The sequence below is a fragment of the Mesoplodon densirostris genome, chromosome 2 (assembly GCF_025265405.1).
Source record: "Mesoplodon densirostris isolate mMesDen1 chromosome 2, mMesDen1 primary haplotype, whole genome shotgun sequence".
NCBI classification, from domain to species: Eukaryota; Metazoa; Chordata; class Mammalia; order Artiodactyla; family Ziphiidae; genus Mesoplodon; species Mesoplodon densirostris.
In genome coordinates this window covers 140565775-140637863 of record NC_082662.1, presented here as the reverse complement: position 1 = coordinate 140637863, position 72089 = coordinate 140565775, and the positions used below count along the sequence as shown (strand labels likewise).

At 44.4% G+C, this 72089-nt stretch overlaps 1 protein-coding gene across 2 annotated transcripts; it reads right to left on the bottom strand.

Moving 5' to 3' along the window:
* Positions 1-23159: 23159 nt before the first annotated feature.
* CD34 (CD34 molecule) lies at positions 23160-45620 on the bottom strand. Of its 2 annotated transcripts, none has more exons than XM_060088415.1 (8): positions 45488-45620; positions 35724-35906; positions 34836-35095; positions 33725-33805; positions 26076-26226; positions 25790-25842; positions 25305-25469; positions 23160-24601 (listed from the first exon to the last, which is right to left on the bottom strand). In XM_060088415.1, the coding sequence occupies exons 1-8, from the start codon at positions 45564-45566 to the stop codon at positions 24416-24418; spliced, it is 1158 nt and encodes a 385-aa protein (XP_059944398.1). In that variant the 5' UTR covers positions 45567-45620; the 3' UTR covers positions 23160-24415. The 2 variants fall into 2 exon arrangements, with proteins under 2 accessions (XP_059944398.1, XP_059944400.1); XM_060088417.1 differs by having other exon boundaries at positions 24509-24754.
* Between the last annotated feature and the right edge of the window lie 26469 nt (positions 45621-72089).

Here is a 72089-nt window from a genome sequence, read left to right as displayed (position 1 = left end):
CCAACACCGTACTGCTTGGCAAAAACACAGCAGGTCGAGAAAGCAGGCCGAATTAGGCAGGTAGCCTAATCACTATGGGCAAAAGCCCCAAGGCAACCGGAAGTCCACAAAGACACAGAAACATCCGACCCGCTCAAAGAACATACCAGCACCATGGCATGCGCTGAGCTCTTTAACAGTTCTGAGCACCTTCCAGATGTTTTTACTCAACCCCTCTACAATCTGCCAGTTAAGCAAGCTCTCCACGTGAACTCGCCTAGTTATAAAGGCTCAAGCCCAAGAGTGTCACATGGACGCACGCAAAGTCAGTTGGTGACACCGCTAGAATCCATGGGCATGGCTATGAAACAGGGACATGCCACAGAAACCACACCTGGCTTCTCCATCGGTACTGGGGACACCACTTATCAACCACATGAAAGGACAGCATGAGAACATGAATACCAAGCCCTAGGACGTGGCAAATGTGTCAGCACAGAAGTGATGGTCATGGTCACCCAACTTGGCTGGGATGAACATGGGGTGGGGGACAACAAGCAGACCCACAACAGCTTACCCACGTGTAAGCTCTCTGAGAGCAGGGCCCAGCCTGTCTTTTCACAGCAGTATGCCCAGTGCCTGGCACAGTGCCTGACACACAGGAGGCTCCCAAGAAATATTTATTGAAGGAAGGTAAAAACGACTAGTGACATTAAACCACAAAGACGAGGAATAGTGAAGAATGCTCAAAAATCACCAAATGGTTCAACAAAACTCAGGAAAGCTTTTGATGGCAGCTGACTGGAGACAGAGCGGGGGCAGCTAAGTAAATCTAAAAGGTAGAATTGCAAAGCATCATTCTTTTCAGAATGAGCATCATCTTTATTAACAGAGACATTGAGATCAATCATGAACTAAATGAAACATGTGGATCTTGTTTGGAGGCTGATTCAAACAAAACCAACTATTAAAAAAAAAACAGGCAACAAGCAAGGGAAACATAACTGAATGGATGATTGGTGACATTAAGAAAAACAGTGCTTTTGCAGGGGGTGATACCACTACTGGGGTTATGTTTTTTAAAATGTATTACGTTTTTAGCGATTCATCATGAAGTATTTAGGGATGAAATATGATGTCTTGGATCTGCTGTAAAATAATCCAAGAAGGGAGTAAGGAATAAGGTCGATGAATGTACAAATGAAACAAAAGGGGCCATGTGTTGATTACAAGATAAAACTGAGTGATGGGAACACTGAAGTTTCTTCTACTCTCACTACCGTCATAGATATGTGAAAATTTCCATAGTAAGAATTTTAGAAAGGAGAATAACCATAATCTCAAACTTCAGTTAATTTCCTTGTGTCTGCCCCAGTGCGGGGAAATGTGGTATTCTGGGTCATACCTGGACATGGTCATTTCGGAGGAGACCTGCAGGACAGAGCTGACAGTCACTGTCATCATCTTCACCTGGGACTCACCTGCTTCAGCTCTGCTTCCACCCTGGGCCTGAGACGCCTCCAGGCTTCCTCTCATGCTGGTTTCTACTCTCCCAACTCAATCTTACCTTCCCTGCCACTGGCTGGCTTCTTCTTTCTTCCCCAGCCCCTGGCTTTATCCAGTGATGTGGGGCTGGTTACCCACCTCTTTGTACCGGGTCATTCTCCTCCTTTCTCATTGTCCTAAGGCCAACGGTGTCTCTCATTCCTACACGGTCAACCCGTCTACATCCTTTCTCCTTAACAGCACTCGCATAACCAGTCCGTCCAGGTATGTCCATCCTTGCCCAGATTCGTCACACACGCTGCCGTGAGCTCCTCTCTTGCTCCACTTACCTCCTCAGATCCCTCCTGCACATTTCCAGGACACACACCAAACAGGGATGGGTCAGCCAGTTAAACATGTGTGTGCCTGCCACGTGCCGAGCACAGGACCCCACACGGGGCCACAGCAGTGAACACGACACACACAGATGTGCTCACCTGAAGCTTATGATCTAGCACAGGTTCTATTAAAATCGGTTCAACTGCCCATACACCTTCCAGACCACACTGTGAATCCTTTATTTACCTCTGTATCCTCCAAGCTTCACACAATGCCCAACCCTGAACAGATCCTTAATAAATCTGTAGTAAATGAATGTTTCTCCAAGTCAGTGCACTTGTCTAAACATTCGTGTAAACCCGTGCAGTCTGGGGTCACCCTAAACTGAAAGGTATTTAGAGAGGATTTCTGAGGAAGACCTTTTTACTTTGACGAGGACAGTCACAGGCCCAGCCTCTGGGGAAAATGTGTGTAGGGGAGGTGAGAAGTAAGGCCCCTAGAGCCAGGCTTACCATTACCAGCTAAAAGCAGCTCTGGGTGTGCTTAGCTTCTGTCTCCTTTGCTATTCGGGGTCGTCTGCTCCCTCCTCTCGCTGCCAGCCTCCTCCCTTCCAGCTGCAATGGGAATAAACCTCAGTTACCAACCCCCTGCCCCCCTCCTGCATAGCTCTGAGCACGCGGTTTCCTCTCGCTACTTCCTACCTCAGCCCTGAGCAGAAGTGACCCAACCGCTCTGCTGCTACTGTTTTATAAAAGCGAGAACTTGAAATTCATCCTGTTCCTAGCCAGGAGTTTCACCGAGACTCCAGCATGAGGCCCGAGTCAAAAAAGGTGGAGACCAGGACACAAGGGGACTCTGTAAGGTTGGCTGCAAGAATCCTGAGTACTGATTCCGGTCTCAAGCCAACACAGACACACACCCCACAAACCCCAGGCTGCGGGGCCTTATTCCGACAGTGGATGAGTGCCAAGTTCAGGCAGACAAACCAGGCTGGGTTGCAGGCTCTCTCTGCAGATGCATCTCCAGAGCCTTGGAACTAAAAGGCATAGTGAGGCCAGAGGTGACAAGGCAAAGGTATCAAGGGAAATATACTGCAGGACTTGGCAGAACCAATGAGCCTCGCCTTCTCCTCACCAGACACTGGGTTTGGGTTGGTCCATTCTCCTCTGCATAGGCCTGGGAAGTGAGAGGGAGGGTAGCTTGTCACACCAAGGCCACAAGCCTTCCCTGATGAGGAATGTAGGTCTGCAGGCTCAAAGAAGTATATGTGTGAGGGACTGGGGGGACAGGCACCCTCCAGGCTTCAGGAAAACATGAAAATGAAAGGGGCTTCCCAGATCCAGGACCACTATCTTTGGGCTGACTCTAAGAATCTACCATCTCAATTGCCACATCATCCGGTCATGGGATCACAAAGGAAGGCCCAAGGCAGAATCTTCAAGAACCCTAGGAATCCGGCCATAGTAAGCATCCCCAGTGGTGATCCAAGCACTTTTCTGGTGGTCTAGGACAGAGATTAGCAATTTTTTTCCTGAAGGGCAAGACAGTAAAGACTTTAGCCTTGTAGTCATACAGTCTCTGTTGCAACTACCCAACTATATCAATGTAGCATGAAAGCAGCCATAGACGTAAACAGTGGGCATGTCTGTGTTCCAATAAAACTTTATTTACAAAAGCAGGCATCAGCCCATGGGCTGTAGTTTTCCAACTCCTGGTCACTGGGAAAACCAGCTCTTCTAGCATTCCCAAGCTCCCAAGAGGAACAGGGGCCACCCTCTACTTGGAGGGCTCCCGCCCACTCTGGAGACAGGGGCCTGCTCTAGGGACCAGGCCTCCATTCCCCCTACTCCCTCCCACAAGACTCCAAAGAAATCTGGGCTGCTGGTTTCAACAGCCTCACCTGCATCAGAAACCTGGGCAAAAGTGGAAAAAACTTTGGAAATCGTATCTGAAGGCTTTAGATCTGGAAGAAACTAGACCCTTAGACTAGACGCTAAGGCCTGGAAAAGGAAGTGACTTGTCCAAGATCAGGTAGTTGGCAAAGGCCTCTTGACTCTGTCCAGTGCTCTTATTCCTCTAGAGTGATGACTGGAAAGGAACCAGAACAAACAGCCTTGCTGGCGGAGGCTAAGGACCTATGGCACATCTCTATGGCACATCCCAGGGCCTCTGAGTAATTTATAAGTGAATGGTTAACAAAGGTCAAGGAGAGAGCTTGGAGAGGTAAATGTATATATCTATCTTTCCAGGACATATCCTCCTGGACATAGTTACTAGCGAGAAGAAAACTTAAACAGAAACCTGAACTTCAAAATGGGGTGTGGTTTGGTAGAAGACGTGGGCGTTCATTAGCAGAAACTGGTCCAGCAGTCTGGGCGGGCCCTGGGATAATAAACAAGTACAAGGCATACAGCCTCACCCAATTCTAGGCCGATGCCCCAGGCCCTGCGATCTCTCTACACTACCTTCTCAACAACCTCATACCTTCAAGGCTTCATAATACAATTTCCTCCAAACCTCTTCCCAGAACTGACTTCCATCACAAATGTTATTTGCCTGAGCATAAACATTTCCATCCAGACACTCTACCACTGTCTTGGGCAATATGTCTAAAAGCAAATCAAACACGACTACCCCAAATAAGTATGAACCCTGATTTTTCTATTTCTGTCAATCATTAAGGCTCAAAACGTCAGCACCTTCTCTTCCCCATGTTCTGTCCCCAAGCCAAAGGGGCTCTCTGACCTCTTCCTCTGCATTCTCCATTCTCACATGCTCCACCCTAATCCATCACCTCCAGTCTGAAATATTGCCAATCTCCTGCCTGGAGTCCCAGATTCTAGGCTTGTAACAATACCAGCTGATCTTCCCCCATATACCCATCCTCCTCTCATCTACCATGATCTCTTCAAGGTCAAAGCCCAGTCCTACTTACTTGTGTCTTCCCAGCTCCCAGAACCTTACCTAACATGGTAGGCACCCAAAAAGTGCTGAATGAATGAATTCTAACTTTCCTCAGGACCCACGACCACACCAGAAACCTCAGGGCCTTCCTATTTCCTACCACCACTGCAAGCCCAGACTGCCAGGTTCTGCAGACCTTCCATCAACTCACCCACCCTTACCACCCCAGGTCTTACCATCCCAGGAACAAGCTCCATCCAGCTAACCAATGCCTGACCCTCCTCGTGTGCCAGTCATTCCTGTATCCACATCTCTGCCCACGCTCTGCTCACCCTGCCCTGCAATGACATCCATGCCCTTCCCCCTCCATCCAGTCCAACTCCTACGCAACTGCCAATTACTGAGCTCTGGGGGAGACAGGGGATGCAGGAAGGCGGAAGATGACAAAAAATGGGGAAGGGGGGTGCCTGATATGAACACACTGGGGTCTCTGATCCCTAGAGCCATCACCCTCCCAATAGGTTGCAGACAATTAGAGAAGGAAGAGGCGGGAGGAGGAGCCAGATTTTTCCACTGAACGAAAGGCATGATTTTCATCACTGCTTCTGTTGCCCTGGTAACCAGGGACAGCCCAGTGGAGAGTACAGTAAAAGAACACCATGTTTATCTTTGCTGTCTGATCCACTTCCCTGTACACCCTTCCCTGACCATCCTCTAGCCCTTAGGCCTGCTCCAAATTTCTTAGAATGCCACCGCCATCCCATCCTTCTAGCCACTCTTGCCCAAAACCTCAAAGGCAGAGTTAATTTCTCACTCTCTTTATCCAACCCCATGTATTCTTCCATTTCAACATTCTGGGGGTCATCTCACCACACCCATTTGCTGCACCAGGGGACCTCAAGAACAAAAAACTGGCCTCAGAGCACAAGAATGGCATCCACTCCACCAGAAGGTGCACTGGGCAAGAACATGAGGAAGGCTGCCCAGCCAACTCCTCTTTCTCAGCCCCAGACAGCTGGGGTGGAGTGGGCCCCTGCTCTCCCACTTCCCCCTCCTGCAGTCGGGATCAGGAGAAGGAGCCAGGTTGAAGCTGAAGGCGCAGAAGCGTCCACAGATCCTGACTTCCGCACGGACACAGTGTCTGTGTGACCTGAGAGTGGAGACACAGCACTCGCCCTGGGAGATTATATAAGCGTTATATAACATGGTGGCACCAATGAGCACATAGACGCAGTTGTTGAGTGCCAGGGACAGGCCAAGAGAACCAAACCCAAGGGGCCGGCGGTACAGCCCTCTCGCCACCGATGCCAAAGCAACGCCAGCCAGGCCCTGGCTGCCCCAGCCCTGTCTCTACCTGCTCTTTCCACCCCAGAGGACACAGAGGGAGACTTGCCTGGCTCTGCATTCTTCTTCCCACGCTGGGCAGCAGGGAGGGGCCGCAGCACCATCATCACCCGGGCCCAAGGCGGCCTCTGTCCAGCTGCCCTTCTCACAGGGGAGCAGCAAGGGGGCCAAGGGCAGGGGAGGGGTGTGGGCCAGCAGCCCCCTGCTCTCTGTCCTTGCACCAGAACGTGTTTGTTTGGGGAACCAGTGCTGCAGCGGCTCCAGGATTGGCTGGGCCAGCCTTGCCTCTGCTCTGTCATTTGCCGTTCCTCTAAAAAACAAAACAATCAGAAAGGGAAAGAATAAAAAAAAAATTAAGCACATTTGGCAAATGCCGGATCCCACATTTTGGTCTATGGCTACAAACAAAGCTGGAAGGAGGGGGTCCTAAGGACATCACCCTCTTTCCCTACCGCTCCCACCTCCCACCGTATCCTGGCCAACCCAGCACCTATGAACTTAGTCTGCAGGCCTGGAGACTCCCTTTCACCTCCGGACACCGCCCCTCCACCGCCCAGGCCTTCTCCCAGCCCCTATCTCTGCAACTGTCTCTGCTGCTGAAGCTTCTGCAATTCGACGGCAGCCCCCACCCCCAACCTCTGCAGAGCGCTCAATGCAAGCGGCCCCCAGATATGCACGAGAGAGCCAGGAGGCAGGCCTGGGGCAGTTCAACAAACTCCCCCACCCGCACCTCCACACCCACTTTATTAATTTGGTGGGGGGGTGGACTGAACAGAGACATTGCCCAGTGGCATCTCCGGCTGCGCCTGCCTCGCCCGAGCTAAGCCTCTGGCCTTCCCGCCTCCTCCTCCACGCGCACCTCCGCGCCCCCTGAAGAAGGGGGGAGAAAGAAATACGCATTAATATCACGAGCCTCCGCGCACCATCGCTCGCCCCCTCAACCACCTGTCTCTGCGCTCTCCTCCCCCACTGCCTTCCTCAACTCCGGGCACCCCCTCTGCAGCAGAGGGGCACCACGCCCACTGCGGAGCTGAGAAACGGAAGGTGAGGAGCGGGCAGGGGCTCCCGGGCCGGGCCCAGGGGGCTGCTCATCCACCTCCCCCGCCCTGCTGGCCCCGGCCCCAGAGCCCAGGGACCGGCCCGGGCTGCTCCCGGCCCGGATCCGCTCCCACCCACGCGGCGAGGGCAGCTGCGCGGGAAGGCCGCGCCGCAGAGGGGGTGGGGGACGACCCGAGCCCGGCGGGCCCGGGGCATCGTCCCCAGGGGGCCCACCCCTGCCCGGGGCTCTCGGAGACTTCCCGCAGGCCCGGCCGCGGCACCCCCCCACCCCACCACACACACACCCGCCCGGGGCCCCGCTCTTACCTCCGGCGTCCGCATCCCTCCCAGGGGACCGCACAACCTCCTCGGCGCCCCCTGAGCGCCACGCGGGAGGCGCGAGATGCGCAGCCGCTGCGGACTCCGGCTTTGCCGTGGCCGCTTCCCGGGTGTGTGAGCTCAGCCCGCCCGCGCGCCCGCGCTTCCCACGCTCGGCGCCCGGCGCCGCGCCACCCAGCGTCAGCGGCCGGCATCGCACGCTGACGTCCGGGAAGATCTGCCGCAGCACCGCCGACTGGTTTGGAAATTCCCAGAATTTGACCGTGGGTTTGCAGTGGGGCGGGGTACCCCGCAGGCCGTTCTGACCTCCGGCCTTAGGGCGGAAAGGCTCCCACCCACCCCATCTCTGAGGGAGATTCCAGAGTCTTTGCATAAGTCCCTGAGTTTCCCCTCTGCTTCTCTGACCTTGCCTCCCTTATTTCTCTCAGGGCAGTGGAGACTGGTGAGGGTGGTGACTACTCATAAAATGGAGGTGGTGGGATCAGGGGTGGGCAAAGGGAGGGAAGCCCTGTGAGCTAGCATTTCAGGGTCTCCTTGGGCCTGTCTAGAGATCCGAGGTGTGCACCGGACAGTTCTTGAAAGAGATAAAAAAATTTAAAAAATTTAAAAAAAAAACGACAGATGCCTCAACCCACCTGTAAATTCTAATTCGGGAGATTTGGAGTACTGTTTTTTAACATTTTCTCGGCCCTAGATCCTTCAGAGAATTGAAAGAGAGCTGGGCCCCTCTCCAGAAAAGTGCACATTCATGCATAAACATAATTTTGCACGGTCAGGGAATTCTCAGACTTCTCAAAGCTCCATGGACCCCAGCTTAAGGACTCCCTCTCTGCCGTACCCAAGATAGCAAGAGATGGAGCTGGTGATTCCCTGTGCCCGCTGCCATCTTTGCTTATGCTGTTTCTTCCTCCAGGAATACCTACTCCTACCGCAGTCCCACATTTATGCCTATAGAAGTTCCACCTCTCCTTTAAGACAAGCTTGAATACCACTTCCTCCCTGGTTTTCCCATTCAGAAGTGACCTTGGTCTTCTGGGAGCATGTTCTTTATGCCATTCATGGCTATTAACACTATTCATGTGGACCTGTAGTTATTTTTGTGGTTGGTTGTCCCATCGCTGCTTCTAGATTATAAACTCTTTTAAGAACTACGCAACTACGAAGGTGGCTTACGTGGTATGCCCTTGACAAATAGCTCTTAAATAATCAAAGGGAAGCTGGGATGAGGGAACAGGAGGCCCACTGGAGACCCAGGAAGATGAATGCCCTTGCTCCAGAGGAACCAGATGCCCCTCATACTAGATGCTTCACCATCAACATACATCCACATGTTGGCACCTGGCAAGCAGAATTCTCACGTTGGCAGGATCTTTTCATCCATTTCTTCTCCTCTGGGCAAGGCAAATCTAATTTAGAGGTTCCTAGGTGAAATTGGGTTACAAGCTCATACAGGATACCCCTGACAAATAGCAGACATTCTACCCCAAGTGTCCCCTTGTTGAATAAGGGACATCACCACCCACCAGTTGCACGTGCCAGAAACAAGCTAGTGTCATCCTTGACTCCTCCCCCCTCCCTTCCTTTCCTCCATACACATTCCCCATCCATCACCATGTCCTAAATTTATTTCAGAGATTGCCCTTCTCTCCATCCCCATGGCCCCATCCCAAGCTCAGACCACCATTATTTCTTGCTTGAATTTCTGCATCTGTCTCCATCCTAGCTTGCCTACCTGCCTCCAGTCTCACCAGGCTCTGATCCAGTCTCCACATCCCAGCCAGAAGGATCTTCCAAAAATATCAACCACTTCTCTGCTGAAAATGTGTAGGCAGCTCTGCATTTACTAAGAATGAGGTCCCAACGCCTTCACCCAGCTCTCTCAGCCTCCAAGCTCTGGCCCTCAGCTAACCCTCTGGCCTCCTCTCTTGCCCCTTCCCTCTCACCCTTTGTGCTTCACTTGTACCAAACAACAAGCTCTTTGCCACCGTGAGGTGAGAACCCCCTTTCCCTGATTTGTGAGGCTATGCCCTACTCATTCTTCTAGTTTCCCTTCTGTCTCTGTCTCCCCGTATGTCACCTTGCCCTTTCCCCAGCTGTAACATTCATCACAGAGATTGTTCCTCACTTAGGTGATGTCCACTTACCCCACCACAATGGGAGCGCTGCAGTAGTATCCTCAATGCCGGGCACGATACCTGATAGGAACACAAATGTTTACTGCTTACCAGAGGAATGAAAGCTTTGAACATGACACACACAGGGACTCTGGGACAGATGCTGTGGTGCTGCAGGATCTGAAAGTCAGATGTGCTGGGGCCAGGCCCACTGCTTTTGAATAATAGCACCACTCACTGTTCTCTAGTGAATTCCAATCTTTCTGGGTCTTCGATTTCCTCAACTGAAAAATGGGGATAATAATATTCAGGGTGCTCTGAGGTATATGTGGAAGCACTTTGTAATTTTGAAGTTCTCTCTATATAATAATAATATTGTATTAACTTCGCTTAATCCTCACAATAACATTTTGAGGAAGGTGGCTGACATTTCCCATTTTGCATATGAGGAAACTGAAGGTGGACAATGGAAGCAATTTGCCTAAGGTCACCTAGCTAGTTACCGGGGAACAGAAGCTTGTCACTGGGTTCTAAACCCAGGCTCTCTCCATCACATCACTACTGCCCCTCCATTCCATCCCCAAGTGGGAATGTTTGTACATGTTGACATCCAGAGGCTCATGCAGCTAACAAATGTCACCACTTACTATTTCTGAAGGGGTTTTTTTTGGGGGGGGGGAGCTAGCGGGGGGGTTGGAATGTGATGTGTTGTTGGTAGAAAGTAGATTATATAACAACAGGTGTCCAGCAGGGGAATTGGGTTCACGAGCAGTTGACCTTGGAGCTGACCCTGTACTCCCCATCTCTGCCCCTTCTCCCACCCTAGAACGGTGGCCTCAACTGACATTTCCCTTTTACCACATAGTCGGACCCCTGCAGGCCCCATAGTACCCAGAAGCTGGAGATCTTCTCTTGCCTCCATATTTCCAATTCTGTCTGTCAGCATATATTTACTGAGCTCATTTAAATGTTTTGTCACTACCTGTGGAGTCCTAGCCAAATGATTTACCTTCTCTGAGCCACAGTTTCCCTATTTTGTAAAATGGAATTGCTAGTGGTCTGTCACACGGCTGTTGCGAGGGTTGTAATAACAAGGTAACCTAGCCGCTGCTGATAGGCTGATGCTGGTGAAGACTCTGTGTCTGCTCATCTTCATTCGAGTGCACCAGAGTGTGTGTTTGGTAACCAGGGTGGGGAGGCCAGAGGCCAGCGGAGGGGCTGGAAAAGAGAGGAAAGGAGTATGAAGGCCACAGTCCTCCCAGGAACACGGAGACCGCTGTGGGGCTCGGAGTCTATTTGAACTGCTCAAGAATGACTTGTGAGTTTCTGGGCCCTATGAGTTTGCATGACACAGTCAGCCACAGCGATGAGAGGCTTTTCCCAGCTCTTGGTGGGCAGGAGGCATGGACCACTGAGAGCCAGAACAGGAGAAGAGCAAAGCAGCCATTCTTTGGTGACCACAGCTGTGAAGGCTCATATGAGGCTCCTTTTTTGGGAATTCCCAGAAATAACTCGAGCGCACTCCAAGAATGTCGACGAAATCACCAAACACGATGTTACAGACATGAAGAATCGAGGTGGTGCCTGGCACATAGTAGGGACTCCATGTGTGTTAGTTCCCTAAGAAGTACACACGTCAGCATCAGGGCATAGTCCCCGTGATCCAGAGTCTTCTGATAACGCTGCGTTTGCCCCAAGCATGTTTGGTTCTCACTGTATCCAGTGCCCCAGGGAACACGCAGTGCATCTGCCCTTAACAGATCTGTGTGTGTGGTTATGGAGTTTTTTCTCTTTAAGGATTAAGTCATTTTTTTTCCCCTTTCTGTTCAACAAAGACAACAGCCTTTTGGTTTTTGATAAAAGTTCCCTTCCTACTAGCAGGTAGATTTGCCCGGGGCACTAAGCGTTGTGCTTTTAAAACACACACACACACACACACACACACACACACACGCCCAGCTGTTTGAATCTGCTATGCACTCCAGTCTTTCTTACTTCTCTTATCTCCTGCCCCCCAGGGGCTTGAGTTTTCTCTGCCTTGCAGGCTGATAACATGTGGAAGGAGGAGAACAGTTTTAATTAACAGACTAATGAAGTGGTATAAGCCTTTAAATGCTGATTATAGGAAAGTCGTTCCCCACCCCCCAAGTGATTGATTTATTTATTGCTCTTGTGCTGCATTACGGCAAAATAGTCAGCTTCTAATTATCTATCGGTTAGTTCAACAGGTCTTTTCCTTCTCTCCCTTTTCGTGTTTCCCCTTGCTAATGGTGGGATTAGCTAACAGGTTAGTGCTAACAGGTAGAATGGGAGACCTCAAACCAGGTGATGAGCAGCCCTGAACAGATGTAAGTGTTGGGATGCTGGTGCCACCCCCATCTTGACAGTGAGAGCTAGAATGTGAATGGGAGGTAGGAGGAAAAAGAAGGCAAGAAAATCCTAGCCATACTTGTAGGTTTACCTCCCCATGAGCCCTCCCTCATGACCCCTCCCCCTCATAGGCCATAACTCACACACATGTCAGTTGCATTCAAAAACAGTGCAGTATGGAGTTTTAGAGAATGCTCTGAAATCCGACTTCTTGGGTTCAAACCTTGGCTCTCCCACTGGCTAGCTATGTGGTCTAGGCAGGTCACTTAACCTTACTGTGCCTCAGCCTCCTCGTTTATAAAGTGGGAAGATAATCGTTCCTCCCTAGGATTGTCACAAGGATTAAATGAAACAAGCCGGGTAAAGCACTTAGCCCACTACCTAGCACATGCTAAGCCCACATACGTGAACTATGATCATCACTCCTACTGCCTGAAATTATTCAAATTACCTGCTATATAGAAGGAATTTGATAAATGTTTGTAGAATAAACAAATGACTATATCATAATTTTCAAATAGATTGTGAGGCCTTGAAGTTCAAAAAGGTGAAGAAAAGAAGAAATTGTCCATTAAATCGTAATAAGAAGCTATCTTTAGTTTAGAGTGCTGATCACAGGTTGGGCTCTGAGCTAATTGCTTTCTGTACATTCTCTCATTTATCTTTATGTAGGGCTTCCCTGGTGGCGCAGTGGTTGAGAGTCCGCCTGCCGATGCAGGGGACACGGGTTCATGCCCCGGTCCGGGAAGATCCCACATGCCGCGGAGCGGCTGGGCCCATGAGCCATGGCCGTTGAGCCTGCGCGTCCGGAGCCTGTGCTCCGCAACAGGAGAGGCCACAGCAGTGAGAGGCTCGCGTACTGCAAAAAAAAAAAAAAAAAAAAAAAAAAAAAAAAAAATCCTTATGTAACCTGATTTTTATCAGCCTTCTTAGAACATGTTTTCCTTAAACAGCCCGAGTCCCCGTACCAAATTCTGTGGGATGTCCCTGCTCTCCCCAAGATTTCCAAGGGTTCTTGGGGGATGGGCTGACATTTTCATGTTCCCTTTTTCTTATGAATTCCTGCTCCAGCTGAATTCAAGGTCATTTTCCTGCCTCGTGACAGTGCATCCTCTTGTCCTATTATTCTCATAGCAAGTTAAACTCTTTCCTTCCTTCTGTCCTTAAAGCTCCCAGAACACAGGGTCATTTTGTGTGGAAGACTTTTACTGCAGGTCAGAAGCAAGATAGGACAGTTATAGCGCCACTTAGAGCAAGCAATAGCTGGGAATCACCACGGTAAAGCTCCTCACCTGCCCCGCCCTCCCCCCTGGCTGTTTTGCTACCCAGAAGCCTGCCTGCAGCCATTTTCCTTCCTGAGAGCCTCCTCCTCCATTTCTCTACTGTGCCCCACCTTTCCCTGAAAATATCAGCTTTCTATAACTTTATCACACGAAGAAATTTAGCTCTTGGAACAAATGTCTCCCATCTGGGCTATTCTCAATCTGGGGTCAAAGGAGGAGCTAAGGAGATGGGTGTGTATAGAGTTGCTCAGCTGGTTTTCTCAGCCGCAAAAGTTTACCCCAGTGTTCTCCCCAACAAATGAGCCGAGCGCCTCTGAGGTGAATCCTGCCTCACTTAGAATGAAGAAATACGGCAGTAGTATTTTTACATAAAAATTGTTTCTTCCTGTTACATTTGTGGTCATGCTATGAGGTAGATATGATTAACCCCCCCCCCCCTTTTTTTCCAGATAAAGAGCCTAGGAATGAAAGAGGTTAAAAAAAAAAAAAAAAAAAAGCCCACTCAAAGTCACATACCTTGTATCAGAGCTGGACTCTCAGGCCAGGCCTATCTGACTCTAAAGCCAGGAGGTGGACCACGACACCGTGTGGTCACTTCATGTAGCTCAAGCAGGTCTGAAGTGGTTCTACTCCTAGGGCAAAGCTTTCTCAGGAAATCTTTCTATGAGGGAGGCCGTGTGGGTCATGGGAAGGTGAATTGATTGACTGGAGGCCAAAGACATGAAAACAGATTTAGAACTAGAAATAGCTACCTATCTATAGGTTCATGTATGAGACCCAAGAGGAGTTGTTGTTATTAATCACCGCTGAATGATTACTATGATTGCTTCAATTTGTTGATGCTGCAGTTGCTGAATTTTGCTGTGCTTTATTCAACCTTGGGTAGGGGCTCTCACTCCAGGAAGATAAAGAAGATTTTCTTCTGCTTGTGGAGTGCTGACTTCATAAGTAAAACATCACGTTGGTAGCCCATTCTTGTCTGAGAAGTCTGGCCAGGAGCTGAGGCTCTTACGAAGAGTTCAATAGGGGCTTCCCTGGTGGCGCAGTGGTTGGGAGTCCGCCTGCCGATGCAGGGGACGCGGGTTCGTGCCCCGGTCCAGGAGTATCCCGCATGCCGCGGAGCGGCTGGGCCCGTGAGCCATGGCTATTGAGCCTGTGCGTCCGGAGCCCGTGCTCTGCAACGGGAGAGGCCACAACAGTGAGAGGCCCACATACCGGAAAAAAAAAAAAAAAAAAGAGTTCAATAAATAGCTTTGAAATGAATGAAAGAAGGGCTCTTCACTAAGTTTAATTTCTCAGTTCTCTTCCCGAGGCAGGAGGGGTGAGTTAGTCAGAACCAGAGGAGGAGCATCCATCCCAGCTGGGCAGCGGGCTGGGACACCAAAATTGTAACGTTGCAAGAACATCGCTGGAAGTGGGGTGAGGTTACAAAATGGATTTATCGGAACTCTTCCCAGAAAGAGTAATGAATGTAGTTAGAATTCTCTAACAAGCCACTGCAGGCGGGGGCGTACAGATTTTACCACATAGGAGCAACGTGACCCTGGCTTTCTCATCCCCAAAGTGGGGATTTGGTGTTTATCACAAGGGATTTTCCCCCCAATTAAGTGTGATAATGGAAAAATTCTAGCTTTTATCCTTACTTATTCTTCAGTCTATTATAATCTGGTTTCTACCCTCCCACACTGCACTGATTACTTTCACCAAGGTTACCAATCACCCCTTTGTTGAAAATTCCATTTCTCTACCACTTGGTAGCATTTGACACTGTATAACAGATCTTCCTCCATGAAATATTCTCTTCCCTGGTTCCTTATGATGCCAGTCTCAAAGTTTTCATGTCTCCTTGACCACCCTTCTAAGTCTCCATTTGAGACATCTGTATCAATTATCTGTTGCTACATAACAAATTACCCACAAATTTATCAGCTTAAAACAGCATTGATTAGCTTACATAGCTTCTTAGGGTCAGGAATTTGGGAGCAGTTTTGCTGAGTTGTTCTGGCTCAAGATTTCTCATGAGATTGCAGTCTCATTCATTCATCCTTTCATTCATGAAGATTCTCTTCCAAGCTCTTCCAAGCTCCCTCGCATGGCTATGGGCAGGAAGTTTCAGTTCTTCACACATGGACCTCTGCTCAAGACTGCTCGTGACATGGAGATGGCTTCCCCAGAGTGAGTGATCCAAGAAGAATAAGCACATGTGGCCAAGATCCCAGGAGTGCCGTACCATCACTTGTCACACAGACCAATGCTAGTACAATGTCGGGGAGGACCACACACCAGTATGCAGATGAGGAGGCAGCACTGGGGGCCATCCTGGAGGATGTCTACCATGGTAGCCCTCTTGGCTGACCCTAAAAAGTCAGTGCTCCCCAGGGCTTTATCCTCACACCCCCCTCTTCTCAGTCTCCACACACACCCTTGACACCATTGTACTCTCCTTCAATTACTATCTAGATTTTAAAGTCACCCAAGTCTGCATCTCTAGCTAAGTTCCCTCTCAGAAACTTCAGCTTGTACACTACCTATTGGATCCCAAAGGCACTTCCGAGCCCATAGATCCATACTGAACTCATCCTCGCCCCACGAGCCTGTTTCTCCTCCTGTGTTTCCATCTTGAGGATGACAACGCGGTCCACTCCATTGCCAAAAGAGAAACAGAAAATCATTCTTTACTGCCCTTTTCCCTATCTCTCATATCCAATTGCTGCATTCTTTGTTTTTCATTATTTTCCCCATCTTTTTGCTTCGAAAAATGTCAAACCTCTAGAAAATTTAAGAGTAAATTGATCCCCTATTTACTAGATTACTTCATATAGGTTCACAATTGCTAATATTTCATGCCACATTTGCTTTCTCTCCCCCCCTCCTCTCTCCATAGATATATATTTTTTCATAATAATACTAAGATGCTATTTGCCCTATCACTCTTATTCTCTCACAGATGTACTGTGTGTGTGTGTTTGTGTGTGTGTGTGTGTGTGTGTGTGTGTGTGTAACGTTTCCATGTAAATACGGTGGATTTGAAAGTAAGTTGCAGGGAAAAGAATCTGAAAAAGAGTGTATATATGCATGTATATAACTGAATCACTTTGCTGTACACCTGAAACTAACACATCTTTATAAATCAACTATATGCCAATAAAAATTAAAAATTAAACTAAAAAAAAGTGTAGATAATAAAAGAAAGTTGCAGATATTATGACACTTCATCCCTAAAGAGTTCTGCGTGCATCTCCTAAGAATAAGGACATTCATTTCCCTACATAACCACGATGCCAATGTTACACCTAAGATTACATCCTCCCATTCTGTCTCCAGTTTAGCCACTTTCCTTCAGGCCACATGTTTCCCTTATCTTCACTAGTGCAGTCACCTCCTAACTAGTTCCTCCTTTGATCCATGCCCCATACTTCTGCCAAAGTGAGCTTTCTAAAATGCAAATCTGTTTGAGTCACTTCCCTTCTTCAGACCTGTCAATAGTTCCACATTACCTTCAAAATAAAGAATAGACCTCACACGGCATATAAAGCTTTCATCATCTAGATTCATTTAGAGAAGTACTGCCCAGTAGAAATATGAGTTACATAAGTAACTTTAAATTTATATTTTAAAAGTAGCTACCTTTTAAAAAGTTAAAAAAACACAGGTGAAATGAATTTTAAAAATGCATTTTATTTAATCCAATATATTCAAAATCTTATCATAGCAACATAAACCCAACATAAAAAATTATTAATGAGATGTCTTACTTTAAGGGTTAAAGTGAAATGTATTCCTACAAAAATAACAAGATTATATTTAACCAAAAAAAACTATATTGTTCTAGTCTTAAAATATGAATTAATTAAAATTAAATAAAGTGGAAAGTTCTGTTCCTCATTCACACTGGCCACATCTCAAGTGCTCAGTAGCCACATAGGCTAATGGCTCCTGAAAGAGTGAATTCTAAAGCAGCAGTGTCGTCCAGGATCTCCTGGGGGTCCCCAAGACATTTCCGAGGGGTAACTAAGGTCAAAATTATTTTCATAATAATATTAAATGTTATTTGCCCTCTTTCACTTTCATTCTCCCACAAGTGTAGTACAGTGGAGTGTTCCAGAGGCCACAAGACAATGTAATATGACAACAGATTGAATAAAAAAACATATGAGAGCGTCAGCAGTTTTCTGTTAAGCCAGATATTGAAGAAATTTACCAAAATGTGAAACAATGCCTCACTTCTCCCTAATTGTTTTTTTTTTTTGGAAAATATAATTATTTTTCATTAAAATGGGTGACATACACTCACTTAAAGAGGTAATTCTTATTTTTAAATGAGTTAATGAATAATTTGAAATGGTCTCAGTTTTACTTTCTGATACAGTAATTATTGATAGATATAATTCTCAAAATCAAAAGTCTTTGAAATTCTAGATTACACCTCTCAATGGTGTAAGAGGGCTTTGAGAACAACTGGTCTTGAGCAGGCTTAACCTTCCAGCCTCATGGCTAGTGATTTCCTTTCCTCCCTCATATTTCTTGCGTGAATGTCCAGTTCCAGACAAGATGAAGCAGACACACTTCTCCCTATTCCTTTGGCTAAATACTTCTAAAAACACTGAACATCATATATAAAATAAAAATCTGAAAGGTAAAGAGAAGAAGGTTAGGGACCTCAGGACTCAAGGAGTGACATGTCATCAAGGTAGTATCAGCAGAGACCTAGGGGGGATGCTGAACTTCCACTCTGGTCCAGCAATAATGAGGCACCCAGCACTCCACAAGTGTCAACAGCTGAATGGGGATCCTGGACTTTTACCCCCACCTGGTGGTAACCAGGAGGTACCCCCACCCCCTGCCCAGTGCAGTATGAAAGGGGCCCTGCTGAAACAGGTCCAGAGTTTCATAACACAATACCCAAAGTGTCCAGGACACAATTTAAAATCACCCATAATGCCAAGAACCAGGAAAATCTCAACTTGAATAAGAAAAAATAATTAGCAGATGCCAACACTGAGATGACAGAGATGTTGGAATTATCTGACAAGGATTTAAAAACAACCATTATAAACATGCTTCAATGAGCAATCATAATATGCTTAAAATAAAGGAACAAATAGAAAGTCTCAGTATAGAAATAAAAGATACAAAGAAGAATCATATCCTTTGCTTAGGCCTTAAAAGAACCACTCACATTTCTGGAATGACCAGTCTCACTTTGTGCCTGGACCAAGGTGCCTACCTCTCCCTGGAACATCCATATCTCCTCTTCTCTTTTTAAAATCCTGCTTGTCCCTCAGGGTCAGCTGAAATGTCACCTCCTCTAGATAGCCTTGCATGATTTCCATGCCCTTCCTCCTCAAGGCTCCGTACACCACAGCACTCGCACTCAATGCTAATTATTCTGTCATCTGTCCCTCCACACCCACCCAGTGTAAAGGCTTGACGGAGGGACTGTGTCTTATCCCAGGCCTGGCATAGTACCTGGCTTAAAATAAGCACTCAAAAAATTTTTGTTGAATAAATGAGGAAATCAATGAATAAATGGAAACTCGGCAGTGGCCCTCTCTCTTCTATTGAATAAATCTAAACTCTGTGGTCTGGCATTAAACAAACAAACAAACAGTGAAATGTATTCATTACACAAACAGTGATACATATCTTTCTGGTACCCGGCTTCCCTCCATATATCCTACTTTTCTGCCACATTGGAAAACACAGTGTTTTGAAAGTACTTTTTACATATCTGTATCCCTGTCTCCACATACACACATGTATGTACTTCTGTCAGCCTCAAATATCCTCACCCATTTTTGCCATCAAATTCTTATCCATTTTTACAACCCCATCAGATATCACCTCTCCATGACCCAGCCCCTGATCTCCCCCACTGGAAGGGGTCCTGCCCACCTCTGGATATTCGGCACCTCATTTAGTCTCTTCTTGTGTTATTTCTCACTTTCTGCCTTGCATTCATTTTTTTTTTTTTTTTTTGCGGTATGCGGGCCTCTCACTGTTGTGGCCTCCCCCGTCGCGGAGCACAGGCTCCGGACGCGCAGGCTCCGGACGCGCAGGCTCAGCGGCCATGGCCCACGGGCCCAGCCGCTCCGCGGCACATGGGATCCTCCCAGACCGGGGCACGAACCCGTATCCCCTGCATCGGCAGGCGGACTCTCAACCACTTGCGCCACCAGGGAGGCCCCTTGCATTCATTTTTGTTGTTTGTTGGTTTGTTGGTTTGAAGGCACTTGTAGTATTCTCCCCAAGGTTTAAAAATCTGTGGGTTTGGGACTTCACTGGCAATCCAGTGATTAGGATTTTCCTCTTCCACTGAGGTGTGGGTTTGATGCCCGGTGGGGAACTAGGATCCCGTGTGCGGCACAGCCAAAAAAAAAAAAAAAAAAAAAAAAAATCTGTGGGTTCAAGTGAACTCATATTTTGTTCATCTTTGCCTCTGCCACTGAGCCCCTAGCACAGTCCCCTGTTACTCTCTGAGTTTCCATTTCTTTTTCTGAGATCATGGTACCTACTTCATAAGATTTAATTTAATTTTTGATACAGCATCTCAATTTTGGTACAGTCAGTACTCAATAAGTGTTAGCCATTATGATGATGATGATGATGATGATGATGATTTGAAGGAATAAATGAAGGAGCAAGTCCTATTGGCTCTACCTTGAAAACATCTTTTGAATTCCACTTCATCTCCCCACTTCCACTATTATCGCCCTGCTACCAGCCATGGCCATTCCTCTTGATACCATCACTAGAGTCTACTTGGTCTCCCTGCTTCCCCTCTCTTGCCTGTCTACGTCTACTCTCTACTTAGCAGCCAGCACAATCCCTTTAAAATATAAATCAGATCATGTTACCTCTCTGCTCAAAATCCTCCAGTGGTTTTCCCCATCTGCTAATAAAGCCCAAACTCCTGAGGCCTCAAAGACCTGATGCGATTTGGCCTGTCACCACTCTTCCCCTCACTCCCTCTGACGCACCCTCAGCCGCCTTCTCGTCCTCCTTCACCTACAGCTTCTTGCACTTGCCAGAGTTTGCATCACAGGCGCCTGCACTTGCCCTTCCCTCTGCATGGCCTGATCTCTCCCCCACTTCATTCTAGTGAACTGTGTTTTCAATTCTTACCTCCTGGAGGGTAACAACCACATGTAGATACCAACCGTTACTCTCAATCTATTTTATACCTTCCGTAGCTCTTAATACAACCTGAAGGCATATGGATAGATTTGCGTAGATAAATGTGTTTGTTTCTCCTGCACTGGAATTGTAAGCTCCCTGAGGATTTGTTCACTGCTCTGTCCCCAGCCTCTAGAATGGTATCTGGCACATGGTAAGTGTTCAGAAGACTTGTTGAATGACTGAATGCTGGCTGTGGGCTTCTTGGGTGAGGGCTGTAGGAATAGAAGTGGCATCCCATTGCATTAAATTGTCCAACTGCTACTGGGTTTACGTGAAGAGGAAAGGCGGTTTGTTCCACTTAGAGGAGTTGATGGGGGAGGGGGTGGGGGCAGACCTTTCACAGACAGGAGCACAGAGGCAAACCCCATGGAACTGGAATTTCCTAACCAAAAAACACTTGCTTGTTTGCTCTGTTTTCTGTAACTTTTGCTAAATACTTTATACATTTTTAATGCTAAAAAGCTGTGTCTCTAGCATTCCTCACCCCGGTATGAATGTGTTTACTCCACATAGCATATCCTTCCATCCTCTGGCTGCCTAGGTCAGTAAATAAAATCGATGTACTATAATTTATAAGTAACACTGTTGAAACTCTGATCCCTATGGAGCCTGTAATTCTGCCGTTCCCACACTGTCCCCACTCCCAGCCCACCCCTGTAGTAGCATTTGTGTGTATTCATGCCAGAAAATTAAATGTTTCAAAGGTTTAAATTTTAAAGGTGTTTGCTATATATAATTGTTCTGCATTATTATAAAGCATTTTCAGGAAAAAAAAAAAAGGGGGGCCACTCCGTCACCGACCTTTTTAATCCAGGCTTAGGGGACCCTCCTCTTTATCCATTAAATGAAAATCTAGCAGAAGATACATCTAGGTATGCTTTTCCATAATGAACTATGTAATAGTCCAGGGTCAATTCTCCAGGGCTGACTTCAGGCACAGCAGAGTGAACTAAGGTCCCGGGACCTGCTTGGCTACCCAGGCCTGGAAGAGCACCCATTGGTGAAATGCTCCAGAGGTGAAGCCCCAGACCTATCCTGACACTGTCCTCTCCAGCTTCAGGACATCCAACTGGAGGAACCCTGAGGTCCCAGCAGAAGAGGGGGAAAAGCTTCGAATTCAGGACACCTGAATTCTACATGATTTGGGCCAGCTACAGCCCCTCTCAGGGCCTTAGTTTGTCTTTAACTGTACCATAGGGAGTCGAGTTGAAAGTATCTTTCAAGTCTCCTCCAGCAGTGACTGTCTATATTTAAATGAGCTTCAGGTGTGGGGCTGCTTGAGGGCAGGGCAGTAGTGGAAAGAAACCCAACATGGAGGCAGTTGAACTGAAGCTGAGCGGTAGGACCCCAGCATGGCCAGCAGGTGGAGCCATTGCCACACCAGGATGCTCACACCAAAGGTGGGAAAGTTTGCTTTTCTAGAAAGCAATGAGTCCTTCAGGGCAAGCTGTTCAGCATCAAAAAGAACCAGTCGCCACGCAACCCTCCCCGCTAAAGACACACACACACACACACACACACACACACACACACACACACACACACACACACACACACACACACACACACACACACACACACACACACACACACACACACACACACACACACACACACACACACACACACACACACACACACACACACACACACACCCTCCCAGAGCCTACACACTGACAAACTCGGGGCAATATACTATTACAGGTTGCTGGGCCTGAGGCTGAAGGCGTTTCAAAGACCCAGCTGCCTTTTCTCCTCCTCCCCTGTTTCCTGGGAGTCTGTACCCTGTACCACCAGCCTGACCTGGCCAGACTCTCCTCCCGTCCCTCTCACGGCCGGATGTGTGACCAGACAGAGGCCAACCTGACCTCTCTTTCTGATTACCATCTTCCCTTTGACCAACCCCCAGCCATCACCTGCTAGCGAAACCTCAAGATTTCCTCCCTTTGCCTCCCCTGAGTCCTGGGGAGGAACCTCTGGTTAGAGCAGTTGGTGAAAAAAAAGGGGGAAATGGGGGTAGGGCTGGTGAGGGAAAAGGTCTGGCTTTGGCCAGATAAGAATCGAAGGATCCTTTGTTTGGCCCCAACTGATGCCACCACTGTTGACACACTTAGGAGCGTTTCCTGAACCTCGTGATTGTCCAACAGCTCTCCCTCCCCCACTTCCTATGGTAGGGGCTGGGGGTGGGGTGTCTGGGCTCTGGGGGTAGGGGGGCTTACAGATGGCTTTGCAGTTAGGCTGCTGTCTTAAGGCAGAGGTGGAAAGCATCCCCTCCAGGAGTTGGCAGCCAGATCTCTAGAGAGAAGTTCCCATACTGTCTGTCCTTCACTGTTCTGCCCCGAGCTGGGGATGGGGATGGTGTGACTATAATAGAGGGTGCACAGGCCCTGGCTCCTTCTCTTTGTTTGGCATCTTTTGCATATGGTGACCAAAATGTGACTCTATCTCAGAAAGGTGTTCATGAAGGGCACAGCTCCTAAGTCCTCAGCACCCTCCAATCTGAAGACCCCGCTGCATTCTGCCTGCTTTTCTTTCCGCGACTAGAAACATCAGCTTCCCTGAGGGCATCCCTGTCTCCCCGCAGAGAGGGGAGTAGTTAGTAGGTTTAGACAAAAAGCAGCATCCTGGTTGGTACCTGTGTCCCCTAGCTGGTCCCACCTCTTCCCTGGCTAACCCTTCCCTACGTGGTCCCTGCATAGTCTGGCCAGGTCTCATGGGGAGACGGCTGCTCTGGTCTTCAGGCACCCCCAGCTGGGACAGAACCACAGAACAGATATGTTTCAGGATCACTTTAATTACAGTATTTACACACACCATTTTTTATTCAGGAAAAAAAAATCCACCCCATCTTCCTATCTCTGGAAAGTTCTATTTCCAACCGTCATTGAAACCAGGATCCCTTTTCACCCCTCTGGAATAAAACAGAAACAAAAACAGGACCTGGGTCACTCACAGAAAAGGTGGCTTGTGGTGAGGGTCCTCTGGAGACGTGCTGGGGCCCTGACCACATGGGTTGCAGAGCAGTAAAAGGATTAAGGGTTGGGAAGGCAGAGACAGAAAGGAGTCTGCTGGGAGGCTGAGGCCACAGCTCAACCCAGGAGTCAGGGAGAGGAGGGAGGAAGCCGTTGAGACAGAGGTTAAGGTCAGAACCTAGCCTCAGTGCAAGAGTCTTCCTCAGAAGCACACAGTTCAAGAGGCACAGCTCAGAGATCTGGTCCCACGGTCCTGTCCACTCTGAGCCACAGGGAGAAACAGAAGCCGGAGCAGAAGCTCTGCGTGGCCCCGCAGAGATGAGGGCCAAGCTATGTGCTCTCACCCATTTGTGGCCATGTGTATGCCCATTTGTGAACATGTGTGTGCATGTACCCCCAACACACAGACACAGGACATTGTTCTAAAATTTGGGGGGGGGGCAGGGCCTGTGGAGCTCAGGGAACTTGGAAGCAAGAGGGGAGCTGGTGACGGAATCCACAGTGCCTTAGAGGGGGAATGAGGGAGATGGTTTAAGACAACATGATTTTCTGGCTATATCATTACAAAGGAGCAGGTGAAAGGGGTTGCTTTGGTTTCCCTAAAGTAGAGAAAGAAAATATAACGAAGAAAGAGTAAAAGGCAAAGTCTCCTGGGAGGAAATTACAGCCAGAAAAGCCTGTGCTTTCCCCTGGGAGTTCCTATAATGAGGCAGAGAGGAAGGGGAGGGAAGGGGCCCCTGTGTGGAAGCTGCAAGCCCATCAACCCCCGCAAGGACTTTCCCTGCACCTTGGTTTTCCCTATCACACCTTTATGCAGAGCAGCCCAGAGGCTGGGTGCAGGGAGCTGAATGTGGAAAGGGCAGGAGCTACCTGTTTCTCCCCAAGGTGGCGAGAACCCCTTGGCCTGGAACAGGGCAGGGTCCCAGGAACGGCCTCCGAGGGGCTGTGCAGTGGGAAAGGGTGGAGGGTAAGGGAGGCTCCTCCAGCAGGGAGACAGCACGTGCTCAGGTGCAGGGAGGGGCTCCTTCCCCAGACTTTGCCCAGTCTCGCCCCACCCACTCGCCCCCCGTCACAGTTCGGTATCAGCCACCACGTGTTGTCTCGCTGAATGGCCGTTTCTGGAGGTGGCCTGGCCGGTGCCGTTCTCCTGAGCCCCTTGATTCACACTGGCCTTGCCCTGAGCCTCAGGGGAGGCCCCAGGGCCTGAGCTATAGCCCTGGCCTCCACCGTTCTCCGTGTAATAAGGGTCTTCGCCCTAGATGGTGTATAAATAAAGGAGCATTATCTCGTAAGCAGGGCAGCAGGAAGGGGAATGGGAGGAAGAGGAAGGGAGTGGGAGGGGAGGATGGAGGTTGCAGCTGCATGTGCAGACTCCTTTCTTCCTGAAGAGCGATCAGGGCTCCAGCTCCTAGAGGAGAAAGGACAGAGGAGAGGCACCACACCGTGCCACAGCAGTTCACGAGCCAGCTCCCGCCAGAAACTAGGCAGTCCCCAGGGTGCAATAACCTCCCCAGAGGAGCTAAAGGGCCAGAGGCCAAAAGTCAAACCCTGGCCTTGTCCTCTCTCATCCAGAACACGTCAAGAGTAGATTTTCCTTCCATGTGTCCCCTTGTGAGCCACTTGGTGCCCATGGGCTTTTAACATGCTTGCAAAGAAGTGGCTGATTTAGCAGCCTGTTCTGGTTTGTACCCAGCTAAACTATCCCAGGGAAAATAATAAATAGACGACACGAACCATCTGCTACCACAGGGACCAGGGCCCCAGTTAGTGCCCCCTCCCCAATCTGCTATATATTGTTTTGACTTGTCCATGGATACAGTAATGTGCATACACGCATATTCCCGTGTGAGGGCACAGAAGTGCCTTTTCTGGTATTTCTCCTCCCCCTCCATGGCATTCATGGACCTCCCCAGGAGACCTAGCTTCCCATTTTCTTTGCCCTGGACCCTAGAACTGACCAGCCTTTCTCCTGTGGGGCTCCAACTGCGGCGGTTCATCAGGAAATAGCCCGTGGTGCCCAAGACGGCTAGCAAGATCCCCGAGGTGACCAGTGCAATCAAGGTCTTTCGGGAATAGCTCTGGTGGCTCCCAACATCTTGTTCAGTGAAGCCTTGGATGCCCAGCTTGAAGAGAAGAGACAAAAAAGAGAGCCTGTCATTTGTGGACCATGGGTTCTACACAAGGAGCCCAGTCCATGCTAGACCCTGTGTGTGACTCAACAGTGAATAAACCCAAGAAGACATGGACCTCAGGGATTTTCTGAACAGGACTCAAGACTGGAATCTCTTAATTAAGCTGCACTGTAACATTTTGTTTCAAACATAGAAGGGAAAGGACTATTGGAGAAGGGTGGAGAGGTAGGAACGGCAGGTCTGGAGAAGATAATTACTTTCTCCCCTGCTCCGGTGAATGCCCCTGAGACCCCTCAACTCACAGAGCTTACCTCTTTCAGGTCAGACTGGTGCTTTTTCAGAAGGTGGAGCTTGCTGGAAAGTTCTAGAATTAAAAACAGAGGTTGCTGGATCTAGAAGCTGGAACAGTTCATCCTGTACTATTCTAGAAGATGCTCTGATGGTGAGGGTCCATCTCAGGAGGGTCTTTCCCAAAGTCAGCATAGCCCTGCTCCCTAGCATCTGTGCTCTCTGAGTGAAGAGGCCTGATTTCTACCCAGGATCCTCTAACCTCAGCCCCTCTCCCTCCCTAGACTTCAAGACAGATGTGCCCCTTACCTGTTCTGTTGGCCAAGACCAGCAGCAGGCAGTGAGGCCTCACCTCAGACTGGGCCAGGAGCAAGGAGCACACCCCGGCCCTGGCCTCAGCCTGCTGCTTCCCACACAGGACTCGGGTCAGTTCCTCTCCATTGTCCTTCTTAAACTCCTCCTGGGACGACAGAGAAAAACGGTGAGAAGGAGAGGAGGTTACTAGTGTACTCTGAACTGCATCCGGAGTCTCAGGCAATAATTCTGATTAGAGTCACACTGTTACCCTCAAAACAAGAAGAATCCTTTTAATCTAAAATTCCAACTGAAGAAAACAATCTTGCAAACTTCTTATGTGCAAAAACACAGTAAGATAAAAACTCCAAAATCTTCCAGGACCAAAAGGTGGTCTTAGGTGGCACTGTAAGATGCCAGAGAACGAATTTAGGAAACATCATCTTACTGAAGGATTGCCCATGTAAACATATACTATTCAAATTAAATTCAAAAGAAATTACCAATAACAGAAAATATTAATAATGCAATACTAATGAAGAGAAAAATCCTGTTTCAAGGTTACAATAGCCCCAAATATTGAAGGAAAAGCTAAGGGAGGTGAGGAATAGAGAACAAATTTATGACTATAGACGCAACGGGATCCCCGGTCCCTTCCCTCTTAATCTCCAAGGGGTCTCACAAAGAGCATGGCTCAAACTCAAGTGGTGTTTTTGTCTAGGCTTCCATTCCCCTTTCCCATTAGAAACATGGAACCCAGTTTTACATGAGGGTGACAGATTGCTCCAGGTTGCTGACATAGGACTCAGGCACTCAGACTCAGAAGACAAACTCTGATTATTCTTCAACAGTTGAGTCCCAGAAAAGGGATGAATTGGAATCACTGACTGTGCCCCTCCAGCAACCTGTGATCAGACTTCCAGGATTTATTCCAATAGCCTCCAAAGGGAGTGGCCTCCCCTGCACAGAAAAGGAATCAAAACCAAGACTTTCTCCTCTGTCCAGATGGCAGATGGCAGAGGAGGAAATGCCTGAACAGCTCTGACAGCTTTCCTGTTAGGGGAAAACTGCTGGGGCGTGTGAGGGGCATCAGAACTGAGCCTCCGTGGAGAAGAAAGCTTCCTGTTTGTGGAGCAGGACTGTTTCTCAGGGCAAGGCCAGAGGGCCCTCCCAGCTTGGAAAGAAGCCTGGGTATTTTCCTACTGCTATGGCCCAAGGCAGGAAAACCCAGGCTCCTTTGCTCCTGCACAAGACAAGGTCAAGATTGGCCTCACGAGGCTTCCCTGGCGGCGCAGTGGTTGGGAGTCCGCCCGCCGATGCAGGGGGTGCGGGTTCGTGCCCCGGTCCGGGAGGATCCCACGTGCCGCGGAGCGGCTGGGCCGGTGAGCCAGGGCCGCTGGGCCTGCGCGTCCAGAGCCTGTGCTCTGCGGCGGGAGAGGCCGCAGCGGTGAGAGGCCCGCGTACCGCAAAAAAAAAAAATAAATAAAAGATTGGCCTCACGTCCAGCTTTCTCCTGCCAGCTGGAATTCGAGGCTTTGGGGAGGCCAGAGAGCTGGGCTACCTAACCTCCAGATCACAGAGAGAAGAATCCAACGGTAGCCTCAGAAGGTCCCCAAGAGCCAAGGTTACAGAGAAATGAATTCTCAGGCCACGGCTGCTTCCCCCTCAGGAAAAGGAGAGATGATACAGGTGTCCAAGGAAGTCCTTGGATAGAGGCTCTTCACAACAGCGTTTGCTGCGGGGAGTCTGGGCACCACATTCGATGTGGTCAGCAGTCTTCTTCCTCTCTGGGCTCATGTCCCTTTGGAGAGCTTTGCCCTGCCTCTCCGTGAGCACCTCACCCTCCCCAGCACCGCGCCTTCTGGATGAGGAGGAGGGAAACTCCTGCCTGGATTATTCTGGGCTTCTGAAGTGTCTCTGTTTGAAATGTGTCTTGTTCCTGAGAGAGGCAGAGGGACAGGGCTCCTGCATAACCTAAACAAGCCGAACAAGGCGGCACCTCCTCAGTCTGCTGAGTCCTAGGAAGCTATTCCTCAACCAGATTCAGCTGTTCTGACAGTGATCACGACCTGAATATGAGACACTGTGTGAAACCCTCTGCGTGTGTCAGGTATGGGGGCGGGGGGGCGGGGGGGGACAGGTGTGGCAATGAATTCCACATGATCAGAGCTCTCACTGTATATGCATGGCCATGAAGATAAACGATGCTTCCTACGTCTCAGGCCCTATTTTAAGTGCTTTATGCATGGTGACTCATTTAGGCCTCCCACAACCCTACGAGATGGATACTATTATTCTCCCCATTTTATAGATGAAGAAACTGAGGCACAAAGACACTAAGAGGTAACAGAGCTAGTTACATGGTAAGAACCCTAAGAAAGGCACAGACAACTGCTATGGACATTCAAAGGAGGGTGAGCATACATCTGGTTTGGGGTTATCAGAAGCATCCTGAAGCAGGCCTTGAAGAATGGGTAGCATGTATGCAGGAGAAACTGGCAGGGAAGGGCCTTGGGCGTAGCACCACGAGGAAGCCCAGGAGTGTGTGAGCCTGCGGCCTTCACAACCCTGGTTGCAATGAAGAACATGGCTTTCCCCCTTGGATTCCCATCCTTCAAGACTCAATTCCAACTCACCTCCTCAGTGAAGCCAGTCCTATCTTCCATTAGACTGGGTATCAGCCCCTGTTCTGCTATTAACTAGATGCTTTGCAAGTCATGCAACTCATCTGAGTGTCAGGCTCCTCAGCTGAAGACTCAGTAGGGGTGGTGACTGAAGAGCTGCTGTATGAAGAGTGCCTGGCAAGGTGCTTGGAACCAAACTGGCACTGGATAAATGGCAGCTGTTACTATTACTGTTAATAATAGCAATACCTCGTAGACTATATTGTCCACACTTCAATGTTTAATCACATTCTGCCTCGCTGCTACTGTCATTTCTCTGTGACTAGACTATAAGACTTCTTAGTGGGGGGAGTGGGTGTACATTACATAATTTTGAACCCAGACTGCACGAAGCATAACACCAAACAAACAAGAACTCAGTGAATTGTTGTTCGTCTTAACATCCAAGTGGTTTGGCTTCTACACAGGGTCCCTCCACCCCTTGTTTAGTTTCTTGGACTCAATTCAAGGGAATTGAGTGGCCAGCCTCCCTCCCACTCTGCAATCCAACAGCATCAGTGAATTGTGTTTGGGCCTGGAGAGGAGCAGGTGGATCCTGAACAAAGCACAATGCTCCTCCGGATGCTTGAAATAAACATCCTCCCCCAAGGGAGGCTGTGGGCAACACATCATGGGAGAGTAGGCAGGAGGAAGCCACAGCCTCACCATTTTGCTCATGAGAATCAGATTGGTGGACCCCTAACGACATCTGCTTGCACGTGTTACTTTGTAAAAATAATAATCGTAATAAAACCACCTAACCTTTCTAGAGTAGCATTCTCAAACTTTGCAAAGACTCTTAACATGTTAAAGAAGCACATTAAGTATGGGAGTTGGGAGAGAGAGGGACAGGTATTTTTCTAAATGAACGTTAAGATATTTCCCAATGTTAAGATTCTAGGCTAAATCGCCTCTCTCTGTCCCTCCCACCCTCTCTTTCAATAAATATATTGACTGTGGTGTGAGTTTGACAATGCAGCTAAAACACCTATTTTCATATAGAGACTGGAGTAATTAAAGGACCTGTTATAAGTCACAAAAGTGGGCAGCTGACCAAAAGTTAGGTTGTCCCAGATCTCAGGCTCCTTCCAGAAGACACACTGTCTTCATCAGTCCTCCGCCTGTAAGTTATTTTTTCTGCATGGAAACTGACCTTTAGTGTTGGGGCAGAGGGCAAGGAAGACGAGGGCTGGGGATATTATCTGGAGGCCGGAGGCAGCCTGCCTCCAATGAAGTAAATGTGACAGAACAAGGGTGATGTGAGCTAGCGGAGAAAATACAACTTCTGCATATAAACATATGTGTTTCTGAAGAAAGGTAGTTCTGAAAAACAAACTGGAGGGCAAAGGACTTGAATACAGATTTCTCCAAAGAAGATATACAAATGGTTAGTGAGCACATGAAAGGATGCTCAACATCATTAATCGTTAGGAAATGCCAATCAAACACACGTCATGCCCATTAAGATGGCTACTATCACAAAAGCAGAAAATAACAAATATTGGTGAGCATGTGGAGAAACTGGAACTCTTGTGCCTTGTTGCTGGGAATATACAATGGTGTAGCTATTGTGGAAAACAGTATGGCAATTCCTCTAAATTTTAAAAACAGAGCTACCATATGATTCAGCAATTCCATTTCTGGGTATATACCCAAAAGAAAGGAAACAAGAGTGTTGAAGAGATTTTTGAACAGACATGTTCATAGCAGCATTATTAACAATAGCCAAAAGGTGGAAGCAACCCAAGTGTCCATAGGTGAATGAATGGATAAACAAAATGGGGTATGAACATACAATGGAATATTACTCAGCCTTAAAAAAGAAGAAAATTCTGACACATGCTACCACATGGATGAAGCTTAAGGACATTAGGCTAAGTGATATAAGGCAGTTACAAAAAGATAAATACTATATGACTTTACTCATATGAGGTACCTAGAGTAGTCAAATTCATAGAGATAGAAAGCAGAATCATGGTTTCCAGGGGCTGGGAGCAGGGGGGAATGGGGAGCTGTTTGATGGGTGGAGAGTTTCAGTTCTGGAAGATGAAAAGAGTTCTGAAGATTGATTGTACAACTATGTGAATGTACTTAACACTACTGAACTGTACACTTAAAATGGTAAATTTTTATATTATGTGTATTTTACCACCATTAAAATGATTCCTTGGTAGATTCCCCTGGACCAATAGCTATAGCATAAGAGAATAAGGTGATCTCACATTTTGGAAATCATGTGGGAAACCACAACCACAAAAACTAAATTAACCTGATATTGCAGTGGAGCGAATGAAAGTCAGACATAGGGTGGCACGTTCTGCTAATGAAGATTCTGAGATGTGGTAACAGGTGCTTGACAAGAGTGTGGGATTGCCTTCCCTCCCTCTGGCTGAAATAGGTGATTTCTGCCTAGAAGTGAAGGATGAGGAGCAAAAGGGGAGTAGTTGGGATAGAAATGTCTACAGAATGCATGTACAGAAGACAGGCCTAAATAATCCCCATAGCACGAGCTAACAGGTTGGATACTCACTATGTACCAGTGCAAAATGAGTGTCCGGATAGCTGAGAACAATGCATGCATACTTCTGTTATGGGAATATACTAGATGGAAGAGCATGACAACATTACGTAAGTACTCAAGGATGTGATGTTAGAGGAGCCCATGTCTTTCATGCTTCTCATTAGGCCTGAGTTTCCCTCGATTAGAACCAGTGTGGTAAGGCTCTCTGACACCAAAGGTACGAATGCAACCTAAGGAAAATTAGGAGACACTACACCACTTTGGAACAGATTGATTATCAGACAAGCATTCAGTAGGACTCAAGGAAAAGGAATCTGGGACACAATCAGGAGCTGTGGCCAAAAATTCTGGAACAAGGATTGCTGACTGAGGAAAATTACCTTGGGAGGCAATGCTGCTTGGGGTCTGGGGAAGAGGAACCCTCAGGAAGACAGGGGTATCAACGGTGGTGGAAGGAAAAGGAAAACAATAGCACTACACAGGTGCTGCCATAGAGTTGATTCATCATGGGCAGTGCAGAAGCCTTCTTTAGGATATTGGAGGAATTGCTATCTTATCACGTCCCTACTTGCAGATCCTCTCCAAATTGAGTAGAGTGCAGACCTTAGCTGTGGCACAGAATAGAGTAGACAGTAAAGACCTCAGAGACAGACTGCAGCACAGAAAGAGGAGTTATTTCTGGAGTAGCAGTAAGTTTCTGGCACTTGTCTTGTACAATGACCCTCGTTAAATGTGAACTTTGAAGAGCAGTGGACAGACATTTAGAATGAATCCTCTGCAGTTAGCTCTAAATCGTTCGTACAAGGAATTAGCATTCTGGCACAGACCACTGTGATGCACAAGAAAATAAGTGCTCAACCAAGATGATACAAAAAGAAAGAGAGAGAGAAGATGGTCATTTTTCTTGGCTATAATTAGCAAAGTGTTGGGCAAAAAAAATTTTTTAAATGACTAGAGTTGAAAATCAGCATCAGAAACACACAGAATATTACTTGTATGTTGTACATTCATGCTTAACTATTTTGCAGATTGCACTTAGTTATTCCATTGTGTGAACCTATGTCTTCAAAATTTGTGTTGTTTTTTAAAATTGTAAGTTAAATAATTTTCTTAGGTATTATTTTAAAAGACCTGTGAGTCACAATGACCCAACTGATAATCATGAATAAGATACCAATAATCAGAGTGGACAAAATAAGTAACTTAATGCCCTCTACAGACTACAGTATTTGCTCAGGCTCTTTCCAATCTATGCATGTCACACATCATATATATGGTTCCCTTAAATGGATTCCCACCTTGTAAGAAAACGTTTTTTTTCCTATGAGTAAATACCACTCTTCCTGTCATCTTATCCTTCATCCAGGAAATTGTTACTGTCAGGAAATTGGATTTACTGAAACAAAGCAAGGAGGTCTGCTATCATCATTAAAAATTAACACCATGCTGTACAGTTTACCAATGCAATAAGACATGAAACTGAAAGAAGAGGCATAACTACTAAAAAGAAGGAGGAAAGCAACATATTATGAGAAATAACACAATAGCTTATGTTAAAAGTGAAAAATAATCAGCTAAAAAGCTCCTGGAATTAATAAACAAGTTAAAGAAAATGACTAGACCCAAGATAAATATTAAAAACTCAATGAACTTTCCAATATACCAGAAAAATCAATTGGAATATATCATGGAAAATCTATATTATAAATAAACCTTAAGAAATCCATAAAACCTAAGGAAAAAACATTTTAAAAACTAAAAAAAGAAGACACTGAACAATACCAAAGAAAACCAGAAAAAAATAGAGGGGTTTTAGAGCAGTTCCAATTAAAATTTTAATGGTTTTGTGGTTTTTTTGAATCTTGAATAGGTGTTTCTAAAGTTTTTCTAAAAGAATAGATGAAAAATGCCTTACATTTTTATAGCATAATAAGCAAAGACATGCTTGGCTGGATATTAAAAGTGCTGTAATATAAAAGTATAATAATTTAAAACAGGCAAAAAAAAAAGACAAACTAAACAAATAAAATCTCTCTGAAGAACATGCCCTAGGACATATAAAAACTTAATACAAACTAAAGGAAGCATTCCAATCAATAAAGGAGAGGATCATGCAATAAATTAATGCTAGGGGAAATGGTTATATGGAGAATGCAGCATTTACAGCAAAAAAATTATTTGTATATTAAAGAGTTATATGAAAATAATAATAAATAAATTGATATTTTAGGTGACTAGTTTATATTTCATGAAGAACTTTCTTAATAAATAAAATTGTCTTTTCCTTCTTTGTCCACCAGATGGGGCCTCTCACTCCTTAAATCCAAAGCTCAGTATTCAAAGTAGCCTGTCCATGTTAAACTCCCCCAACCTCTCCCAAGTCAGTCAGTCCAAGACTTGCCTTCAGGACATTCAGAAGGAATTTTGGGATGAGAGGGACGGGTAAGGAATTGGGGATGGAGCTGGGGGCTTTGACTTACACAGCTGGAGGTCACATTTAGCTCCAGGCAGATACCTTGGGTCAATTTCACTTCTTTGACTCTGGAACATTTTATTTCTCCCTGTATTAAAAAAAAAAAAAAGGTAAATAAGCCAGCATCTTTGCCCCTCATTTCCTCCCCACCTCTTTTCTGGTTTGATTTCTGTGAGATACTCTTTAAAGAGGCTTTAAAGAAAGGAAATTTAAACATTGTGTTAGGAGACTAGAAATTTATGTCATATTCTTCTTTTACCTCACTTCCTAACCCATCAGATAATCAAAACTTTTGTTACTAGCCTGGGCTTGCAGGAAAGTAGCTATTTGTGACCTTGGTAAACATTAGCTTGGATGGCGCAGAAATGGAAGAGGGGAGAATCTTTTCCCCTTTGAGCTGTTTTCCCTCCAGTGAATTACACACTTGCAGGGAAACAGATAATGAGGTGGCCAGGCAGATCCTGGTGACACTCATTTTCCTCCTGGTCCCTTAGGACTCTCCAGATTTCTATTCTGGCTTCTTTAAAAACAGAAACCAGGCAGGTCCCCCATGCCTGCCCCCAGGCTCCATGCCTCACATTTTCTACTCTTCCTGCTGAAAGCTGTTGACAGCCACAGGCCCCAAGGCTGAGAAAGGCAGGTTGAGCTCAACATCCCTGGTCTGCCTAGTTCCTCACTGCCTCTCTACTCCTGGCATACCACCAAACCCTCTTGCATAGAGGAAATGGTATTTGCCCTAAACATTTTGGGAAACGCAGCGCCATTAAGTAGAAGATGGTTTCCAAATATGCCCAAAGGCAAGTGGTACCCTAGTTAAAGATTAGACCAAGAGGTACTGGAAAGAACCACAGAGAACTGGATGGATTTCTGAGAATCCTCTTTACCCTCTACTTCCTAGAAATATAGTACCCACGGCCCAGATCAGCCTTGCTACCCAACTCTACCCCTCTCCTCCCTTTTCTATCCCTTCCAGCAATACTTATGCTACATATTTTTCATGCTAACTCCTATAAGACCCACATTCATTGGTTGGGAGAAGCAGAGGTTAAGGGGAAGAGAGAGCTTGCATACATATGAAGTGAGGGGGCAGTCTGTCATTTTTGGCCTGATTCACCCACCTTGATGGTTCTTGGGATAGGAGAAAATGATGTATAGGGATTAGTGGGAGATGTCACAGGGCTGGTACTATTGTATGGGGAATCTGAAATATTTCCAGGTAACATGCTGGGCTGCAAGGTCATCTCTGAAGTTGTAAAGTTGATGGGGGTAGAAGACACTGTGGTGGCTAAAGAGGTCTGTGACTGGACAGAAGAGTTCATGGTTCCAGGGACTGGGGTGATCCCAGAGGTAGATGTGAAATTGACTGTAGGCTCTGGAACTGACCAAAACAGAAGTGTGAATATATGCACATTGGCATAAACACACACACACACACACACACACACACAAACACATCTTAGTTCACTGACATAGGCACGGACTTCAACCCAGAAAAGGGAATTTGGGGAGTTAAGAGTTACTTCATGTCTTAACCCTTACCAACTCATTTCCAGCCAGCTGTTGGAACCATAGCTATAATCATAGAATGTATTAGAGATGCCCTCAGGACTCTGAAACTGAACTGGAAACTGGTCCACCCTAGAGATGTCAAAGACCCCCAATTTGAACCTGTACACAGTCTGCTTCGCTTAGAAGAGATCATAGATCTCTACAGAGTCCTCATCAGATCCTTATTTTATCACTAAGCTGAACTCAAAGAGTGCAAGGAGCATTACAAATCAGGATCAGCAGCCAAGGCATTGACTTGAGAAAGCTGTCACTACAGGAAGAACTGTTTGGCACTTACTTCAGGGTACCCTAAGCACGATACTCAAGCCACTATTAAAAGGGGCTTGTATGTTTCCATCTGTGGGGGGAAATAGACGGTGGAGGTATTTGCAAATATCCTAATGCTTTACCCTAGTGCCAGCAGCATCCTTCTGGGGCCTGAGACAAACACTCTTTACCTGAGATGGTTGCTGTGCTCCCATTGCTGTCCTGAGAGACAGCGTAGAGGCTGATGTTTCCAAAAGTACTTGATATTGTGCTTTCCTGGTTGGGTATAGTTGTAGGGACAGTTGAAGATATTCCTGGGGTAGATGACTTTGTGGCAGTAGTAGTCAGGTTCTCTGTATTTGTGAACCCAGAGGCTATAGAGAAACAAAGAAGAAATATCAGAACCCAAATCATCCTGGAGCCTCATGGCATCACCTGATTCAATTTCTTGACTTTAGATAGAATCCATCTAGAACATCCCCTGCCACCCCGGCAACAGAGCAGAACAAGGACATCCTCCTGGACATGTGACTAATTTCTCACTAGGTTTTTCCTAAGGAAAGAGAGAAGGAAAAGTTTGCATGCACCAAACATCTAGTATAGTATTATTTATAGGAGGGAAAAGTTGCAAGCAACTAAATGAATTACAATAGGATAGATGTTATATGCACTTAACATACCATAATCATTGCAAGTAAAAAAATGCAAAAACTATAGCAGCATGAGAATATGAGGCAACGCTCATAACATGCTAAGTAAAATATTAAAATTTCAAATTACACCTGAATAAATATTGCCAAGATCTACAATGTGGGAAAAGATGTGCCTCTATTTCCTTTTTAATGTATCCTTCTCTTCAGCCAATGTATTAACTCTTGGAATAATCACTAGATTGACACCATCTCTATGTAATCCCTTAAAAATCTTCTATCCTCCCTAGATTCCCCCATTCCCCAAATCCTTTCATTCTTTCCTTTTATTGAGGAACTACAGCTAGCAACCCCAAGATTTCTTTCGGGAAGCTCCGACCTAGGAATCTAGCTGATGGACTAGAGAGCATAAGGCTTGGTTTCTCAACAAATATCCTGGGAACAGAGAGCTTCGTCCTGGCTCTATCAATAACTCTGTAAATTAATGTGTGTGTGTCTCAGTTTACTAATTTTTAAAGTGAGGGATCATTGGGAAAATCAATGAGATAACAAATGTTAAATTGCTATAGTATAACGTTCCTGGAACTAGTTATTCTCTGAAAATTTTCCTGCAGGTTCTTACCCTTCCATGTTTCCTGTGGTACCCAGCCATCCTTAGACCCAGGAAGGAGAAGCTACCTGTCTGGACCCTGTACTTTAAAGCCTACACTCTGTTCCTCTTCCTGCCCTCCCTGTCCCCAAGCTACGAGGAGTCCATGGGGCCAACAGAGGTGTACCCTCTCTTCTAGATCATGTGTTGGGACCAGAAGTCCTAGAACTTCTTGCCCAAATGGCTCTTTGCTCACTTGAGGACCTGCATGGGCCTCTTCTCCCAGTCCATCCTTCCAAGGGTGAACTGCAGCACCAGGGTGTGTGCCTCCAAGGCCCAAGGGTGGCCAATGGGTGGCTGTTTGCAGAGAGAAGGGTTAGAGCTTAAGATCTAACTCCACCTTGTAGATGGGGTGTCCCTTGCCTGCATGCAAGATCCCTTACGGTATGGACCAGAGCCATGAGTAATTAGAAGAGAAGAGGGTAGGCAAGGGCCGAGGACCACCTCTTCCTGCTAAGCCACATTGGCATTGAACTCCAAGGCTCTGAGAGTCCTAAACTCAAATCTGGCCTTCCAGGTGGCTATGAAGGTAAGTTTTTCAAGGTAAGAGGATAGATGATATTTTATTTACCATATGGTTGGCCTGATTTATAACTTTGAAGTATTTAAACATATAATATGTGGGCCTCCATTGTATTCTTAGCTTGAGCCCTGTAAATATTAGGGGTAGACTTGGTATTCAGAGCTCATACCCGGCAGTAGCATCCTCAAGGAAAGGCACCTGAGGGTGCCAGGCCACCCTAAAGCTTGTCTCTAACTTTACTGATTGAAACCTAGGCCTGTATTTTACAGAAGTTTCTGGGTAAATAGCAGTGCAGAATGACACCTCTTCTTTTCCTCAGCATCAAGGTGGAAGTTAGGCATTCGTTTCAAGGCAAAGAACCTGAGGCCAAAAGTTGCCCCTAAAGGTGGTGGCAAGTCTCACTCTCCCTCATCTGCCTCTCTTCCCAGCCTGCTGCAGGTAGGTTGATACTCATGGTGAGTACAAAACTCATACCTCAAAATTATAGGGCAAGTGTGCAGGAGGAACAAGTGATATTACTATCTCCGTTTTAGAGATAAGAACCTGGATCACCAGGGTTTTGGCCAAGAGGGAAGGCCATCATTCATGCAGGGCAAGGAGCAATGGGGCCACTGAGGTTTAGCTGACTCTTGAGTAGAAGTAGCAAGAGGGTCAGGGGGTCCAAACTGCCAAGGATCAGGATGCACCTTCCATATTTTGGAGAGAAAAGTATGGGCTCCTGTCTGACTGGGATAGGGGGCAGGAGCGGGGGGCGGGGGAGTGGATTTATCAAAATAAAATAGATGGGGAAGCAGATCCAGTCTTCTTTTGTCCTTAAATAAGTCCCTCTCAGCAATCTGACCCTAAGGTATGAGTTCAGTTCAGGGGGCAGGTGGTGGGAACATTTGGACACTGAATTGAAGGACCATCCTCTCAAGGTACCATTCCAAGTCACCACTGGAACTCCCCCTTGACATCACTCTTCCTGCCCACCCTTTTTTCTTCTTCCCACCAATACATCAATTCTTGGGAATCCTATCTGGCCCAACCTGGCCCAGCCCTCTTCTCTCCCCAGAGAAAGCTGGGCCTGGCTGAGGTGATGTCATGCTTTTGAACCCCCTCCCCCAGGGCCTCCTTCACCCAGACAAACAGTTTTGAACTTTTCCAGATGTGAAGAGGGACCTGCTGCTAGCTCTGAGGACAGACGTGCCTGTTCCAGATGAGTGAAGCAATCCTGGACCCAGGCCAGCTACTGAGCCACTAGGGTCAGGCTCCCAGCTGCGGCTGCCCCCTCCCACCCACCCCTCAGCCAAGAACTGAGGAACAGGTTGCAGGATCTGTCTGCAAATGGAAAGGGAACCCCAATCTCAGATTTATGTCCCTGAGCCCAAGGTGAGTGGGGAAGCCTCTGAGACCCTAGAGAAACAGGACAAAGAGGGAAGGCAGAAAGGCAAGGCTGAGCAATGGGGTACATATGAGCTGGTGTAGGGCAAGGGGACACCTTGGCAGAACCCTGGGGGCCAATCCTGACCTACACTGCAGCACAGAGGCTGTCAGTAGAGACTGGAGTCTCTTGTTTTCACAGTCTCTAGGGCTCCCTTTCTCATGCTCCCATGAAGAGATGGGTCTTGGAGGAATGACATTTATAAGAATCAAGACTGACCACAGATTTGTTCTTATCCTTCCTATATTCCCCCCCACATCCATGGCATTAAACCATCCAATACTGATCTTTATGTGAGCTTCTTATCCCCAACTCTGTATGGAAGTCATAGCAGCCTACCAGCCAGATCCAAGAGACAATGAAACCTCCACGCCATTCCACTCTAGACTGGAAGAACAGCCCTTACCCCCAACCCAACAGAGCATTATACTACAATTTAAATTTGAATGAAAGGCTATCTTCGTTTACTTCTCACTCCATCTTTATTAACTGTGTCTCCCTAAGTACCCTGTTTGCCCCTACCTACCCTACTTGATCTCAACCCATGAACTTGGGACAAAAGGAGACAAGGTATCGGGAAGTTAGCAAAATGAGGATTCCAAGAAGCCAAATAGATGTCACAAAATTCATGTTGTAAAAGTCATGCATTTAACTAACAGGTACTTATTTCAGAGGCAATTATTCTTGTTTTACACACAATTCTAACAAACTTATTTATCTGATATCCTAGCTAAAGCTAAAAATTAGAAAGAGAAGCAAACAATAGAAGCAAACAATAAGGAGAAGCAACAGTTGAAAATGAATAAGCAGCAATAAATGAAAAACAGACATGAGTATCAAAAACCACAGTAGTCTGGAACCATTTATGGTAGGAGTAAATGAAAATATACACCTTCATGGGCATTAATGATGCCACTGAGTTGCACCATAACCGAATTATTTTCATGATACAACTGAGTCTGAAGGTTAAAGCCCTTTTTTTCCTGATACACTAAGAAAGCAGAAACATATGTAGTATGTTTTTAAAAGATTTCTACCTACAATTAGTAAATTAAAGATTCTTTTAGTCTTTAAAGGGGGTTTACAAATCCTCAGAGATCCAGAAAGTTCTGCTACCTAAATTACTAAATTCCTGTACTTCAGAAGGCTTTTCCCCCTATATTTGGTCTTGTTTTTCACAGACCCTCTGAGTTTTAGTTTTTGCTGGTGCTGTTTTCTTATCTCCGAGCCAGTCAGCACCGTTCTGCCCATCCTTTCAAATTCTAGCACCTGGCCCAAGAGGAGTTTCTTGGAGGAGATCCTGGGTATCTTAGATGCAGTACTAGGAAGAAGGAACAAGCTGGCCTCTGCTGGGAGCCCACAGCCTGCGTTGCTGATGGATGAGAAGGCAGGAGAGCCTCAAAACAAAGAGCTCGGGCTCTGTAACTGGACCGTGTTGAAAGGCTCCTCTACCGAGTTCTAGCTGCATGGCCTCGGGAAGCTTCTTCACCTCTCTATACCTCACCTGTAAAATGGAGATAAAAATAGTGCCTACCTCCTTGTTGTTCGGAGGAATAAAGGAGATGGGGGTGTAAAGCAGTTGCCTGTCTGGTAAATGCTCAAGAAACAGTGGTTATCTTTAGGACAGGTCCCTTTTTTCCTGCTTCTCAGAGACCTTAAAACACATATCTCCATGACTTATCTGGCACAAGATCATATATGCTGTTTCCTGAGTATAGGTCTTGTCACCTTGGTTACATCATAGGTTTCCTGAGTGTTGGAACCATCCCTCATACTTGTCTGTATTACTCAGGACACTGAGCACAATCCTCTGACTTCACAATAAGCACTTGGGGTGAATGGCAACTGCATCAGGAGTGTTCACACTGACCACCTCTATGTAGAACCGTGTCATTCAATGCTATATTTTAAGAGGGAATTTATCAAATTAAGGGAGTGCCCATGAGAGGATAACCAGAATTAGGAAGGTTCTAGAAACCAAGTCATATGGTTGAGGGCTTAGTGCTATTTCATCTGGATCAAGGGTTGGCAAGTATAGCTGGTGGACCAAATCCAACCCATGGGCTGTGTGTTGTTTGGCCAGTGAGCTAAGAATGGCTTCTACATGTTTAAAGTGTTGTAAAATAAAACAAAGTAGAGTATGCGTCAGAGACCACATATGGACTCCAGAGCCTAAAATATTTACTATCTGGCCCTTTACAGAAAAAAATTTGCTGATTTTTGATACAGAAAGGAAGAATTTGGGGAGACAGAATAAATAGTTTTCTTCAAGATTCATTTCACTCGTTCATTCATTCTTATTTTCCCAAAGCGCCACCAAACTCAGCACTGTGCAGAGCACAAGCTAAGAGAAGATACCTTTCTACTGCTAGGTGTTAGTGTCACTAGAATTTAAATAAATCCCTGTCCTCAGGAGCTTATAATCTAGCGGAGCAGACGAGAAGTGTTGTTAAGGATTGTCGTGAAGAAAGATCAGATTAATTCTGTGAGAGTTTAAGGAATAGAATTGCAGTTAATGATTAGAAGCTATATAAAGCCTATAAAGGCTAATTTCACTGCAGTACAAAAAAAGCTAATAATCATGGGATTTTTTTTTTTTTTTTTAATAGAATGAACTACTCTGGGAGATAGTGAGCCACCCATCTTTCCTGGGAGCATTCAGGAAGCATCCCTGCTATGGGTCTCGGTGGGTTTGGGTCATGTTGGACTAGATCAAAGAACTGGGCTGATGCCTTCCTACACTGCAGAGGCTAAGCTGAGGTGTGAGCATAGAAAAGTGTCTGTGGCCTGAGTGTTCCCAGGGTACTGAGACTCCCCTTTAATATTCAAATAGCATGTCTTGGCCGCCATCCACTTCCTGTGGGACCCCAATATCTTGAACTTTCCCTGGGGGTCTACGTTTCTCCCAGTCACCTCTTTCTCCATTTTCCTAATTGCCACCGATCCCTGTCTCACAGCTCTGTGCCTCTCTGTCCTCAGGCTGCAGGAGTTCTCCTTCTACACTACTGCACCATGGGCTTGACAAACACCCATTCCTTTATTCCCCCCACCCCACCCCAGAGCACCACTAACAGTGTTACAAGGCCAGTGCCTGTTTACTGAAGGTTTGAGATCATGGAGGGAGGTGACTGCACAGCCCAGAAGAGACAAAGGCATAATCTTGAAATCCTAGGCTAGACATTCCTATGCTAAACACATGGGCCACACCATAAGGAATTTTCCCAGCCAGGTCTTTTCCACCCTCCACTCACTACTGTTCCCTACTGCTCTCAGCACCTCCCCTCCTCTCTCTATGTTCTCCTGGCCTCTGGAGTCCTTTAGCCTTTTGTCTCTAGGGCCCATCAAATACAAAGTTCTACTTTATTTTATCATGCTCAGCAATTCAGCCTCCTGTCTGCCACTGCACATCAAAGGTTTGTCCAGGAGTCTAGGTTTTTTCACCCAAAGACTCATTAAGGCATTTTCTTAAATAATGGAGCTGGCTACCTAGAGATGCTGCTCTGCTAAGAAGGTATCAGTGGTGGGTTCTTTGGGGTTTTTTTCCTCTTAAACCAGGAGCAAACTTCCCAATGAAGCCAGAGGTTTTTCCTTTGTATTCCAAGGGGAAGTGATTCATTTCAGCGGTCTCCAGAGTGTAGGTCCTAGGAAGTACACCCTGGTATACATCCCTATTCATTTGTATCACATTCTCCCAAGATGCATGCATCTTTCTCCTTAGCGAAGTCTAGAGCCCTTGGGACTAAAAATCGTAGATACTGTGTTTTTATTTCTTAGCTGAGGAAGGAAGAGAATGTTCTCATTAGGGAAGTCAAAGCCCAGAAAAATATGGAAATTCTGCCCTGGCGACTCCAAGCATTTTCTTTTGGAGGGCGTGTTTTATTCTTTTTCCACACCTTCACATTTTCAGTTCCCCACACTCGGGGCCATTTAGTGACATCCAGCAAAGTCAGTGGGAGAAGGAGGCCCAGGCACCCTGAGGGTGGAACTGGGTAACCATCCAGCTCTGAAAGTAAGCCCAGGCCCTCCTGCCCAGGATCTAAAGGAAATCAGGCAGTGAGATGGTAAGAAGTGGAATTTGTGGCTCCTTTTGATTTGTTTTTGTAAGACTCTGAGCCTGAGTTTATCTGTTGCAGTTTGGCACTTCTTGCCCTGAGCTTTTGGAGACAAAGACTCAGAGAAGGAAGGAGATGAGAACTAGTGAATGAACAGGCCCAGGAGGTGGAGCCAAAGGGATAAGAAAAAGATGCCCAGGCTCGTTTTATCAGTCAAACAGGAATGTTGCCGAAGATTTGCATTTGCAAAGGCTATGCCAGCTGGGCTGGCCCTACAAGGGGGAGAACTGGGGACCACGGAATTAGTCAGAGGTCCCAAGGCTGCTCCTTCTTGGTCGCCATGTGGCAGAGAGTCAAAGGGTGGAGTCCTCTCCCCTCCGGAAAATATCTGATAAAATTCTTTTCCCTTTTCTTTTTTCCCCTCTTACACGTAGCCCCAGACAGGATATGGGTGTGGGGTCAGCAGACACGGAGGACCCAAAGGAAGGAGAGGAATGTGGAGGGGTGGGACTTGTTAGGGAAAGAGGAAGGACAGCCTTGGAGGGCTTGGAGGAAACAGATACCCTGGGCCTGACAAATGGGGTTCCCTGATTACCTGAAAGATTTCTCTTTCCAGCTGGTGGTGTGGCAGTGCTACCTGGTGGCCTCTAGTGCCCACCCTGACTCTGGTCACCACCCAGAGCCACCCCATCTCTAACAGAGAAAGTCCACTTTTGGTTGGCTGCTGTACCCAAGCCCAGGCCAAGTTCTCACAGCGACAGAAAAAAGACCTTCCCAGAACAAAGCTCATTGTCAGGGTCAGTGAGGAGAAAACCACAGAACCCTCTTCTGCCCTAAAGTTCACAGTAACAATAGCACAGAATTTCTGCAATGCTCCTTTGTTAGCATTTCAAGGTACAGTCACTCACTCATTCCAGTCACCCCACAGTATAATAGAAAATGACTCCTAGTATTATATTAAAAACAAACCCTAGAAAGCTCTTGGGGAATGCATAAAGCTACACACTGGCCTTAGCAGTCTGGCAAGATTGGGCATAGGGACCCAATTCTCAGCATATCTGCCCAAGGTTTTGCAGAGGTTAAATCGCTCTCCCTGTCCCCACTGCTGCAGGCCAAGGCGAGACTGAGACTGGCCAGCTGAGGAAATAAGAAAAGGGTGGGCCTCACTCGGCCCAGGACCAGGTCATCATGAGCTGTGAAGCCAAAGGAGAGTGGAGCATCGGATAGGAATCTGAGCCGCTGGTCAACTCACCCCATTGTGAGGTGCAGCCAGCCCCCAGGGCAGTTCTCCATTCTAGGGCTTCAACGGACACCTTAGTGACAGCTTTTTCCCTTCCCCGAAGGGCATGTCTGGGGCTGTCAAACAGGTCAACCCAGAGCCTAACTTAGAGCTTTCTCCAGCCTGGAGTCTCTCTCCAACTGGGTAGACCCAAAGGGGGACAGCAGAGGAGGCTGAGAGCAAAGAGGCCTAGCTGGCTGGCCCTGGTCACTCTGAGGGGCCGTGGTGGGGGGCCTTTAGGATGCAATAAGAGTAGGGAATTGGGAGTCCTAGAGGCCTGGAAGCAGAATCTTGAGCCAAAGGGAGAATAACTTACAATATTTAAATCCTTCTAAGTGCAGTGAGATGAGATGGAGAATGTTATCCCCAAATGAAAGCAATTATGAATAAACATTTATTGAGTGCCTACTAATTTTTCTTTTTAACCAAAGTGAGAGCAAGAGCTTAAGAAGTCAGGGCGGATGTGGATAAGCAAAGGAGTGTCCACCAGTCTTCTGATCTGTCCACTAGTTTTAGAACTTGGAGAAGAAGGGCAGGGGAAGAAAACTCCAAAATGTAACAAGTTTGAGTTTGTGCCAGGGTGAGGGGTTGCAGAGGGGAGAGGAAGGCAGGGCACAGAACAAAGTCCATCTACCCCGTGCCTTCTCTCCAGTGGAATGGGGAAGAGGGTGTCAGAAGACGGAGTGTAACTTAGCTTTCCGATCTTAAATGCAAGAATATTTTCACGGACTGTTCTTCATTCCAAACTCCCCATGTCACCTAACTCAGCCTGCCTCCTGGGCCTCTGGACCTCGGACCTGGGGCCTCATCCCAGGTTGGCTTCGCTCCGGTTCCTTGAATGTCCAATTCTGGCTCCCCCTGTCCTAGTGGTCGGTGGGCACCAACGCTCTCTTCCCAGGAACCGGCTCAGGCCGCAGCTTTCTGAATCAACCGTCAGTCACGAAACTTTCCTGCTTCTCTCCTCCCCTCTCTCCTGGTTCTGGCTCCAACTCTGCACTCTGCACCTTTGGCAACGCGAAAGGACACTGGCATCTTCAAAGAGCTTTACTTTAGAGACAACTCGAGAGAGCCTCATTGACTCTGGGAAGCCTCCAGCGCGCCCTCCGATTTACACCTGGGCTAGTTCACGCTCACAGTGTGGTCGCCTTCCCGGCGCGTCCCACCCCCACCCATTCCCAGCGGAGGCACCAGTCCCCATTGGGCTCGGTTCAAGCGGCCTCGGTCCCACCAAGCCAGGAGCAGCCGTGGGCGTGGGGGCGTGGGGTGGGGCAGGGGTCCCTTCGCTCCGCCTAACTCGGCTGTGCGCGCTCTGCCTCCGGGAGAGCGTCGACCCTCCCCGCCACCAAGTCGGCCGGGCCGGGCGCGCGGCCCATACTCACGCAGCAGACTCAGCAAGCAGAGCGCGGTCCAGCCCCGCGGCATCCCGCGCCCCGCGCGCGCGCCCCTGCGGACGAGCATCCTTCCCGCGCCGCTCCCGAAGAGATGCACAGAGCCCGAGACTCTGCTTGGCCAGGCCCGGACGCGCAGCTCCCGCCCCTCCGCCCGAGCGTGGGGTGGGCGAAACTTGCTTTTTCCCCTCCCCTCCCTCTTTAGTCCTGGCAAGGCCAACCCCTCTCCTTGGCTGCCACTAACGTGAGCTTCCCTCTTGGTCCCAAAGGCGGAGGACTTCAGGAGGGAGGCTGGGGTTGCCGCTGTCGAGGCCAAAAAAAGGTTTTGTGAGGGCCCCAGACGTCTTGTTCAACTTTATATAGAGGCCCCATCTTCTTAAAGCTCAACTTCACTTAACTTTAACCCCTTTGTGTCAGCCTTGCCCGTGTCCAGGGCAGGGGGCAAGTTTCCTCTCATTTTTTTTTTTTCCATTTCCTTTCCTTTTTGCTTTTCTTTAAGTTTTAAGCTGAGAACAATCTTGCAGATGGAATCTACCAGTAAGGACCTGAGTTTACAAGTGTGAGCATTTTGCTAATCAGGTAAAATTTAGCACATGTCAAATCTGAGGCATTTAGTGATACTCTAATAGAGACTATGCTGTGTGCTAATGATGCAGAAAGCCTGAGCAGGACATATAAATGACAGTAATTATTCACTTTCTTTTCATTATTTTTCTTACAAGATCTATTTATTTTAATTTGGAGGGTTATTTCCTGCGACCGTCCCTATTTTCCCACATAGTTTGATCCTGTCACCATCATCATAAAGACAAAGGACTCCCCTAGCACCTGGGGTGCCTTCTCCCCAGTCCTGGGCCTGAGACTCTAGGGGCTTCATCCTGCTCTCTTATCAGAAAAAAAGACTTCCCCTGACTCCACCCTCTTCTACCTAATTGATCCTGGAGCTGTGTATTCCTCGCGAGTTGTTCTGGATGTTGATAAACTGAATTACAGAAACTTTGAACTGGGCAGTCAGCCTAGTCAAGGACTGGATTGGGGAGATGGATACTGGAAGACAGGGGAGCCAGGAGGAGCAGATGATGGCACCGGGGGGGTGGGGGGGTAAGAGAAGGCACAGTCTTGGAGACTAGGCCCTGAGATCCTGAGTGGGATCACATGATTACAAATACCCAGTCCAGTCTCTTCCATGATGTCTGTTCCACAGAGCCGAAAGGGAGAGAGAGGAAAGCCCAGCACTGCTCTTTTCTGATTTACTTCTCCACAGACCCCCTAGCATTATGAAAGTAGAAGGGTGTCCAGGTCTAAAAGCAACCCGAAACTCCCATTCTGATCATGTTCCCTAACTTTCCTTTGCAGAGGAAACAAAGCCTTTCATCACATAATGAAACCAAAGGCTTCTGATGCAGATTTGGTAGAACATGGTGGTGTGGTATGTATGTTTCAAAGTGCAAATGGTGATTCAGATCTGACCACACTGTGATCTCAAGGGCCTGCAGATGGGGACAGAAAGGGTTACAAGATACATTTTAAAAATCAGGCTTTTGTTCTTGGAACTCCCAATTAACAGAGAAAAAGAGTTGCCCTCCGCCGACCCCCAGCTCTCTCAGCTCCAGGAGCTGGATCGGCTTTACTCCCAGTGAGAGGTTGTGAACAAAATGTGGGGTTGAAAACCCCATATGAAAACCAGTTTGGCCCTCTCGGCTCTTCCTTCATTCTCAGTAAATTCCTCTGGTTACTTCAAGTGCCCTTTGTCTGCCCTAGCTGGAGCAAGAACTTGTCCCTAGCACCTGAATTTCTTAATTAGCTTTGGGGGCAGAGGAGACAATGATCCTATGGAACAGAGCTTCTCAAAGCATGGTCTACACAGAATCAAGGGTAAGGTCTGGGAATCTGCGCTTTTAATAGGCACCCTCTTCTATCTATACACGCTAAAATTTAAGAAGCCCTGGTATAGAACAAAGACAGGTTAGCTACAAAGTGGATGGCAGACTTCAGGGAGGGAAATAGGAGTAGGAGGCACTGGAGGCTGACAAATCACTTCCTCTGGGAAACCAGAGCTGTTTTTCTCTGGCCTACAAGACTATGGATGACACCAGAACCATGACACTAGATGATAACTGACCACTCTTTCTATTTTCCAGGGCCACTGAGACTCATGACTCCAAGCACACATAACCTTGCCCTGGCCACCCACAAACTCAGGTTCTGGCCATTGGACACATGTCTGCCCTGGGGCCCCAGCCTTACGTTTCCTCACAGGCCACATAGAGCTGAGCTAGCAAGGGTCTTCAAAGCTCTAGGCTTTTTTGGCTACTCCTCAATGTTTCTGCTCCCCTACTTCGTCACATGAGCTGTTGCTGAAAGAGGATGTTAACTACACCACGCAGGGACTTCCCTGGCGGTCCAGTGGTTAAGACTTCACCTTCCAACGCAGGGGGTGTGGGTTCGATCCCTGGTTGGGGAGCTAAGATCCCACATACCTAGTGGCCAAAAAGCCAAAACACAAAAAAGAAGCAAAATGGTAACAAATTCAATAAAGACTTTAAAAAAAAAATGGTCCACATCAAAAAAAATCTTTAGGGAAAAAAAAATAAACCTACACCGCACACTGTGTCAGATGCAGCAGAAATCTATAGAGTGAGAGGCTTTGTTGGGCCCTGATAGACTTCTAGGTCATGGCCACCCTTACCTTTGAACATCCCCCACCCCAGCCCCAAAACACACACATGTCGTATCAATCCATTTAAAATAGACCCTCATCCCATGTTAAATATGACTCCTTTGATGTAAAAAAAATAAGGGAAATTATTTTAAATTTTTTTGAGTTTTATGATCTATTCTTCATTTTTTTCTTGTGATTCAAGCTTTATTACATTTATATACTGATATAAGTGCTAAAGAGTTGAATTGCAGTTTACAAGTTGGCTAAGTTTACCTTTTAGAGGCATTTAATAAAACATTTGTTCATTTTGATTTTCCGCTTTTATATTTTGGAACCAAGACTTTTTTCCCACCTTGCTAACTTGTCTTGGGTCTTTGAAAGCTTTCAGGGTTTGGAGCCCAGTTTGACAAGGAGGGATGCTTGGTGGTGGAGGTGTACAGATATTAGAGGGGGGCGATGAGAACCTGAGGTCAGAAGTGAGCCCTTTCTGTCCTCTTCCCATCTGCTAGTCTCTCTCCAGTGCTTCCTCTTGGCAGAACATAACCAGAAGCCAGCTGACGAGGGAGCCTGGGAAATGCGGCATATAGATTCCCAGCCCTAGGGTCTTGTGGGAAATTGGCTCCATGCAGTGGAAACCTCCAGTGTGCTCTAGGCAGGCTACAGAGGCCACAGACCAAGAAGGCTCAGAACAAATTATGGAGATCAAATCACAAAGGTTACTGAATCTATTTAAAACATACAGCTAGAACCAAGAGGAAAGAGTTGGGGTAAGTTAACCCACGTGCGATGGGTACAAGCAGGGTGAAAGGACCACACACTCTCTGAATCTTGTGTTTTGCTCCAGTAGTGCAGTTTTGAGGACCAGCATTGAGGTTAAAGGATCAGTAGGTGGAAGATGCTTGGAACCAACATATACTTGCTCTACTGGGAGATGCAAGGGCAAGTTGGTCTGGTGGCAGGTTTATGCACACAGCTCCTAAGTGTTCTTCTGGGCAGCCATCCCTTTTGTCAGCGTTTATGGGGCAGAGCATACAGGGGCCAGAATAATGTCTACCAATAGGTAAACAACTTAGGGATGACCTGGCTGTCAGCCCGAGGAGGCATGCTCTCTACACTTGGTGACTCATGCCTTGATTTTTCTATTCCTTTCTACCTGTAAGCAACACTTTTGTTTGGTCCCTTCTTTTTATAATATATTCAATTTATTCTATTTTTGCATGTCTCACAGATTACAAATTTGCTCCTATTTTTAGCACATGTGACTTCTGCCTATGTCTCACAAACCACTTGCTTACTTATCACCTATAATTAGTACATCTGATGAAATTCACCCATCCTGTCTGCTTTCCTTGTCCTCTGTAGCAGAACTGAATATTCTCACATAATAGAGCAAACACACATTATACCCTGCACTATAGAGAAGAGTATAGAAGCGTGGGGTTGGTACTGATAGATGCAGGGTGAATAACTGTCACTAATCCAGTTTCATGTATTTTTTTATACAGAGAAACACTTACACTTGCCCAGCTCTATTTACTGCATAGTCTATCTTTTCCTTACTCATCTGGAATGCCATTTCTGTTATGTGTCAACACTTCATATATATGTGCCTGTTTCCGGGCTCCCTATTCATTGGTCACTATATGTATCCCAGGGCCTTCAGCATTGCCTCATTTACTGCAGCTTCAAATAAGTCCTGATATGGTTAGGTCAAGTGAAAACTCAAATTTTTCTCAGAAAAGTGGCCTGGCTATTCTCTGCTCTTTACTCTTCCATATAGATTAGAATTTGCTTATCAGATTCCTCCCCAAAATAACCTTTTGGATTTTGATAAAAATTTCCCTGTAGATTAATTTGGAGAGAATGGAATCTTTCCTTCAGTGAAGTTGGCATAGCTCTCCATTGTTTGGTTCTTCTTTAAAGTTTATGATCTTCCCTGTAGTGGTTTTAATTCATCTTTTGTTAGATTTATTCCTAGGTAATTGACATCCTCTAATACTGTTGTAAATAGTATCTTCTATTTAATTATTTTTGCTGCTGGTGTGTGAAATGACAGTTCATTGTTTTATATTAATCCTCTATTGAGCTACCTTGTTAAATTCTATTATTTCTAAGTATTTGTAGATTCTTTGGGGTTTTCTATGTAAATGATCATATCAACTACAAATAGTGATAATTTTATTTTTTCTTCTCCCTTTGAATTCCTTTTTTTTAAGTTAGTGTATTGGCAAGAACATCTGCTACAAGAATGAAAGATGGGTGATCTTATACATTCTTACCTCATTTCAGATTTTAAAGGGTAATATTCTAATGCTTCCCCACTGAGGACTTACATTTGCTTAATTTTTTAATATGTGCTCTTTATATCATGCTAAAGAAATTCCCTTCTATTCCTAATTTGTTAAAAGAGTTCTTTTTCAAATAATGAATGTATGATGTTTTAAAAATATCTACATCTATTGAAGAGAAGTATAGCTTTTCCTCTTTTAATATGGGAGTTTAGTGAATTACATTTATAGGCTTTCTAACATTAAACCAACTTTACATTAAACCCAACTTTGTCATGGCTTATTATCATTTTTATACACTGTAGAATTTAAGTTGCTAATGCAGTCTTCTATTTATGGCTTTTGTTTCTATATTCATAAATGAAATGGGTCTGTATTTCTTTCTTCATCATTGTGTCATTGTCTGATTTTGGTATTGGGGTTATGAAGTCCTTATAAAGTGAGTTGGAGAATATTTTCTTTTTTTATAGTCCCAGGAAGAGTTTTTGTAAGATTGGGATGATCACATTTTTAAAGATTTGTTAGAACTTTCCTATGAAATCACTTGGGCCTGATATTTAGTGTGGAACCATTGAAAAATACTATTCACATTTTTTCTAATTGTTATAAGAGTTCTCAGTTTTAAAACATTTCCTCTTGAGTAAACTGTTATTTTCCTAGGAATTTATTTATTTACTAAAGTTTTCAAATTATTATTGATAAAATTCCTTTTATCTTGTTAATCAGTACTTTAATATTTAGAGTGTATCTTCTTTTTCATTCATATCATCACTTGTTTGTGAATAATTTGTTACAAAAATTTAAATTACAAAAGTTTTCAAATTGCATATATATATATATATATATATATATATATATATATATTTCAAGTGGGGTTGGAGAGTATTCTTATGTTGGGATAACATCCCTCTCTTGCACTTGAGTAGGTGGGGCTGTTCCTTAGAGAAGAGTGAGTTTGAGCTGATCAACCAGTGCAGGCGCACAAGATAATCTGTTGGCATCTTTCATAGGCCCCTTGGGATATCATTAAAGGTAAAAATGTAATGATGTTCAGTAAAGAGGCATAAAATGCAATGCTTTATTTCTCCCTCCCTTCGATGTTGGCCCAGGGCTGCCATCCCAGTTTTGCTTCCTAAGAGACAGGCTTCTCAGTAAGAGAGAAGGACATGATGTTTCATCTAGACTTGCACATAATCCACAGCTTTTCTGTGCATTGCTATAGCTATTAAGAGCTGGTGATGTGACATGTAAGTGAGGAAAAAGCACATCACGGTGTGATGCTATTTTGTTGTGGGAAGGAAAAAAGTTCAGGGTGTGAGGGGATAACATGCATCACATACATACTTAGTGATCATCTCTGGGTGGTAGAGTTAGGGGCAAATGTCACTTTTTCTTCTTCACTTCTGTGTGCAGCATGGACCTTATTTTATTTTACAATACCTGTGCATTACTTTTACAAACAAAAATAACAAATAAAGCTATTTTCATTGTGAAAAGGAAAAAGCTGCGGCGATTATTAATTATTATAGTTCTTTTCTTAAGATTTGTTAGGACCTGGGTCGTCTGAGGGAGCAGCCACGTGATAGCTGAAAACAGCTTAGCTAAAAGAGTGGATATGTCAGTGATGAGGGCAACTTGGGTAAAGAATTTTTAAGCCCTGGGAAGCAGCTTTCTGAGAATGGGTCAGAAATCCATGGTCTGTGAATGTGAGTGTGTCTGTACTTCTGATATTGCCTCTGCTTATTTCCCATCTGTCTCTTCTAGACTTTCAATAAATCTTCCTGCAAGTGCAGGCCTATCTCAGCTTCGCTCATGAGTGCTACCAGACAACATTTATATTTCCATTAAAGCCAGAGTACCAAAGCGGGTCCAGGCTACCCTGGGGGTTGGGGTGTAATGGATTCAAGGAAATTCCAACATGAAGGATTTATTTGGAGTAACAAAAGTGGAGCTACTTGGCAAACTGTGCTTCCTCATTTGGAAATTCTCTCTCTGGTGCTACCTAAAGGTAGGAGCAGGGAAGCAATTTCCTTCACTAGAGGGTCCAAGAATTGCCTCAAGGGGCTGGAATCATCTTGCACCCGATACTGCATCTAATTCATGGGCCAACAGGCTGTAAAATCCAGGAACCTATCAGTCTTTGTCTTTGGAAACCCAAATGGACAGTTTTAATGACATACATTTGATGGAGGCCAAAACAGAGAGGGTGGTTATTTTTAACCTGGGGCAGGAAAATGTGGCTGGAAAGGAAACATCTGTCCCAAACTATTGACTGTTGCACTTTATATAGAGGTCTTTTCTGTCTTGAAATCATCACATAAAGTAAGGTGGTTGGCCGGGGTCTGACTCTGGGAACATTCCTCCCTTCTCCCTTTTCCCACTGCTTATCTTCTGAGTGAGGCTTATGCCTCGAAGAGACCAACTTGGAGGCAGAGGGTGGGGGAATGGGTCAAGGACTGCCCAATTCCTGTGAATTTTTTGGACCCCTCCTAGTCTGACATCTTCATGCAAGATGGCCTGCCCTTTAGGGTACAAGTTTTGCAGACTCCCCATTTGGAGGGTCACTGGAGGTCTCACGCTGGGAGAATCAGACCTCTGAGTGCCAGAACACTTTCCTTGGCTGTTCTGACTTCTGGTCTCTGAGCAGAAAAGTCGTTCTTTCTTCCGGGGCAGCAAAATCATTCCCTTTCCTTCAAGACATGGCAGCCTCCTGTGTGTCTGGCTGGGGAAGGAAAGGGGCAAGTGTGCCCACAAAGTTGCAGGGACATATTTTTGTCTCAGCTGAAGTGTTTTCCATCATTTCTGAGCACACAGAGCAAGGCCAAATGTACCCACAGAGCCTCAGGGTGGATTATGTGATGGAAGCAGAGGGGCAACATGTAGTGCTCTGGTCGAGCGCTGCACAGACCAGCAGCGCTGTTTACACAGACCGTAGGGACGTAAATGGCTCCTCCAGGAGTGGCTGGCAGTGGAGAAGGGGAGGAGCAAGACCAAGTGTGTAGTTGGTTGAGGGGTTCCCAGCCTTTGGTCTTGGAAAACTAACCAGAATAGTGCTGCTGTGTTCTTTCATTCCCTCCTCTCTCGGTCTCTGTCTGTCTCTCTCAATTCCTTCCTGTTTTCAGCCAAAGACTGGACCTGGAGAGAAACAATTGTGTTTTCCAGATCGAGTAGACAGTTGCTAGGAGAAATGACAAGGGAAGAACAAGAATAAAAGAGCCTACATGAATCCACTCCTTCCCTCTGCTGGTGCAGTCCCAGCAGAGCAGTGTCAGAGCGGCAGGGCTTGGAGGGTGTGAAACAGGATTGCCAAATTGCATGAGTCTCTAAAAAGATCCATATGTCTGGGCTGCACCAAGCTTCTGAGCTCAGGGAGGGGCCGATAACATCATCTGCTGGATGGGTGTACAGTTCTCTTCCTTTGGGGAGGATTGGATGTCAGTTTGACTAGAGGCTGTTAGACTCGTCATGACCCAGGTTGGGAACTCAGGGTGCAAGTGTTTGGGGTGAGGAGGAAGGGAGAGGGACAGATAATGGAATAAATAGGAAAGGTAAAGTTTCTAAGCTAGAGTCTGTGAAACATTTAGTAGGAAAAGAGTTTGGAAACCCCAGCATATCGATTTTTCTTTAAAATTTTTTCTCATGCCAGGAGAGTTTTGGGGGAGCCACTGTGCAGATGGATGTCAGGCCATTTGCCTGCTTTGTGGGAAGTCTAGATGCTTATTCCCACAACTCGCCCTCCAGAGCCAAGGAAGAGTCACTCTCTTCCTCCTCACGTCTTTAACCTCCAAACTATAGCTTCCTTTGGGGTAGGGGGTAGCAGATGGTACACAGCTGTGGGACACATCTGGTCTTGCAGGGATCAGAGGAAGGCACAAAGGCCAGTTGGAATCCCAGTGGCTACCCTGGAGGCATGGCTCCAAACATTTGGGGTGGTACCCCGACACTCTACCCAGATCCCATCTTGGACAGACTTCATGTTTTTCCTTAGACCTCCACGCCTATTCTCCACTCTGGCTTCAACTGCCTCAGACAGAGATGATTTTGTGAGAGTGGCCAGCAGCTGCTTCCCAGATGTGTGTTTTCTCCAGAGATGGCCATATCCAAACGGAAGAACTTTGAGAAGATTCATTGGGGACAGTAGTGTTGGGGCCTGGGAGATTACCCTGAGCATGTATTGACCTAGGAGAGCTAACCCAGCAACCGTCTGAAGACCCCAGAGTGAAGCCAGAGGATTAGAACTGGAGAAAGAGTGAGAAGGTCCTGAAGTGTTGGTGATCTTACCATAATTTTCTTCAGTTTACTGAGGGCTTGTGAAAATGTTGCAGAGAGCCCGTGTCTTCTGGCTGGCATCTGGAAGCCTTAGCCCAGTCTCAGAGCTCCTACAGCCTATGACCCCACCCAACACTGGTTAGATGTTCAGACCCTAAACATCCAGGTGGACCTGAACGAATCCCTGTCCCTCTGTGGGGCTCAGTCCTGGCATCTGTAGAGTGACAGGGTTCAGTGAAGGAACCAAGGCACCTCCTGGCTCTAACTGTGCCCAGAAGCTTCCCTCTAAGAGGGAGGCTGAGCCATGCCTGCTGCTGAGGGGACTGAGGGGGTGGCCTGTGTCTGAGCCGTAAGCTGCTGCTGGGTAGGGGGAGTGTGGGGGTCATTTCCTTGTGTGAGGGGCAGCCAAGGGAGAGAGAGGAAGCAGCCAGAGTGGGTGGCCAATTCCTGTCTCTGACCCTTGGGGCAGTGCCTGAAGCTCCTGCCAGGCTCCCACACCTTGGCTAAGAATAGTGCAGCTCCTTCCTGCTGGCCTTCAGGCCTCCGGAGCCCAGAGGAAAGAGAGCTGGACTATATAACCTCAGGCTGGGCTGTCCCTTCCGGTGATTCTCTCGGGAGATCAAAGGACCGCTGGGATTGCAGTTCTAGTTTCTGATACTATTACCTAATCATAGTGCTCTGGTGTGTGGGGACGGTGGTAGTCAGGCCACCGCTGAAGGCTGGTGGGAAGCAGCAGGTCTGGAACCTGAAAACTAACAATTCTAGGTGCAAAGGGTTGGAAGGATGTGCACTTGGGGGCACAGAAGGTTATCAGGGGTCTTCAAGGTGAACTAAGGTTACAGTAGAGAGTGTCTTAAGTGTCTTAGAGTGACTAAGACCCTGAGGGAAAAGGCCTCCTGGTTCTGAGTGATGAGGGCCAAAGTGGGCCTGGGCACCCACGTGGATACCCAGCTCCAAATCTGGCTGAAGCAGTTGACCTGAAGACCACACTTTGGGAAACAACCAATGACCAATGGCTTACCAGTCCAGAAAGCAGTTCCCTGCATGACGGGCTGGCCCTGTTTTGGCTCCTGAAGTAACTTCAGGACCATCACTAGATCCCAGTGACTAGGGGGACCATATAATATAGCATCCAAACATGAGTGTTTTTGACAGTGAAAGAGGATGTTGTTAATAACTACGCCAGGTGAGCAAGCATAATGGAAACTGTCCCTCAAAAAGCAGACATCTGGTTGCTCTAACCACCAGACATTGCTGTGTCTCCATGCTCTTCTCTCTCTAGATTTCTCAATAAGAAGAGTTGAGATGGAATACATGAAAGAGACCTTTAGAAACTAAGGGACCACAGAAATCTGGGGATTATGATCAAGCTTCTCTGTTTTTCACAGGTCCTGTCCTTCATAAATCATGTGGAGGTTAATTATAGCCACAGAGAAGCTGGGCTCTGAAGCTGGGAAAGAAAGAACTTTCTCAGGAAGTCCATTGCTTGGCTGGGGCGGGGGGCTGCCTGGATGGAGAGATAAGCTTCACCGACAAGCCAAGAGCAGCAGCTTTGTGCTATGGTTTTCTGCAGCTGAAACCCTGGGTTTGTAGCAAACCCCAGAGAAAACCCCTGCATCTTCTTTTACTGCAAAATAACGTCAGGTCCCAGTGAAGTGCCCATATCTATACAACTCACTTGAACCGACAGGTCAATTTGTTGATTCATTAATGAGCATGTAAGGAACAAATCATATGTTACATGCCAGCTTCTGTGTTAGTTTCTAGAGATGTAAAAACAGAGCAATAGTCCCACCTCTTAAGGAACTCTCAATCTAGCAGGGGAAACAGAGGACCAAATAATTTGCGGAGTGATGGAGTAATACTGCTTTGGTAGACAAACCTGTCCCAAGAGCCTCTTTCTCAGAATCACTGAAGACGTTCACAACCTCCCTTTAAACAGATAGCAAAATCCTTGCTAATACGATGATGAAACTTACTGAGGGGCATTCTGGAGCATTTGTTAGGAGTGCAGGTTTTGGAGCCCGTCAGACCTGGATTTGGATTCTGCCTCTGCTGACTCACAAATTACGCACTCTTCAGCAAGTTTTCTCCAGGCAGATAGTAGCAGTGCCTACTTCATCAAACAGTAGGTCTAAAACTTTAACGTGTACACAAATCACCCGGGGGACGTGTTAAAATGTACATTCACATTCAAGAGGTCCGGGCTGGGGCCCGAGATTCTGCATTTCTAATAAGCTCCCAGGTGATACTGATGCTGCTGTTCTGGGAACCACACTCTGAGTGGCAAGGGCATAGAGTGCTAAAAGATCAAGTAAGTGTGGAGCACAGTGCTGACAAATGGTAAGTGCTCAAGAAATATGCCCTATTACTAGTCAAGTGAAATACTAAAATGTTCATTGATCTTCATTTAGATATCTCCCCATATATGACACGTATCATAATCTAAAAGAAAATTTCTTAAGTCAGGGAAACACTCCCTGTTCTATCAGTCCTTTACACAGTCTATGCCAATGGGAAAATTCCAGAAGAGAGGAATGGAAGATTTAGAATTTGCCTCTGATATCATCCCCAAATCCTCCTGATGTGAAGGGTGATGGGAAATCTTGTGGAGCTGTCACATCTCTCCTGCAGAATGGATCTAACTATGCATGCTGCAAAGGTATCACTCTCAGACCCAATACTAACAGTAAAGAGAGAAACAAGCATGCAGATATCAAAAACATGATTAAAGTCTAGACATTTTTATAAACTTTGGTGCTTTTAAGATATGGCCCCAAATTTGTTGACACTCCTACCATTGAGAGCAGGCTCTAGGTCCCTTCCCATTAAAGCTGAGCTAGCTTGTGACTCCTTCCACCAATAGAGTATGATGGAACGGCTGCTGTGTGACTTCTGAGACTGGATCAGAAAGGACCCTGCAGCTTCCTCCTGTTTCTCTGGGATGCTTGCTCTCCTGACGTGCTCCCTCTCTTGGAAGCCAGCTGCCACAAGCCACAAGGAGAGGCCCGATCTAGGCTCTCTGGTTGACAGCCTCAGTGGAGCCCCGCCTGTCAGTCAGGCACCAGATCTATAAACGGAGTGTCCAGACACTCCAGTCTTCCGAACTGAGGCCCCCGGCCTGGTGGAGCAGAGACAAGACCTTTGGGCTGAGCCCTGACCCACAGAATTCACGAATATAATAAAATACTTGTTTTATACCAACGGGTTCTGGGGCAATAAATAATTTCAACTGTATATATATATATATCTTTTTTAAATTAATTTATTTTTTTGGCTGTGTTGGGTCTTCATTGCTGCACGTGGGCTTTCTCCAGTTGTGGCGAGCGGGGGCTACTCTTTGTTGCAGTGCATGGGCTTCTCATTGTGGTGGCTTCTCTTTGTTGTGGAGCACGGGCTCTAGGTGCACGGGCTTCAGTAGTTGTGGCTCACGGGCTCAATAGTTGTGGCTCATGGGCTCTAGAGTGCAGGTTCAGTAATTGTGGCGCATGGGCTTTGTGGCTCCGTGGCATGTGGGATCTTCCTGGACCAGGGCACGAACCTGTGTCCCCTGCATTGGCAGGCGGATTCTTAACCACTGCACCACCAGGGAAGCCCCTAAAATAAATTTTTATTTAGAATAAGAAAATATAGATAAGGTGTTTAAAAATGAAAGTTTATCTTGAACCCTAGGTAGTAAATATTGTTTTATATAAAGTTAATAATTCATTTGGTTTTAAAAAGTAAACATCAAATCTCCAACAAATTAAATTTAAATCCCATGATTAACTATTATGTCACTAGACGAGGAAGAGTATATAGTGGGGAAAAAAATCAAGCTTTGGGGCTTCCCTGGTGGCGCAGTGGTTGAGAGTCCGCCTGCCGATGCACGGGACACGGGTTCGTGCCCCGGTCCGGGAGGATCCCACATGCCGTGGAGCGGCTGGGCCCGTGAGCCATGGCCGCTGATCCTGCGTGTCCGGAGCCTGTGCTCCGCAACGGGAGAGGCCACAACAGTGAGAGGCCCGCGTACCACAAAAAAAAAAAAAAAAAAAAAAAAAATCAAGCTTTGGAATCTGGATTTGAATTCCAAATTAAAAACTTGCCAGTTGTGTGGAAGACAGACAGGTTTACTTTTCTATGTCTCATATTAATAATATATTAAATATTTATATCACTTAATAATATAGTAAATGGGATAATAATAAAATGAGAAACTAAGCAATCTGTGGTGGGGAAGACAGGAAGGTTTCTGATGAAACTGCTCCCTAAGTTAATCCTTAAAATGACTAAGAATAACTAGGTTAGATATTCTCAGACTTTAGAATTTCAAAAATTTCTGAAAAATTTTGGGGTAGATTTAGGGGGCAAAAGACTTCAAAAAAAGCAATTTTCTAAAATGTGTGTGAAAATTCGAAGAGGCAATAATAGACAAGCCAATCTTAAAAAGAAATAAAGCTGGAGACCTTATGTTAGTCTAGATCAAGATGAATTATAAAGATACAGTAATTAGGATAGTGTGGTTTTGGAACAAGGTTGGAACAGATAGAGAGTTCAGAAATACTCCCACACGCATTTGGTCTCCTGATTTATGACAAAGGTGATAACTCAGAGGTTGTGAAGAATACAGCAGCAGAAGAGAGAGGTGTGAGAACCAGGAAAGGAGAGCATCACAGAATCAAGGGACGAAAGAGCCTCAGGGAGGAGGAAGAGATCAGCAGCGTCAAGGACAGCAGAGGTCTAGTAAACTGGAAGGTTATTTTGAATTTGACTCTTAAGCAATCGTTGAGACCAGAGTGTGAGCTCTTCTGCCAAAGTGGACAGGAACCGGATTGCAGTGGTTTGCAGAGTGAGGGGAAGTGATGGGTTAAAGAAAGGAAGTACAGGCTGCTCTTCCAAGAACTCTGGTAAGAGGGGAGGCAAGGAATTCACAGCAGGTAACCGTGATAGGAATTCATTTTTTAATTTATTAAGGATAGCGGAGGCTTGAGTATGTTTATAAGCTAAGGAGATGGTGAAAGTTGAGAGGAAAAATTAGAACATACATCCCATTGAAGATATATTACATTGATAGAGGAAATTCAGTGTATTTCTGGGGAGAAAAGAAGATTAAGAGTTGAGAATAACACATGGATAAACTACATTTTATGAGTCTTTAAATGTCTCCAGAAACTATTACATTAACTTTTCAGTTTAAAATAGGCCAATTCTTGGACATCCTCAGTTATATCTCAAAGGCCTTTTAACTGCTTAAAAATATATTTTGAAATATTTCAGGCATAAAAAAGGCTATAAAGAGTAATGTAAGGAACTTGTGAGCCTCCACTCACCCTAGGAAATAGAACATTATTAATACAGTTGAATACCCCCTTTTGTACCATTTGTGTGTATGTGTATGTGTGAATGTAACTGTGAGTTTTAATACATTGCTGGCTTCTGTTTGCTAGCATTTTGCCTTGAATTTTGCACCTCTGTTTAGCAATAGGTTAATATGTTATTATTCTTTTTCTTACTGTCCTGGTATACTTTTGCTTTAAAGTTGTATTAAAAATATATAGTAAGTTGGTTAGTATTGTGCCTCTTTGTTTATTATCTGGAAGTGTTTGTATAAAATTAGAATTTTTTGCTTCTGCTGTACAGAACTCACCCTAAAATGTCTGAGTCTTGTGAGTGATACTGAGTATGTGCGGGGGTCGATTTTTAATGATTCATTCAATTTACTTAATAGTTAGAGTCGTGTGCCGATTTCCTAGTTCTTCTTGAGTCAGTTTTGGTATGTAATATTTTCCTTTTCATCTGTTTTTAAACTTAAAGGGATATAATTGTTCTTATTCTTCTCTTAATATTTTAAATTATCTCATATCCATAGTTATGAATGATTTTTAAATCTTAATATTATTTTCCTTCTTTCTTTTATAAAAAATAAATCTAGTCAGTTTTAAGATTTTCAGAAATACCCACTTTTGGCTTTGTGTGCATTCTGTTGTTTTTTTGTAATTTTTTAATACTCTTAGCTCATTAATTTCCATTCTTTCTTATTTTCTAAATAAACATAAAAATCTGTAAAATTCTCAGTAATGACAACTTTGCTCCTTACATATATCTTGATATATACTATTTTATTGTCCTTTGAATTTATGCATTTTCCAATTTCTACCTTGGTTTGTTTTTTGATCCATGGAATTTTCAGAAGTTTGTTTTAGAATTTTTCAAACATTTTGGGTTTGTTATGTTATTTTAAAAATAATACACGTAATTCCATTTCAGTCAGAAAACATAGTGTCAATGATATGACAGCTTTCCCACTTATAGAGACTTGCTTACCAGCCTAATGATACAAATTTAATTTTCATAAGTGTTCCATGTGTGCTTGAGCACAATGTGTATTTGCCAAGGGTTGGATTCAGAGTTCTACATACAGCCTTTGGAATAAGTGTGTTAATTATGTCATTCAATTCTTTTATTTCTAGCTAATTTTCTTACTGCTTGATTATTTTTGGAGGGAACTGTACTAAAATTTTCCACTGGGTAGGTGAATTTTGCTCTTTTTGTAGTTCTATCAGTTTCTGCTTTATATATTTGAAATTATATTATTAGATATAGAAAAGAATAGAATTTTTATATTTTCATGGTGAATGAAACATTTAATCTATTTAATCTTTAGTAATGCTTTTTGTATTGAAGTGTGTTTTGCCTGATATTAAGGTAGCTACATGAGCTTTCTTTTTATTAATATTTGCCTGAAAGATTTTTCTTCATCCTTTTACTTTTGACATATCTCTGTCTTTACTTTAAGGTGTGCCTTTTGTAAACAGTATAAAGTTGAATTTTCTCAAGTCCATTTTAATAACCTCTGCCCTTTAGTTGGTAAGTTTTCAGTCCACTTACATTTGTTATGATTTATTTCTATCATCTTATTTTATGTTTTCTATTTGTACTACTTTTTCTTTTTTTTTTCTCTCATTCTTTTAGATTGGTCGTTTTTCTTAATTCTTTTTTTTTTTTTTTTCTTGTACTAATCCTAAACTTGAATCTGCTCCTGTCTGGACTGGCTGCCCCCAGTGCCTGAAGCACAGCTCTCCTACTAGGCTCTCCCTTCACCGTCACCCCAGGGATTCTCTTGTCCTCTACTGTGCTGGATTCCCTGTTTCCTGTGCCCCATCTCCCTCTTTCTTAGTTTACTCCCTCGTTTGTAACAGGTACATTCTTCACCAGCTTTCTGAGAATCGACATACTAGAGGCAAACTTTTTCATACCTTTTATGTTTGAAATTGTCATTATTCCACTCTCACACTTAGTTTAGCTACAAATAGAATTATTGATTGTAAACTGGTTTCCTTTATAATTTTGAAGGCACTGCTCCATTGTCATTTAGCTCCCAGCGTTGCAGTTAAGAAATTCAAAGTTATTCCAATTCCCGATCTTCGGATGTAACATGTTTTCTCCCTGGAAACTTGTAGGATATTTTCTTCGTTCCTTATGCTCTGAGAAGCCTTAATGTACCTTTTGTGGGCTATGTTCAGCTATAATGCTGGGTTCTCAATAAGTCCTTTCTCTCTGGAAACATGTAACATCCATTTAGGGAAAATATCTTGAATTATTTTGTTCTTTCGATGTTGGACTTTGAAACAAGTCCTCTGGCTTTATCCTTTCAATAATATTTTCCATCTCATGTTTTTAATCTATTCTGCGTGATTTTCAACTCTTTTATTACATTTTTAATTTCTACTAGAATTCTTTTTAATTTCCAGTGTACTTTTTAATTTGTTTTCTAAATGTTGTTTCTTTTTTTCTTTTTTCTTTTTGTTTTTTGGCATTTTATTTTTGTTTTATGGGCATGATGTCTTCTCTTATTTCTCTGAGGATATAGGGGATTGTTCTTTTTTATTTTTTTAAATTTTCTTCTTCCTGCATGCTCTCCATTTCCTCCAAGTTGCTTTTTTTTTTCTTCCTGTTTGTTTATTTGGTTTTTTGTTTTGGTTTATGTCATTCATGGCAGAGGCTTTCTTTGCTATCTGATATGAGTGAGGCACCAGCAAGCTGATTGTAAGCTGTGAGAGAGAGGGTTTGGTTTGTCAACTGTGGTCTGTACTGTGGGAGTGTTCTGGCTGGGATGTATCGTTGGAGAACCCAAAAGATACTGGCATCAGTAGCTTCAGACCTTCCATCTTGTGTTTGTCAGAGGCCCCAGAAGATTTTCCATCCTCCTTCCTAGAGTGTTTAGTCCTAGCTACCTGCAACTTGGAAACTAGTGGGAGAAGTGAGCTGGGTGAGCATTCCAGCATTCAATTCGTGCCACTATTTTCAGAATGATTCACTTGTCCTGAACAAGGGCTGGTGTCTGACAGTCTAGAAACTCTTTGTTTTATATCCTTCAGTCATCAAATCTCCAGGCATCTTGCTGTGGTTTAGAAGGGGCAGTCTCTCATGGTATGGTAGGATGGGACAAGGGGAGCAGGATAAAAATTTGGGAATCTTCAAATTTGGGGCTGCTTCTTCAACCAAATTGATCTTCAACCAATCATTTCATTTTTAAAAACTCTATTTTATGTATAGTAGTTTGTATTTGTTAATCCCATACCACTAATTTGTCCCTCCTCCCTCCCTCCCTCTCCCCTTTGGTAACCATAAGTTTGTTTTCTGTGTCTGTGAGTCTGTTTCTATTTTGTATATACATTCATTTGTACTATGTTTTTAGAGTCCATATATGAGCAATATCGTATAGTATTTGTCTTTCTCTGTCTGACTTATTTCACTAAGCATAATATTCTCTAGATCCATCCACATTGCTGAAATGGAAATATTTCATTCTTTTTTATGGCTAAGTAATATTCCATTGTGTATATATACATATAACACATCTTCTTAATCTAGTCATCTGTTGACGGGCACTTGGGCTGCTTCCATGTCTTGGCTATAGTAAAGAGTGCTGCTATGAACATTGGGGTGCACATATCTTTTGAATTAGAGTTTTTGCTTTTTGTAAATATATACACAGGAGTGGGATTGCTGGATTGTATGTTAGTTCTATTTTTGTTTTTTTAAAGAAACCTCCATACTGTTTTCCATAGTGGCTACATCAATTTGCATTCCATTAGCAGTGTACAAGAGTTCCTTTTTCTCCACATCCTCTCCTACATTTGTTATTTGTAGACTTTTTGATGATAGCCATTCTGACAGATGTGAGGTGATACCTCATTGTGGTTTTGATTTGTGTTTCTCTAATGATTAACGATATTGAATATCTTTTCATGTGCCTGTCAACTATCTGTATGTCTTCTTTGGAAAAAATATCTATTCAAGTCTTCTGCCCTTTTTTGATTGGGTTGCTTGCTTTTTTGATGTTGAGTTGTATGAGCTGTTTATATATTTTGGATGTCAACCCCTTGTTGGTCACATGGTTTGGAAGTATTTTCTCCCAGTCTGTAGGTTATCTTTTTGTTTTGTTGATGGTTTTCTTTTGTGCAAAAGATTTTAAGTTTAATTAGGTCTCACTTGTTTATCTTTGCCTTTATTTCTTTTGCCTTGGGAGACTGACCTAAGAAAATATTACTACAATTTATGTCAAAGAGTGTTTCACCTATGTTTTATGGCGTCATGTCTTACATTTAGGTTTTTACACCATTTTGAGTTTATTTTTGTATATGGTGTGAGGGAATGTTCTAATTTCAGTGTTTTATGTGTAGCTGTTTAGCCTTCCCATTTGTTGAAGAGACTGTCTTTTCTCCTTTGTATATTCTTGCCTCCTTTGTTGTAGATTAATTGACTATAGGTGCATGGGTTTATTTCTGGGCTGTCTATTCTGTTCCATTGATCTATGAGTTTGTTTTTGTGCCAATACCACACTGTTTTGATTACTATAGCTTTGTAGTATAGTCTGAAGCCTGGGAGGATTATACCTCCAGCTTTGCTCTTTTTTCTCAGGATTGCTTTGGCAATTTGGGGTCTTTTGTGTTTCCATATAAATTTTAAGATTTTTGTTCTAGTTCTGAGAAAAATATCCTGGGTATTTTGACAGGGATTGCATTAAATCTGCAGATTGCTTTGGGTAGTATGACCATTTTAATAATATTGATTCTTCCAATCCAAGAGCATGGGATACCTTTCCATTTCTTTGAATCATCTTCAGTTTCCTTTATTAATGTTTTATGATTTTCAGCATATAGATATTTACCTCACTGGTTAAGTTTATTCCTAGGTATTTTTAACTTCTACTTTACCCTGCACTTCCTTGAGATTTTGCACACCAATTCTGAGCTTTTGGAGGCTTTTTGAAGTAAAAATTCTGTTGTTTCTCAGTTTTCCTTAAGGCTGGTTTAGGACTCAGTCTTCTAAGGATCTCCTAGTCAATTGCCACTTTTCCATATGTTTTCAAACTTCCAATATTTTACCATTACTGATTCTTTCCTTCACTCATTGTTCTTGTAGTTTGTTCATTAAAATTTTTCTTTGTTCTAATTTTAGTTGAGCTTCAAAAAGGTTACCAGTAAATGATGTATTCATCCTCCATATACACCCAGGAGTAGAGTACATTTTTTCTGATTCTCCTTCACCAAGAAAAGAGCCTTTATGTTTCCACCAACAGTGCTTTCCAGGGGTCTCATTTCCAGTCCCACATTGAGGGGAGACTTGGCAATGTGGTGGGAACTTGGTGATTGGAAAGAAACATTTCAATACAACATGAAAAGAAATGGGAAGTTGATGTTTCCTCAGCCAGAAGCTATTATGATTAAATAGTGTTTTGCTAGAAAATTCTGAGAGCTTTGTGCTGACCACTGGAACAGGGAGGGATAGGGAAAGCTAGAGATAAAGAAACCAGCTAGGAGCAGCCACAATGGTCCATGGACCAGCTATGGCTTCCACACTCATTTTTTTTTTTCTTTTAGGGAGAGAAGAGTTTATAAAGATATCAAAAATTTCAAATGAATTTTTTAAAAAAATTATTTAGGATTCCAACTTTATTTCAACATCACAAGACTGCTTTGAAGTTCTGTTTGGAAATTATCTAGAATAATATATTTGCCAAATATCTCTAAATAACATAAAAATATTAAGTTGTTTGTAGTTTAAAAGACCTTTCTAGATAAGAAAACTCTAAAACAGATTTGTTCATAACACCATCTAATTCTGTTTTCACTCTGTGACCTCAGGCATCCTGTGTTAAATAACACAATTTATTCCTGAAAATATTTTGGATATTGAAATTTCAAATAGCTTGAGCCCATATTTTATGATTTTTAAGTGAGAAAAATTTTAAAAAACATTTCCTGAAACCCCAACCAATTTCTCCCATTTATCCCTAAAACCCTCTTAGAAATCTATATAATAATCCATGGAGGATTTCTGAAATATAAAGATAAAGGATTTAAAACAACAATTGCATTTAATGAACTCATTAGTGAGTATAGACTAACTCTCTGCAACCATGTTGTTCAATAGCCAATATGTATTACATTGTCCTTTCTACATGCTTAAGTTTTCTATTCATTCTCTTTCTCTCAAAATGCTTCTTCACTCTCAACTCTCTTTTTAGTGATTGGGCTTTTCTAGTCCTCTTTTGTTCATGTATTTGGTTCACAGGCTTTTCCAATTTCTTAGAAGGCATTTTCACTTAACAATGTGGGGAAGATTATGGCAATAACACACAAGTTTAAACAATGCAATCAACTGTGCAAGCAGGAGAGAAATGTCTTTCAGGGGAAACAGCTAAGATAGACTGCAGGGCATCCTGAGTCCTCTTGCCCAGACTTGTGTTCAAATGATGAGTTTTTACTGGCCCCAGCATGCAAATACTTTATAGAAGGTTTTCAATTAGAGTAATGTATGTAGGGTAAAAATGGTTCCAAGTCATTACAGGGAATATTTGGAGAGTGAGAATTCAGGTAATAAATGCAATGTCTGTATTATGTCCTGTGTACCCACTGTCTTTTCTAAAAAAAAAAGAAAACCTAACAGTAAAAAGGTTTTTATAATTAAGAAAACAAATTCAAACACAATACAAAAATACACAAAAATAAAACCAATTGCATTTATTTAATTTTTCATGGTTTGCATTCTGTCTTCTGATTAGACAACAAACCTCTTTGTGGAAATGACCTCATTTTATAATTCAATCCAACAAATGATGCTGGCTACCTACATGGGGGCAGGCACTGCGCTAGGCAGAGAACTGATTATGACACAGACAGAACACCATGGCTGAGTGTGTAAACTTGCTCAGAAAGTATTTGTTTCCTCCCAGTTTCCATGTGCATATTCTATGTATCTTCCACCAGGTAAATGGGTTATTTCTCCATAGCACCCTACCTCCCCAAACAAACAAAACCTTTTCCTAACCATGCCAAAGTGGCAAACAATCTGATCATTTATACTGATATTCCTCCAAAATGTGATTATTATAATAAAAGCATGAATTATTAGGTCATGACTAAAATCACTAATCATTGTGTATGATTCTTATATATTTTAGAGAAAAATAGAAAGAAATAAAAAATACACAAGGGCAAATTAAATATCCTTCTCTTATTAAACTTCAGTTTTAGTCCTAATCACTTCTACACCTAACCCCACTTTTCTTATTTTGCAAAAACAACCTTTTACTTTCTTAGATGAAGTTTCCAGTGTTAAAAAGGGTCTGAGAAGCTCAGAGTTTCTCCCTTTCTCTGCTTCAGGGCTTCTGACAGATCTGGGGTCAAAAAGCCTGTAGCTATTTACTCACACTAACTAGGGTAAGGACATTCTATTTCACTCCTTGGGTCTCTGAATAGACTCTGACGTATTTTAACTGGCCAGATAGACTTCCAGAGGAAATCTGGCTTTAAGCTTCCAGAAGTGACCTTCCTCTTTCTTTTCTTTTTGTGGTTAGAAGAGGAAAGAGCAGAAAGACAATGGTAAACACTGACAAATGCTTATATACCCAACAGGGCAAAAAGTTCTCCCAGTAGTCAGGGGACCTGTAATTCACCCAGGCTGACTCCCTCCTCTCCTCGCCTTTGAGGCACCTAAGTGCAGTATTTATTGAGGAGGCAGTTTGCAAACTCCCCCGGGCCACCACTGCCTGATAGAAATGTATTGTAAGTCACATATGTAATTTAAAACTTTCTCGTAGCCACATTAAAAAAGTAAAAATAGGGGCTTCCCTGGTGGCGCAGTGGTTGAGAATCTGCCTGCCGATGCAGGGGACACGGGTTCGAGCCCTGGTCTGGGAGGATCCCACAGGCCGCGGAGCGGCTAGCCCCGTGAGCCACAATTACTGAGCCTGCGCGTCTGGAGCCTGTGCTCCTCAACAAGAGAGGCCGCGATAATGAGAGGCCCGCACATCACGATGAGGAGTGGCCCCCACTTGCCGCAACTAGAGAAAGCCCTCGCACAGAAATGAAGAGCCAACACAGCCATAAATAAATAAATTTTAAAAATTTTTTAAAAAAGTAAAAATAAGCAGGTAAATTAATTTTGATAACATACTTTATATAACACAATATACTCAATCATATAATCCATATAAAACATATTAATGAGATATTTTAGTTTTTTTTCTTCTTACTAAGTGTACTTTACACTTATAGCACACCAAATTTGGATGCTCAGTTTTTATGAGGAATAGGTGAAGTATATGATTTTATGTAATTCACAGTTGGAAAAATATATTTACATATTTAATGTGTTCCAAACATAATTAAATTTTCCCCTTAACTGAAAAAGCATTGTCCTTTAATACTTGCAGCCACATTGACAAAACTGGTCTATCTTTTTAAAAGTAATTGCTTTGACTTCAAAGCAAAAGATATCAATTTCAGATTTATGTCTAAGTTTAGTAAATTCATTAACTCTTGTGTTAGCTCAGTATTATTAACATTAAACTCAAAATGGTATTGACAGATTGAAAAGCAACTCTTTATCAGTATTGAGTTCTTCACATTTTTCTTGTAGTGCTGTAGTCAATTTACACCTAATGCTATCAATTACAATTAAAATCGTCTTCATATTTATGCATATAAGAAAACTGTAAAATCATTATTAATTAATCATATGATGAAAAGTTTCAATTTCAACTTAAAATCTTGTATTGCTCTAGCTAGGTCATAGATGAGCTTTTCTTTTTCTTGGAACTTCAAATTTAGCTCATTCATATGCAGTGTGATATTAGTGTGAGAATGTAAATCACACTGCTGTTTTTTCTGTCTTTGATTATCGGATATTTGGCAAATATTCCTTTATTTTCAAGAAAATATTGAATTAGAGTTAACAGCACAGCAAAACTCTCACAACTCGACCAAAGAACATTGGCAAAGAAGTCATGAGACCATTAAATTCACTGTCTTTTATTTCTTTCAACAGTTCTATTCACTTGTAATGATTCATTGTATTAGCATATATACACTGAATAATTTTAACAACTGTATCCATGACAAATTTCATGGAGTCTGCTTCAGAAAATTGAGCACAAATATTTGTAAGATGTATCATACAGTGAAACAAAGACTTAAAGGAAACATCATTTTTCCTTTTTAAAAATTCCAATAAACTGGGTTTTTGGCCTAAAACAGGTGAAAAACTGTTTGTTGTGTTAGAAACTAATTTTTTAATATCTAGCCAAAATTCTTCTTTGACATATGTAAAATATTAAAAAATATGTATACCATGAGTTTGATATTTTAGGCCATGAATGGACAATATTTCTTGTAAATTAAGAAATCTTTGGAGACGTGACATACCCAAAGTACTAATTGGACAGCATCTTTTATATCTTGTGACTCATTTAAAGCTAACCCTACCCTCCAAAAAATTTTTTTGTAATTTTTCAGATTTTGAATCAATTGATCTTTGATATTGTTAAAAAGATCTGGTATTTTATAAGCAATAATTTGGGTAGCTTAATTGAAGTTCTTACTTTTTATGAAATATCTTTTTAGTATTTTCCTCTTAACTTTCTAACAAAAATTTCTCTAATTGAAATAATAGTTTCTTTTACCATCTCTCCATCTAAAAATTTATGTGTATGTGTATATGAAAATCAAAGCAATTTTATATCTGGTCAAAGTGACAAGCTCAGATTCTATTAAAAGTCTTAAAAATTTGGGACAACATAGATAGATCTGGAAGACATTATGCTAAGTGAAATAAGTCAGTCACTGCATGATTCTACTTATATGAGATATTTAAACTAACCAAACTTGCAGAAGTTGAAAATAGAATGTTGGTTGCCAGAGGGTGGGGGGAGAAGAAAATGGGGAGTTGCTGTTCAACTCATATAAATTTACAGTTACACAAGGCAGATAAGTTGTGGAGATCTGCTATCCAACATAATGCCTATAGTTAGCAACATGGTATTGTGCACTTAAAAAACTTTGTTAAGAGGGTTGATCTTAAGTTAAGTGTTCTTACACACACACACACACACACACACACAAAGGGACACAAAGAAACTTTTGGAGTTTATAGACATGTTTATTACCTTCATTGTAGTGATGGTGTCGCAGGTATGTATATATATGTCCAAACTCAACAAATTGAGTACATTAAATATGTGCAGTTTTTTTTTGTATTTCAATTATACATCAATAAAGCTGTAAAAGAGAAAGTGAAAATAAATTGTCTACAAAGAGGACAAAAAGAAAAAAAATCTTAGATATTTAATTCTGATTTCAGGTAAATAATTTCATCAATTCTTTTTCAAATATTAGAGGAAATGTATCTAATTCAGTATGTATTTTCTAAAAAGTCTCTTAACACTGTATACCTTATTGTCTCTAAAACTTTTTGTATAACAATCTTTCTCATTTTGCTCCATGTCAGCAACTTACAATGGTCATTCACTGTGAAGTTTACAATATACATTTACCAATCTTTTTTTAGAGTTCCCATCAAAGTACCAGCTTTTGCACCTGTATGCAATTCTGCATCAGTAATCCGCCATCATTCTGAATTTAAAAACTTGCTCTTTCTTATTTTTTTAACTAGAAAAATAATTTAATTGTGTTACAATTAAAATAGTAATATTTGATTTAATCACCAATTATGACTTATATAGGTATAACTGGAACTTGTGCTGTCTGTATGAAACATTCAAATAAACACATTATAATTGTACTATGGTGTATAGAAAAAAATCACTGGAACTGAAATCAGTGCATAGACACTAACTCTGTCAGTGAAGTGTTTACATGCAATACTAGAAATAATGCATATGATACCAGTAACGTGAGAGTAAAGTTTCACGGTGAAGGTGAAATGTTGTCCTGCCAAAATAATCAAGTTGTGTTGTTAGAAAAATATTTCACACTGCTTCAGTTTTTATTTATTTGTTTATTTATTTATTTTATTTATTTTTTCGGTACACGGGCCTCTCACTGTTGTGGCCTCTCCTGTTGCAGAGCACAGGCTCTGGACGCACAGGCTCAGCAGCCATGGCTCACGGGCCCAGCCGCTCCGCGGCATGTGGGATCTTCCCAGACCGGGGCACGAACGCGCATCCCCTGCATCAGCAGGCGGACTCTCAACCACTGCGCCACCAGGGAGGCCCCACTGCTTCAGTTTTTAAATGTAAATTATTACAATTAAGAAAAATTAAAAGTGCGGTACCACAGTAACACATTTCAAGAACTCAGTGGCCACATGTGGCTGGTGGTTACCGTACTAGATAATGCAGCCTCAGATTATCACTAACTAGACCTGGTAGACACCTAGCTGAATCTAAAAACCCTCCATAAAGGGATTTTGATTCCATTTCCCTAAGAGAATATTTAAAAACACACATGAATAGATGTTTATAAAATATGCTTATGCTATAATTCATTGTGACTCTTCTAAATAAGGATGCAATGAAGTAATAATATACATTAAGAATTTAAAAATCTCACCTTTCAGAAATCTAGCTTTCACACGTTCCACATTTCTGTTTATATTACATATTACATTAGATAGTCCATGTAAATCATTTAACACGATGCCTGGAGCACAAAAAGTTACACATTTATTTGTTTTTTTCCCCTCTGTTATCTGATTGATGATGATTTTGAGCCCTAAGAGTTTGGTGTTCTTACTGCTGCTGGGAGTGGGCGGGTGACCGAAGGTGATGGCTGAGAGCTGAGGCTGGGCTTCTAAGGGAGCAGTTGTCCTTGTCACCATCTTCCTCCCCAACCCTTGACCCCATCCCTTGACTACCAGGGTCTGGAGTTGGTTCACCACATGAGGTCATCCCCCCAAGCTGGTAGCTTGCTAGGCCCCCTCCTCTCTGACCACAGGGAAGGCGGGCCACTGAGTGGAGGACCTTACTCATGGGTGAGCTTGGAGGAAACAGAAGAGCAAGCCTTCATTCAGCTACTGTTTTGGAAGCAAGGAAAGAGATCTCCTTTCCCCCACCTTATCCTTTGTATCCCTAGTGTCCTGTGGCGGG

Excerpts from the sequence above, each read along its gene's own strand:
- CD34 (XM_060088415.1), bottom strand. The coding sequence starts at position 45,566 with ATGCTCGTCCGCAGGGGCGCGCGCGCGGGGCGCGGGATGCCGCGGGGC. Across the intron at positions 35,907-45,487 it reads CTGCTTGCTGAGTCTGCTGC|CCTCTGGGTTCACAAATACA; the intron begins GTGAGTATGGGC and ends GTTTCTCTATAG. Across the intron at positions 24,602-25,304 it reads GCCCCACAGGAGAAAGGCTG|GGCGAAGACCCTTATTACAC; the intron begins GTCAGTTCTAGG and ends TACACCATCTAG.